We start from the raw sequence: 72,089 nt of genomic DNA, 5'->3' as shown, positions 1-72,089 counted from the left end.
AGAACTTGACTCTCTTGGTTCATTTTTCATACACCTCATTGACAATGACTATTATCAGGACGACGCTGAAGGCAGCCAAGCTGACGACATAGATGTAATTATCCTTTCCTCCGGTTCAGATCCTCTGCCAACCCAGAAAATCCGTCAAGCAAACCGGAAAATAAAATTTTCTCACCCCCTAGCTCACTTGGACCCAAACTTTCTTTTGAAGAAGCAGCAACACGAAGCCCGCCGCACAACCCGGCACAGCATCCAGGTAGTTACCTCCGCCGGTTTACCGAACACTCCGGTTCGGAAACATCAATCAGAGGTCTCTTACACTCTTGACACTTCTTGCCCCATGGCGGGTTGTTTCCGACAGCCTCTTAATCCGCCTGATTCGAATTATCAGGGAACACCTCACTCATCTTCTGGCGAGTCAACGGCCACACAACTTCCAACCCTCAAGACAGTTCCTGGGTGAGCTATGCCTTAAATTTACTTCTTAATGTTTTATGTTTCACCTGACATATTAATCTTTATGTTTGTTCTTCTCAGTGCCAAGCCTAGACCCAGCAAGAAAGCTCGGTTAAACAAACCATCTGATGATAATGTGGTTATTTAACCGGAAAAGACCCCATATCTGGAAGGGACAAATACTGATGTTATTCATGATGATCCACCGCCTCAAGATTATGACTTCATAGTTGAACAAGCAGAAGTTGACACCACCGGTCATACTGATAAACCGACTAGCCCGGCTCGCACGGATGACAAACCGGCCAGTCCAGCTAAGGCTGCTGATAAACCGTCAACTCCAGTGAAGGCTGTTGATGACAAAGAAGATGATATTATGATTACTGGCATCGGTCACACCGCTCCTGGCAATCCTGTCGCTTTATCGAAACATAGTGCCAAGGACGAGCTTTCCGCTATGGGCAAAGGCAAATGGAACACCGAGTTATCAAGCTACGCCCACCTCAGCGCTCAAGACATTCATTCTGGCTTCTTAAACCGTATGTATACAAGCCGCGACTATGAAGCCGGTTTAGTGAATCTAATGAAGGAGCGATATGAGGTAACTGCATAATTGCTTCTCTCTTGTGCCCAATTCAAATATTAACTCCAGTAGCCCCCAAGTGCCGGTTTATGATACTCATCTAAACAGGGACTTTGTAATATCTTAACTTTGCATGTGTATCCTCTAAGGGACGGGTTATCTGTTTAAGATGAACCGGTACCGTTAGAATAGCAATATGGTAACTTTCGCCGGTGTAGTCCCCAAGGGCCGGTTTATCTTATGAAGATGAACCGGGACTTTTAAAAGAATACCCATACTCTTATTTTGAGCAAACATACATTAGCCCCCAAGTGTCAAGAGTAATACTTGTATTGCGCTTGGGACTTGTAGAACTTGCTGACAACGAGCAAATATGCATTAGCCCCCAAGTATCAGGTGCATAACTCGTTATGTGCTTGATACTTCAAATATGCACTGCCAACTTATGATATGTCTGTCTCTTATAGGGTGAACTGAGCAAAAAAGAAACTCAAACCGCTGATCTGCAAGAGAACCTCAAGTCCCAGCAAGCAGAAACTTCCAAAGCCAAAGAGGAGCTGACCACTGCCTTACCTGCTATGGAAAAACTGAAGGAGAGTTTCAACAAGGAGCGAGCTGATTGGGAGACAGAAAAAACCGCATTGCAAAAAGAGCCGAGGACGCAGAAGCAGCTCTTAAACCGGTGGTAGACGAGCTGACTGGTGTAAAGCGGCAAATTCATGCCATGACTGCTGTTGTGTTTGGTAAATATCCTGACTATAAATTTTCAACATATCATCCCATACCTTGCCGGTTTACTGATGTTTATGATGATGCAGTAACTCGCATTAGCCATCTGGGCTCTGACGTACAGAAGAAGCTCCAGGCTGCCTATACTCTTATAGAGCAGTTATATACCAGCGCGCAATGGATCATCTGCACTGCTTCTCACAGCAAACCGCCCCCAACTTTAATCAAGGAGACCTTAGAAAGGCTGTCAATGCTGCCTGCCCGGATAGAGGAGCTAAAGAGATCTGCTGCAAGGGCTGGTGCTCTAACCGCACTAACCTGGGCAAAAGCATGGGTGCCTGATCTTGATCCGGTGGATGTGGCTAAAGGCTATCCAAAGCTTAAAGGAAGACGGATCAGAATTTGACAATGAGGACCTCCGTGCCATAAACTGGGAAGTACGTCCACTGGCTTGCCAATTAGCTGAAGAAGCTGATCTTTCATATTATCAGGCGAATTATGACGTCAACAACAAACGGGTTGCCGCACCAACTCCTGAGGCTCAAAATCTCATCCGCCAATTTGTAAGCACACCTATGCCCCTGACATTGAACCGTCCACCCTTATAGGCGACGAAGCTGTGTTCCAAGCCCTAACTGGGATCGACTGGGCAACTATTGACTTCCAGCCGCTGGGTAGAGACGAGGAGGATGAACAGGTGCAAGATGATCTGCAGCCGTCAAGTCAACCCGGTGACGAATCATGATCCGGAGGCCGGGTTAACCTTCTGCGAGCCGCAACACTTGCTGAAAAACAACTATTATTTTGGGCACTGAAACGCCTTGTAATAGGCTAGTTCAAACACTTGGTCTGTTATGCCTTCGTGCATATTTATTTTGCCTGATACTTGTTAATTCGCCATGCTTAAGATATATGATATTCATAAACCGTAGCTGCTCCTGCATATAAGGAGTTGAAAGTGTCCTGGCGGTTTACCGCTGGACGGGTCATGATGCCCAAATATATAGCCAGGGTTTATAACCAAGGCTATAGAAAGATGATCAAATATGAAAATAAATGATACCTGTGAGGGTAATAACCCCCATCTTGAGCAATGATAACTCCTTTCATATTGCGCCGGTTTATGATAAAACCGTACCGAGGTGTGATAAACACCGGATTGTTCATATACAACACTGGTGACTTATAGTCAAAACCAGACCGGGTTAATAAACGCCGGATTATAATTGATCACGTACTGACAACTTGTAGTTGAAAGTCAAGCCGGGTTAATGAACGCCGGTTTATCAAAACTATTATAAATGTCATCAAAAGAGAAAAAACTTGGCAAATAAAAGCATATGAAAAACATGTAGTCGAGGCTTTTCACGGGCTGCCAGGCCCCAAATTCGAGGCTTTTCATGGGCTGCCAGGCCACTGAGTTAAACCATTTCACAAAGCCTTTTAAGATGGACCTCAATCCTTAACCAATCGTCGTTTTAACTTTGACAAGTTCAGGGTCTTATGAGATTGACTTGTCGAAGTTCGGTGGGTCATACCAGGTTTACCTGGACGGAGTGTCTTACTTAAAAAAGGCAGGCTAACCCGGGGTTTTAGGTGTATAGACCAGGCTTCCAAGCCGTGGTTTGATAGCCTATTACAAGTGTAGATTCTTTGTTCATTGCGATAGCAAAAAATCCCCAAGCAATATTTTGAGCTATGCTCAGTAGGTGCCTATGTTTGAGTTGTTCTTTTGCAACACTCTCTTTGGCCTCTAAGTATTTTTATTTTGGCCTTGAGCAGATCAAGAGGTGTAGCTATGGTTCAAATACGACCAAGCCCCCAAGTGACTTTCCTTGCGGCCTTGCGCCGATCAAAAGGTGTAGCTATGGTTCGAATGCGACCAAGCCCCCAAGTGATTTTTAGATATGGCTTTATAAGATGAATCAAGGGGTAAACCGGATGCCGCCTTATGAACAAAAGCCCCCATGTAACCACACATGATATAAGAAAAAACAACAAATACCCCGCCTTAGCTGAGGCTCCGGTTTATTATATTGATCATAATATATACATTGTCATAACTATGTACATAAGCAGAGCCTATGGCTCATGTATAGTAAGGCCGAAGATGAGCGATATTCCACGGCCGGTGGGACTCCTGCTCCGATTTACGTGAGTCTTTCTGCTCTCGAACATCGATTAGGTAGTATGACCCGTTGTGCAGATTCTTGCTGACCACAAAGGGTCCTTCCCAAGGGGGGGATAACTTGTGCATATCAGTATGATCCTGGATGAGTCGGAGCACCAGATCGCCTTCTTGAAAAGTTCTGGTTCTGACCCGGCGGCTGTGATAACGACGCAGATCCTGCTGGTAAATCGCCGAACGAGCCGCCGCAATGTCCCGCTCCTCATCTAATAGGTCAAGTGCTTCCTGTCGTGCCTGCTCATTGTCAGCTTCGACATAAGCCGCCACACGAGGCGAGTCATGACGGATGTCACTAGGGAGAACCGCCTCCGCTCCATAAACCATGAAAAAAGGCGTGTAACCCGTGGATCTGTTGGGCGTGGTATTGATGCTCCATAACACAGAAGGTAACTCCTCCACCCAACAACCCGGCGTCCGTTGCAAAGGAACCATAAGCCGGGGCTTGATGCCTCTCAAGATCTCTTGATTGGCTCTCTCCGCTTGCCCATTAGACTGGGGGTGAGCCACTGATGACACGTCAAGCCGGATGTGCTCTCGTTGACAGAACTCCTTCATAGCACCTTTGGACAGATTGGTACCGTTATCAGTTATAATGTTGTGCAGAAAGCCAAACCGGAAGATCACCTTCTTGATGAATTGAACCGTCGTGGCTGCATCACACTTACTGACTGGCTCTGCCTCCACCCACTTAGTGAACTTATCAACCGCCACCAAAAGGTGGGTCTTCTTGTCCTTGGATCGCTTAAAGGGCCCAACCATATCTAGCCCCCAAATTGCAAACGGCCAAGTGATTGGAATCATCCTCAATTCCTGGGCGGGAACATGAGCTCGGCATGAAAACTTCTGACAACCGTCACACTTTTTCACCAAGTCTTATGCATCAGCATGAGCCGTCAACCAATAGAAGCCATGACGAAAAGCATTAGCCACCAGGGATTTTGAACCGGCGTGATGACCACAATCCCCTTCGTGAATCTCACGCAGAATCTCACATCCTTCTTCAGGAGACACGCAACGCTGAAATGCCCCTGTCACACTGCAATGATGTAACTCCCCATTGATAATAGTCATGGACTTGGAACGCCAGATTATCTGCCGGGCCAAGGTTTCATCCTCCGGTAACTCGCCCCAGTTCATATACGCCAGATATGGGACAGTCCAGTCTGGGATAACATGAAGTGCTGCCACCAATTGAGCCTCCGGATCAGGAACATCCAGATCCTCTTCTGTGGGGAGTTTGACCGACGGATAATGTAGCACATCCAGAAAGACGTTAGGTGGAACCAGTTTACGTTGGGAACCCAAGCGACTTAAAGCGTCCGCCGCTTCGTTCTTCTGCCGGTCCACATGATCAACCTGATAGCCCTTGAAGTGACCTGCAACAATATCCACCTCTCGACGATACACTGCCATGAGCGGATCCTTGGAATCCCAAGTACCAGATACTTGTTGAGCCACCAGGTCCGAGTCACCGAATCACTTAACCCGGCTTAAATTCATCTCTTTAGCCATTCGAAGACCATGGAATAGAGCTTCATACTCAGCTGCATTGTTAGTACAAGGGAACATTAAACGGAGCACATAAAAAAACTTATCACCTCGTGGGGAAGTTAATACGACTCCAGCCCCGAGCCCTCCAATTGCCTGGACCCATCAAAATGAATAGTCCAATAGGTATGATCCGGCTTCTCTTCTGGCACCTGTAATTCTGTCCAGTCATTGATGAAATCTACAAGTGCCTGAGATTTGATCGCTGTCCGGGGCATATACTTTAACCCGTGAGGCCCAAGCTCAATAGCCCACTTGGCAATCCGGCCAGTCGCTTCCCTGCTCTGGATTATATCCCCCAAAGGAGTAGAACTGACCACAGTGATGGGATGACCCTGAAATATTGCTTAAGCTTCCGGCTCGCCATTAAAACTCCATACACCAGCTTCTGCCAATGCGGGTACCTTTGTTTGGACTCAATAAGCACCTCACTGATGTAATAAACCGGCCGTTGAACCGGATACTCCTTTCCGGCCTCCTTGCGCTCCACCACAATAGCCACACTGACAGCCCAGGCATTAGCATCCACATATAACAGCAAAGGCTCTTTATCAACAGGAGCAGCAAGGATAGGCGGCTCGGCTAGCTGCCGCTTTAAGTCTTCAGACGCTTCATTGGCGGCGTCGCTCCAGACGAAGTTATCCGTCTTCTTCAGCATCTGATATAAGGGGATAGCCTTCTCCCCAAGGCGGCTGATAAACCGGCTCAAGGCTGCAATCCAGCCTGCCAGGCGCTGAACATCGTTGATGCACTTCGGTTTAGCCAAAGAAGTTATAGCATTGATTTTCTCTGGATTAGCTTCAATGCCCCTGTTAGACACCAGAAAACCCAAGAGCTTGCCTGCCAGTACACCAAAGACACACTTGGCCGGATTAAGCATCATTTTATAAACCCGGAGGTTATCAAAGGTCTCCTTCAAGTCATCTATCAAGGTCTCCTCCTTTCTGGATTTTACCACAATATCATCCACGTAAGCATGAACATTGCGACCGATCTGATTATGAAGACAATTCTGCACACAACGCTGATAAGTCGCCTGGGCACTTTTGAGCCCAAAGGGCATAGACACATAGCAGAAGGCTCCAAAGGGAGTTATGAAGGTTGTCTTCTCCTGGTCCTTAACTGCCATTTTGATATGATGGTAACCAGAATACGCATCCAGAAAACTCAAACGGTCGCAACCCGCCGTAGCATCAATGATTTGATCAATACGAGGGAGGGTAAAAGGATCTGCTGGACAAGCCTTGTTGAGATCTGTGTAGTCCACACACATACGCCAAGTGTCATTCTTCTTAAGTACCAGCACCGGATTAGCCAACCACTCAGGATGAAACACTTCAATGATAAACCCAGCCGCCAAGAGCCTGGCTACCTCCTCACCAATAGCCTTGCGTCTTTCTTCATTGAACCGGCGAAGAAACTGCTTGACCGGTTTAAACTTGGGATCAACATTAAGTGTGTGCTCAGCGAGTTCCCTCGGTACACCTGGCATGTCAGAAGGCTTCCACGCAAAGATGTCCCGGTTCTCAGGATGAACTCGATGAGCGCGCTTTCCTATCTCGGATCCAAGTTAGCGCTGATGCTAAACTGCTTGGATGAATCGCCAGGAACGAAATCAACAAGCTTAGTCTCATCAGCCGATTTAAACTTCAAGGCCGGTTCATGCTCTGTAGTTGGCTTTTTCAAAGAAGTCATATCCACCAGATCAACATTGTCCTTGTAGAATTTCAACTCCTCTGTTGCACAAACCGACTCAGCATATGCCGCATCACCTTCTTCACATTCTAAAGCGATCTTGCGCCTCCCATGCACCGTGATGGTCCCCTTATGGCCCGGCATCTTGAGCTGCAGATAGACATAACAGGGCCTTGCCATGAACTTAGCATAAGCCGGCCGTCCAAACAGGGCATGATACGGCTCTTGATTTTCACCTCTTCAAAAGTCAATGTCTCTGATCTCGAGTCATGCTCATCTCCAAAAGCCACCTCCAGAGCTATCTTACCAATAGGTTATGCCGATTTACCAGGCACTACACCATGGAAGACCGTGTTGGACGGTTTAAGATTTTTATCTGTTAACCCCATGCGACAGAAGGTTTCATAATAAAGGATATTGATACTACTCCCTCCATCCATGAGTACCTTGGTGAACTTATAACCTCCAACCTGTGATGCCACCACCAATGCCAGATGACCCGGATTATCAACCCGAGGTGGATGATCCTCTCGACTCCATACAATAGGCTGTTCAGACCAGCGTAAGTAACGGGGCACCGCCGGCTCAACGGAATTCACTGGCCTTTTGTGCAGCTTCTGATCGCGCTTGCACAGACTTGTGGTGAAGACATGGTACTGTCCACTATTCAACTGCTTCGGGTTGCTCTGGTAACCCGACTGCTGCTGTTGCTGCTGACTCCCCTGATGATTATAACCACCTTGGTTGCCCTGATTGCCTTGATTGCCATGTCCGCTCTGATTACCGTGAAAACTTGAACCGGAACTGCCTCCACCGTAATCCGGCCCATGAGATCCGGGGCCTGAACCGCCGCCCGGTCCATGATCATACCGAAAGTCTGAATTTTTGAACTCCTGCTTAATATAACAATCCTTCCAGAGGTGCGTGGCCGGCTTATCCCGCGACCCGTGCTTCGGGCAAGGCTGGTTTAACAGGTAAGACAGGCGCTCCGGTTTGGGACTTGGCACTCCGCCACGCGGGGGCGGTTTACCCCTACGACGCTGGCCTTTGTCCTGCGCGTTGGTATTAGCCACAAAATCTAAACTGTTATCCGCTTTACGCTTACCGCTGTTTCCATGACCTGCCGGGTTATGCTGCTGCCCCTTGGTGCTGCCGCTCTTCTTTCCCTTCCCTGTCTTGTCATCATCAGACTCGGGGTCCTTGGTACTATCAGAGTCGGCATACTTCACCAAGGCTGCCATAAGAGTCCCCATGTCATTGCAGTGACGTTTAAGTCGTCCCAACTTCAGCTTCAAAGGTGCAAACCGGCAATTGCCTTCCAACGTTAAAACCGTTGTATCAGCGTTGATGCGGTCTGATGAATGCAAAATTTTCGAAACCCGGCGCACCCAATGGGTTGTTGTCACGCCCCCGATTTGACCGTACACAGATCATGCACGCAAACGTGTACGATCAAGATCAGGGACTCACGGGAAGATATCACAACACAATTCTAAAACATAAATAAGTCATACAAGCATCATAATACAAGCCAGGGGCCTCGAGAGCTCGAATACAAGTGCTCGATCATAGACGAGTCAGCAGAAGCAACAATATCTGAGTACAGACATAAGTTAAACAAGTTGCCATAAGATGGCTGGCACAAAAGTAGCAACGATCGAAAAGGCACAGGCCTCCTGCCTGGGATCCTCCTAACTACTCCTGGTCGTCGCCAGCGGGCTGCACGTAGTAGTAGGCACCTCCGGTGTAGTAGGAGTCGTCATCGACGGTGGCGTCTGGCTCCTGGGCTCCAGCATCTGGTTGCGACAACCAGGTAGAAAGGAAAGGGGGAAAAGAGGGAGAAAAGCAACCGTGAGTACTCATCCAAAGTACTCACAAGCAAGGAGCTACACTACATATGCATGGGTATATGTGTAAAGGACCATATCGGTGGACTGAACTGCAGAATGCCAGAATGAGAGGGGGATAGCTAATCCTGTCGAAGACTACGCTTCTGGCCACCTCCATCTTGCAGCATGTAGGAGAGACTAGATGGTAAGTTCACCAAGTAGCATCGTATAGCATAATCCTACCCGGCGATCCCCTCCTCGTCGCCCTGTTAGAGAGCGATCACCGGGTTGTATCTGGCACTTGGAAGGGTGTGTTTTATTAAGTATCCGGTTCTAGTTGTCATAAGGTCAAGGTACAACTCCGGGTCATCCTTTTACCGAGGGACACGGCTATTCGAATAGATAAACTTCCCTGCAGGAGTGCACCACATAACCCAACACGCTCGATCCCATTTGGCCGGACACACTTTTCTGGGTCATGCCCGGCCTCGGAAGATCAACACGTCGCAGCCCCACCTAGGCTCAACAGAGAGGTCAGCACGCCGGTCTAAACCCTATGCGCGCAGGGGTCTGGGCCCATCACCCATTGCACACCTGCACGTTGCGTACGCGGCCGGAAGCAGACCTAGCCCCCATAATACAAGCGCGAGCTTACGGTCCAATGCGGCGCGCGCCACTCAGTCGCTGACGTCAAGAAGAGCTTCGGCTGATACCACGACGTCGAGTGCCCATAATTGTTCCCGCGTAGTTGGTTAGTGCGTATAGACCAAATGGCCAGACTCAGATCAAATACCAAGATCTCGTTAAGCGTGTTAAGTATTCGCGAACGCCGACCAGGGCCAGGCCCACCTCTCCCCTAGGTGGTCTCAACCTGCCCTGTCGCTCCACCATAAAGTACCAGTTGGGGGCCGTCAGGAACCCAGGCCCACCTCTACCGGGATGGAGCCACCTGTCCTTTCAGCCCCCTCACCAGAATCACTTGCGGGTACTCAACGAGCCGACCCGACTTTAGTCACCACATGTGTCATGTATATAAAGTATATAGTATATACCCGTGATCACCTCCCGAAGTGATCACGGCCCAGTAGTATAGCATGGCAGACGGACAAGAGTGTAGGGCCACTGATGGAACACTAGCATCCTATACTAAGCAGTAGGATAGCAGGTAAGGGTAACAACTGTAGCAACAATGACAGGCTATGCATCAGTATAGGATTAACCGAAAGCAGTAACATGCTACACTACTCTAATGCAAGCAGTATAGAGAAGGAATAGGCGATATCTGGTGATCAAGGGGGGGGCTTGCCTGATTGCTCTGGCAAGAAGGAGCGGCCGTCAACAGCGTAGCCGGTCGGGGCACCAGCAGCGGCGTCGGTCTCGTAGTCTACCGGAGAAGAGGGGGAAGAAACAATAAATATAATGCAAACATAAGCATGACAATGGAAGACATGTCAATGCGCGGTGCTAGGTGTGCCCTAACACGGTAGGCGGTGGTACTGGGAAAGGGGGGAAACATCCGGGAAAGTATTCCCGGTGTTTCGCGTTTTCGGACAGATGAACCGGAGGGGTAAAGTTGCGTGTTTGCTATGCTAGGAATGTGTGGCGGGCGTACGGGCTGCGTATCCGGATTCGTCTCATTGTTCTGAGCCACTTTCATGTACAAAGTTTTTCCATCCGAGCTACGGTTTAATTTATATTAATTTTAAAAGATTTAAATCATTTTTAGGATTTATTTAATTATTTTAAAACAACATTATCCAGAACAGTGCACGCTGACGTCAGCATGACGTCAGCAGTCAACAGAGGAGTTGACTGGTCAACTGACGTGTGGGTCCCGTTCGTCATTGACTGTTTAGTTAATTAGGATTTAGCTAACCTAATTACGGTTTAATTAAACTAACTAATTAATTAGGTTAACTAAACAGGATTAATTAAGTTAATTAACTTAGTTAATTAATTAATTAAATTTATTATTATTATTATTTATCTTTTTTTTTAGAAAAGGGGGCGTGGGGCCCCCGTGTCATAGGCCCAGGGGAGCATATCGGGGCAGGCACGGCATACGGGTGCGGGTGCCTGGGCGTGGCCGTACCCAACCGGGCGCCGGACAAGGGAGCGCGCCGGCCGCGACGAAGGTAGCAGGGCCCGCGGGTGGCTGGGCGCCGGCGGCCGGCGGGCGAGGCCAAGCGGGGAGGAGCGGCGCGGGGCAGCAGTGTCGGGGGCGGTCGGCGCGACGACGGCGGTTGGCTGCAGCGGGCGGCGCCAGCAAAGGCAGGCGCGAGAGGGGGGCGGCGCCTGCGGGCACGCGTGGGGAAGGTCGGAGCGGGGCGGGCGAGCGACAATGAGTGTGGCGGACGCGGCGGCCTGGCTGCCGGCGACAACGGGCGCGGCCACACGCGGGAGAGCACATGCGGGCGTCGCCAAGTGAGCAGGAGGTAGCGGCGAGCGCGGCTCGCGCAGTGGGACGCGGATGCGGGCAAGGACGAGGCAGGGCGCCGACAGGGACGAGTGAGGGAGGCTGGCCGAACCATGAGTGGGCGCGGTAAGCGCGCGTGCGCACGGCGGAGGAGGCTGGAGCGGGGTGAGCAGCGGCAGTGGGATGCGCGGGCGAGCGGAGGTCGCCGGGGCGATCCGTGCGCGGGCGCGCACGGGCCGCGGCGAGCGCGTGGGAGACAGGGGAGAGAGTGGAGGGGCGCGGGGCGTGCTCACGGGGCCGGTAGGGGAGTGGCAGCGGGGCGCGAGGTGGTCGACGGGGACGACGGCGCGACGGAGAGGAGGCAGACCATCGGGGAGGAGGAGGCAGTCCGGCGAGGTGCGTCGGCGACGGACGGCGTCGGGCGGCGGGGATCAAGCGGCGCGGGCGCGGCTGGTCCTTGCCCCGATCTCGATCCAGATCGGGGGGAGGAGCGGGCGACGTGGGGGAAGTGGGAGTGGTCGTGGGTTAGGGTTTGGTGGTGGGGCAGGTTAGTAGCCCAGGGGGGTTCGGCGCGGGTGGGCTGGCTCAGTGGCCTGCTGGCCGGCTGGGCCGTGGCCCAGTTGGCCGGGGGGTTCTTTCTCCTTATTTTCATATTTTTGTGTTCTTTTCTTTTCTGATTTTCTTTTAGTTACACATTAATTTTAGTTCAGGAAAATATAACAATAGCCCCTAAATTAATGTTCCAGAATAACCCACTGTCGTAAAAGGTTTTACCCCGAATTAAAATAGTTTAGCAATTTATAAAATACCAAAAGCATTTATATAATTGTTTTTGCTACGGTTTAAATCATTTTAGAGTATTTAACATTTTATAAAAAGTGTGGTTTCTCCGCCATAATTACCTATGCATTATTTGGCTCACTCCGAACATTTTAGTTTTATTATTTGAAAAAATTTATTGTTTGCCTTTAATTAAAATTTGAATTTGAATTGTTTTGAACTAATGCGAGATTATCAACAATAACCGAGGTGACGTGGCATCATTAGTAGAGGGTTACTGTAGCTTAATTATCCGGGCGTCACAATTCTCCTGCACTACAAGAAATCTCGTCCCAAGATTTAAGAGGGGAGTAAGGGGGAAGAATAGGTTACGAAATTCTAACGATTCTTCTCGATCTTGGCTGCTCTTCTTGAAGAGATCGATCAATTGCATTAATGTCTTCATTCCACTGCTTCAGGTCATCATTATGAAGTCGTCATCCTTTCTTCGGGGGTTCCATCGTACTTAGAAAAGAAATAGGGGGGTATTCCGGGAGAACGAACCTCTAGAAGGTTGACCATCGGGTCGATAACATCGGGGAAGGTGGCGGAAAGTAACTCTCGAATTGAAACTTAAGAAGATATCGAGAGTAAAGTAAGGAGGTATCATGGGATGTTTCAAGCAGGTAGGCAATCGTTCGATGCCTGAAACAAAGTGTTGAAGGGGTTTAGAGCAATGTGAATAAGCATTGCATCTGATACGAGTATAGAACAGTAGGCAGGTGGCCGTGAATTACATACAAAGTCAAGCGTGAGGAATAATCTTGGGAACAGGGGGTGTACAAGAGAGTCAGGTTTCGATCCTGTGGAACTGTGGGTTATGGGCCCACCATGTGGGGTTTTTTTATAGGAGCAGTGACATCTTGCACGGTCATGATAGCAAGGCATGTCATAGAGTACCCTGTCAGTTATGTCACCAACACGTTGGTACCAAGGGCGAGGGACGAAGAGAACCATTTTCCTGCTCGTTGAAACGAGGCGGACCAATAGGCAAAGTTCTCATCCATCGGTGGCTACCGAAATGTCATCAACAAAAGTAACATGGTCTACTGAGAGAGTGGTACAACGAGGTGCTCAACTAAGCAGGGATTTATCTCTGCTTAGCTAAGTCAGAATACAAGAAAGGTTAAACAAAACAATGGAAAGGAAAATATGATTATCAGAGTAAACAGAACAATGGAAAGGAAAATGTGTTTAAACACATATTTCAAGGGTATATCCTTCCCAAGGACAAGCAGAGCATGATATCCATGACAGGATATAATGTAGAAAACTCTTTAGGTAAGGGGAGAGAAATTTCATGACATTACCCATACAACGGTGTTTGGATAATTGAGCAGGAAACATTTAGCATTGGGCTTCAAATGTTCTTGTTGAAATTCGGAGTACCACAGACATGCTTCGAGATAGCATTGACATGGTCTTCGAACATGGTCGGACTTTGGATGCTCAAAGGATTCATCAGGAACAACTTATAGAATAAGTCTTACAATTTCTTCATGGAAGAATGGCTAACCTTGCTAAAAAGGAAACTATAACAATAGGTCCTCTGGCTAGGGGTGCTAAGCAAAGACACCACCTTACCGGGTTATGTAGAGACCAAGGTTATAACTCTTGGAAATATGTTCCAACCATCATATCTGACCGAGATTCAGATCTGATTGGTGTCAAGATAACTCAGACTCGGGATGCCTGAGAAGAAAGGTGCAACACAAATTGTCAAAACGACTTCGAAGATTCTCGGAGATGAACTATGGAAGCGAGTTCCGAACAAGGGTTCGTCATTAAATCAAGGAGAGGTGAGGAGATGACTGATTGACTCAGCGACAATCCATTGAGATTTCCAAAAGATGGATTTCCACAACTATGTGAACAAGGAGATAACATTAGCTAGATCGAATGACTTAATGATGTATGCTCGAGGAAAACATACATAGTTAAACATTGGTTGAAATGTGCACCCGAAATATAGGCTAGGTAGCACGATCAATGTTCGAATGATGATTCATTAAGCCATAGACGTAGAATGAAACTATAGACCAATAACTTCAAAGCAATAGGGTTGCTAGAAGTTTATAATTTACACATCACAGACCATTTGTCGGTATTTCGTTTAGGAACAACACGGGGACGAAGAAAGAATGGTGATGGTGAGAAGTATCACTGTACCAAGAATTCTTAAGAGGTGGAGTAATGCTCACGACATTCTTGACATCAAAGATGGTAATACTCCACGGTAGAACATACATAGGTTGGATAGCAGGGAAATCAAGATACAACACAAAATACGAACAAGTTTGTGTTGGGGGGGAGGCAAGAATGTTGTCGATGATAACACAATTCATCGAGGGGCAAGGATGGTGTTTCTCATCCTGAATTTCGACACACAACTTGGAAGAAGTCAAATTGTTGACAATGATCACGACAAATTTGTCGAGAGGTTTTCAAGAAGATGCAATTGATCGACGATGACATCAAGTCAAAGGAGTGATGAAAGCGAAAGGTTATTGGAACCACGGGTAGGACACAAACTCGGAATCAAGTATTGTTATTCAAAGCGAAATGATATGATGAGGAAGATCAACGTAAGCTTAGCTCATCGTCAAAAATTGTGCTCCGGGAAGAAGGACCAAGTAGCACAGTTAAAATTTAGCACGACAATGATATAGCCGATAAGGCTAGGAATGACTTGAAGGATTATTAAACTCATAGCAACAAGAATTACTTAGAGTTATTGAATCGGAGTGCGGAATCGATTCACTTATCGCTGTTCTCGAGTGACTAATAACTCAGAACCTGGGGGGATCTGTGATCGGTGAGAAGCAATACTAGATGAAGACTTGCAGGAAGCAACACAGTTCTCGAGATACCAGAGGTTAATACTCGATGATAGATTAAAGTAAAGGTTGGACAGGTGCAATGATCTGCAGAGGACAAGTGGTTTAACTTGTCTGAGAAATTGAATCAAGGGGAACAGTATGGTCAGAAACACATTTGTAAATGATCAAACCACGGATACAAGAACTTATAACAAGGGGGTAACTATTTTACGAGAAGCTTTCATGATAAGATTTACATCGTGTCCATGGGCATGAACACAAAGTTCAAGGTCGACTCCCACTTCTCTAATGCATAACCTTTCATTCACTTCTCGCCTTCAACGAAGTTGTGCTGAAATTTTATCTGACATATCAACAGTAGAGTATGACCCGTAGTAGTTTCCGGGTTCACACAGATTAGAAAAAAGGCATAGGTTCAACCCATCAGGGTCTCTTAGGAACATATGCCACAAACTTCAGGAGTAAATAACACAAGCTCGAAAGCAGAGCATGGTTGGTCAATCAGAGGATAGGATTTACCAATGGAGAAAGAACTTCCAAAGTGATTGGATATGAAGGACGCTATCGGATAAAATCCCACAAAGGATCCGGTGCTCCTCAAGGGATCTGATGTGAGCATTGGTACTCAATCAGAGGAAGATACAATGCAAGGAGATCAAATTATAGAAACAACCGACTAATTCAATCAAATGCAAAGGAATTATGTTTTCCAAATTAAGAGATCAGAAGCAATGTTCTGATTAGGGATGGATAAGTTGAATAGCCTTAGGGGTACAATCGACGACAATTGGATTGGTTGAGAACCAGCTCATGTTTAAAATGACGTCTGAGCCGGAAAGATAATTTAAAAGGATCAACAGATGATTGTGTGCATTCGCACTCATGTTGAATCAAAAGGATCAAAATGACGGCGCCTAAGGATACTAACGAATATTGCCAGACATATGGAAAGCCTCCATCATGCAAGCAACAAGTATTGCAGAGCAATAAGCTACTAAGGATTTTTGGAGGATCGAATAGTATTTCGAAGACCATTGTGAAACACATGAACAACTGGGGGATGAGCGGATACTCGATAAGTGCGAGAATTATCCGTAGGGGTATTCAGGTGACAAAGAACAGCAAGGCAGTAAGCTCAAAGGATTATCGAAACAACGACGAGTATTTTGGGGTATCTTGCAATAACAAGACCAACTGGGGATGAATGTAAGAACAACAACTGCAAGTAGTTATCCATAAGGGTTGACGGTGGAAGGGGAATTGCAAATGCGATGAACACAAGTTCTCGGGTTAACAGCGGAGAGTATCTTCAGGGTCTTCACGTGCAGCAGACGATCATCAGTAATAAGGGGCTCTCCGGGTGAAAGTGATAACGAGATCCTAATGTTAGATTTAGCAAATATCATTTAACCCGAATAGAAGAGATGTCAGAGTCCCAGAGTATAGGTTGAGGAATAAAAGATCCTACTACCACCCAATGGTGACGTGGGCCCGTAAGCCACACAGTCATGTTATTAAAAGTTTTTCAATGACTAGACTCGACTTCGGCCAAGGAGTTGGAAAGGGGGATTCCTACAGGCAGTTGGCTCTGATACCAACTTGTGACGCCCCCGATTTGACCGTACACTAATCATGCACGCAAACGTGCACGATCAAGATCAGGGACTCACGGGAAGATATCACAACACAACTCTAAAACATAAATAAGTCATACAAGCATCATAATACAAGCCAGGGGCCTCGAGGGCTCGAATACAAGTACTCGATCATAGACGAGTTAGCGGAAGCAACAATATCTGAGTACAGACATAAGTTAAACAAGTTGCCATAAGATGGCTAGCACAAAAGTAGCAACGATCGAAAAGGCACAGGCCTCCTGCCTGGGATCCTCCTAACTACTCCTGGTCGTCGCCAGCGGGCTGCACGTAGTAGTAGGCACCTCCGGTGTAGTAGGAGTCATCGTCGACGGTGGCGTCTGGCTCCTGGGCCCCAGCATCTGGTTGCGACAACCAGGTAGAAAGGAAAGGGGGAAAAGAGGGAGAAAAGCAACCGTGAGTACTCATCCAAAGTACTCGCAAGCAAGGAGATACACTACATATGCATGGGTATATGTGTAAAGGACCATATCGGTGGACTGAACTACAGAATGCCAGAATAAGAGGGGGATAGCTAATCCTGTCGAAGACTACGCTTCTGGCCACCTCCATCTTGCAGCATGTAGGAGAGAGTAGATGGTAAGTTCACCAAGTAGCATCGTATAGCATAATCCTACCCGGCGATCCCCTCCTCGTCGCCCTGTTAGAGAGCGATCACCGGGTTGTATCTGGCACTTGGAAGGGTGTGTTTTATTAAGTACCCGGTTCTAGTTGTCATAAGGTCAAGGTACAACTCCGGGTCGTCCTTTTACCGAGGGACACGGCTATTCGAATAGATAAACTTCCCTGCAGGGGTGCACCACATAACCCAACACGCTCGATCCCATTTGGCCGGACACACTTTTCTGGGTCATGCCCGGCCTCGGAAGATCAACACGTCGCAGCCCCACCTAGGCTCAACAGAGAGGTCCGCACGCCGGTCTAAACCCTATGCGCGCAGGGGTCTGGGACCATCGCCCATTGCACACCTGCATGTTGCGTACGCGGCCGGAAGCAGACCTAGCCCCCTTAATACAAGCGCGAGCTTACGGTCCAATGCGGCGCGCGCCACTCAGTCGCTGATGTCAAGAAGAGCTTCGGCTGATTCCACGACGTCGAGTGCCCATAACTGTTCCCGCGTAGTTGGTTAGTGCGTATAGACCAAATGGCCAGACTCAGATCAAATACCAAGATCTCGTTAAGCGTGTTAAGTATCCGCGAACGCCGACCAGGGCCAGGCCCACCTCTTCCCTAGGTGGTCTCAACCTGCCCTGTCGCTCCGCCATAAAGTAACAGTTGGGGGCCGTCAGGAACCCAGGCCCACCTCTACCGGGATGGAGCCACCTGTCCTTTCAGCCCCCTCACCAGAATCACTTGCGGGTACTCAACGAGCCGACCCGACTTTAGTCACCACATGTGTCATGTATATAAAGTATATAGTATATACCCGTGATCACCTCCCGAAGTGATCACGGCCCAGTAGTATAGCATGGCAGACGGATAAGAGTGTAGGGCCACTGATGGAACACTAGCATCCTATACTAAGCAGTAGGATAGCAGGTAAGGGTAACAACTGTAGCAACAATGACAGGCTATGCATCAGTATAGGATTAACCGAAAGCAGTAACATGCTACACTACTCTAATGCAAGCAGTATAGAGAAGGAATAGGCGATATCTGGTGATCAAGGGGGGGCTTGCCTGATTGCTCTGGCAAGAAGGAGGGGCCGTCAACAGCGTAGTCGGTCGGGGCACCAGCAGCGGCGCCGGTCTCGTAGTCTACCGGAGAAGAGGGGGAAGAAACAATAAATATAATGCAAACATAAGCATGACGATGGAAGACATGTCAATGCGCGGTGCTAGGTGTGCCCTAACACGGTAGGCGGTGGTACTGGGAAAGGGGGGAAACATCCGGGAAAGTATTCCCGGTGTTTCGCGTTTTCGGACAGATGAACCGGAGGGGTAAAGTTGCGTGTTTGCTATGCTAGGGATGTGTGGCGGGCGTACGGGCTGCGTATCCGGATTCGTCTCGTTGTTCTGAGCAACTTTCATGTACAAAGTTTTTCCATCCGAGCTACGGTTTAATTTATATTAATTTTAAAAGATTTAAATCATTTTTAGGATTTATTTAATTATTTTAAAACAACATTATCCAGAACAGTGCACGCTGATGTCAGCATGACGTCAGCAGTCAACAGAGGAGTTGACTGGTCAACTGACGTGTGGGTCCCGTTCGTCATTGACTGTTTAGTTAATTAGGATTTAGCTAACCTAATTACGGTTTAATTAAACTAACTAATTAATTAGGTTAACTAAACAGGATTAATTAAGTTAATTAACTTAGTTAATTAATTAATTAAATTTATTATTATTATTATTTATCTTTTTTTTAGAAAAGGGGGCGTGGGGCCCCCGTGTCATAGGCCCAGGGGGGCATATCGGGGCAGGCACGACATACGGGTGCGGGTGCCTGGGCTTGGCCGTACCCAACCGGGCGCCGGACAGGGGAGGGCGCCGGCCGCGGCGAAGGTAGTAGGGCCCGCGGGTGGCTGGGCGCCGGCGGCCGGCGGGCGTGGCCAAGCGGGGGAGGAGCGGCGCGGGGCAGCAATGGCGGGGGCGGTCGGCGCGACGGCGGCGGTTGGCTGCAGTGGGCGGCGCCAGCAAAGGCAGGCGCGAGATGGGGGGCAGCGCCTGCGGGCGCGCGGGGAAGGTCAGTGCGGGGCGGGCGAGCGACCATGAGTGCGGCGGACGCAGCGGCCTGGCTGCCGGCGACAACGGGTGTGGCCACACGCGGGCGTCGCCAGGCGAGCAGGAGGTAGCGGCGGGCGCGGCTCGCGCGGTGGGATGCGGATGCGGGCAAGGACGAGGCAGGGCGCCGGCAGGGACGAGCGAGGGAGGCTGGCCGAACCACGAGTGGGCGCGGTGAGCGCGCGTGCGCACGGCGGAGGAGGCTGGAGCGAGGTAAGCAGCGGCAGTGGGATGCGCGGGCGAGCGGAGGTCGCCGGGGCGATCCGTGCGCGGGCGCGCACGGGCCGCGGCGAGCGCGTGGGAGACAGGGAGAGAGTGGAGGGGCGCCGGGCGTGCTCACGGGGCCGGTAGGGGAGTGGCAGCGGGGCGCGAGGTGGTCGACGGGGACGACGGCGACGGCATGACGGAGAGGAGGCAGACCATCGGGGAGGAGGAGGCAGTCCGGCGAGGTGCGTCGGCGACGGACGGCGTCGGGCGGCGGGGATCAAGCGGCGCGGGCGCGGCTGGTCCTTGCCCCGATCTCGATCCAGATCGGGGGGAGGAGCGGGCGACGTTGGGGGGAGTGGGAGTGGTCGTGGGTTAGGGTTTGGTGGTGGGCAGGTTAGTAGCCCAGGGGGGCTCGGCGCGGGTGGGCTGGCTTAGTGGCCTGCTGGCCGGCTGGGCCGTTTGGCCCTGTTGGCCACGAGGGGTTCTTTCTTCTTATTTTCATATTTTTGTGTTCTTTTCTTTTCTGATTTTTTAGTTACACATTAATTTTAGTTCAGGAAAATATAACAATAGCCCCTAAATTAATGTTCCAGAATAACCCACTGTCGTAAAAGGTTTTACCCCGAATTAAAATAGTTTAGCAATTTATAAAATACCAAAAGCATTTATATAATTGTTTTTGCTACGGTTTAAATCATTTTAGAGTATTTAACATTTTATAAAAAGTGTGGTTTCTCTGCCATAATTACCTATGCATTATTTGGCTCACTCCGAACATTTTAGTTTTAATATTTGAAAATTTTTATTGTTTGCCTTTAATTAAAATTTGAATTTGAATCGTTTTGAACTAATGCGAGATTATCAACAATAACCGAGGTGACGTGGCATCATTAGTAGAGGGTTACTGTAGCTTAATTATCGGGCGTCACAGTTGTTGATTCTCCTTCCTCCTGGACACAGGCAGCTAAATCCACAATTGACATTCGTTGCTTGCACGTGTCTTTGAAATTCTGAATAAACCGGGCTCTTAACTCGGCCCATGATCCGATGGAGTTAGCTGGCAAGTTCTTCAGCCAAGTGCGAGATGTTCCTTCCAACATCATGGTGAAGTATTTAGCACATGCCGCATCATCTACGTCCAGCATCTCCATCGCCATCTCATAACTCTCAACCCATGCCTCGGGGGATAAATCGGCAGTGTAATTTGGCACTTTACGTGGGCCCTTGAAATCCTTGGGCATCCGCACATTGCGTAATGCTGGGATGAAACACGGTACCCCCAAAGAACTGGAGGTCACTCCTGGTTCCACCGAAGTTGTTGGACGAACCGGAGTAAGCTGACGGGCCGCGTTTTGTGCTGCTAACTCAGCCTCCCAACGTGCCCTAGCACGGTCCACCACATCCTGAGCATCAACACCGCCACCCGCCGGTTTATGGCCTCGAGGCGGATTACGGTTCCACGCACTGCTAGACACAGCCGGTTCATCAATATGCCTGCTGTAGCTCTGGCTTGGGCGGGGGGTGGAATGAATCCTCTCGCGACTGTACGAATAGGCCTGCTGCTGAGTCAAGGTTGTCTGAAGAAGCTCCCTAGCCCGTCGTGTCTCCACCGCTACAGGGGATTCACCATCGACTGGGAGGGCTGCCAATCGTGAAGCGGCCGCGACTATGTTATCCAAGGGGTTGGAGTAATGACCCAGAGGTGTGGGCACATGCTGGGATGGCATATTCTGAGGAGGCGGATCCATTGTGCGTGGCTGAACCGACGTCCCTGTTCCAGGTGCCTCGACCCGGTTTACCACTGGCTGGTTGCTGGTTCCTGCTCCTGGCGTGTTGAAGAGATTCCTGGCTTCGTAAACCGGAGGCAGGTGAGATCGGTACCTCCTCCTCATGACATCATTCGATGCGTTTTGATCCAACATAAGCCGATAGGCCTGTGCATCTAACTCGGCCTGCTTTGCCGTCATCCTGGCGTTTTCAGCGGCCAGGTCTGTTTTGGCTTGGGCTATTTGATCCTTTACCTTTGCCGCTTCTGCGTTGTGCCGCTCCTGATCCGCCGGGTTGACTTCAGCCGCTAGCAGTGCTGCCAGGGTGTCGAATAAATCGGACAAAACCTGAGCCGGCGGTGGCACAGAGCCTCTTGCCCCAGCTGTCGTCGCTGCTGCTGAACCGGAGATCATTGCCGCGGTGGTCGAAGATTGTGGCGATGACTGTGTATCGGCCATGAAGATCGCAACCCGGCTTGGTGGATCAAGGGAGTCCGGAATACTGTCGCCATCGGAACAACCACCAAACCGGCCATCCTGCAGCTGGTACTCGGTCTCTCCAGTAGATGACTCGTCACCGGAGTAAACGACGGTTTCACCATCATATTCCGATCTATCCTCAGATTCCACTCCGTGGATGACTCCCACGAAGGCACGCTTCTTGGCATGCTTAACCCGGGCAGATCTCGCACGCTGAGCCGTTTCGATGATGTCGGTGCAGATGTCCGGCTCAGGTCCCGGTTCGCCAATCTTGCCAACGAATACGTGAATGCCGCCAAAGGGGACCCGGTACCCGTACTCAATTGAGCCGGACTCGGGGCCCCAGCCTGCGTCGTCGATGTAGAGCTTGCCGCGACGACTCTTGGTCATCCGGCCCACAGCGTATCCCTTGAGTCCTTCAAAACTGCCCTCTAAGAACTTGAAACCATCGTGCGATAGCCCCACGGTGGGCGCCAACTGTCGTGGTTTTGTCACGGCAGATGTCCTAGGGAAAGGACTTAGTCGTGGAGCCATCGTGACTGGTTAACTTAAAGGGGTTAAAGCGGACGAAGGACGCAGAGAGTTTATACTGGTTCGGCCCCTTGCGGTGAAGGTAAAGGTCTAATCCAGTTGTTTGTGGAATTGTTAGGGTTTCAATGACCAGGGAGCGAATTCGCTATGCCTGGCTCTCGAGTTGTTGTTTTCTGTCCCTAAACCGCCGCCGGGTCATCCCCTTATATACATGGGTTGACGCCCGTCGGTTTGCAGGATCCCGAGGCCGGCTCATAAACGTGTCCGCCCCGGTCTCTACTCTTTCTATCTTACAACACAAGCTTACATATCAATGTCGGTTTATGTCTACAGGCCTTAATCCGCCTTTGGGCCCTGGGCCTTCATAAAGCGCCATCGTCTTTGTCTTCTTGGGCTTCAAATATAGACAACTTGTTATGGGGATAACCTGGCCTCTCCTGGACGGTTTATACCCGGTAGTAATATCCCCAACATTAGGTGTATGACCATAGAAGGTTTTATTCATGTAAATAGAACAACAATTATTCTCTGACTTAAATGAATAATCGTATTGCAATAAACATGATCCAATCATATTCATTCTCAACGCAAACACCAAATAACATTTATTTAGGTTCAACACTAATCCCGAAGGTAGAGGGAGTATGTGATGGTGATCTTATCAACCTTGGAATCACTTCCAACACACATCCTCACCTCGTCCTCAACTAGTCTCTGTTCATTTTTGTAACTCCTGTTTCGAGTTACTGATCTTAGCAACTGAACCGGTATCAAATACCCAGGGCTACTATGAACACTAGTAAAGTACACATCAATAACATGCATATCAAATATACCTTTGTTCACTTTGCCATCCTTCTTATCCGCCAAGTATTTGGGGCAGTTCCGCTTCCAGTGACCATTTCCTTTGCAGTAGAAGCACTCAGTTTCAGGCTTGGGTCTAGCTTTGGGCTTCTTCATGGGAGCGGCAACTTGTTTGCTGTTCTTCTTGAAGTTCCCTTTCTGTCCCTTGCCCTTTTCTTGAAACTAGTGGTTTTGTTAACCATCAACACTTGATGCTCTTTCTTGATTTCTACCTTCGTCAATTTCAGCATCGTGAAGAGCTTGGAAATTGTTTTTGTCATCCCTTGCATATTATAGTTCATCACGAAGTTCTAGTAGCTTGGTGTTAGTGACTAGAGAACTCTGTCAATCACTATCTTATCTGGAAGATTAACTCCCACTTGATTCAAGCGATTGTAGTACCCAGACATTCTGAGTACATGCTCACTGACTGAGCTATTATCCTCCATCTTGTAGACAAAGTACTTGTCAGAGGTCTCATACCTCTCGACATGGGCATGAGTCTGAAATACTAATTTCAACTCTTGGAACATCTCATATGCTCCATGGCGTTTAAAACGTTTTTGAAGTCCCGGTTCTAAGCCGTAAAGCATGGCGCACTAAACTATCAAGTAGTCATCATACCGATCTTGTCAAACGTTCATAACGTCTGCGTCTGCTCCTGCAATAGGTATGTCACCTAGCGGTGCATCAAGGACATAATTCTTCTGTGTAGCAATGAGGATAATCCTCAGATCATGGACCCAGTCCGCATCATTGCTACTATCATCTTTCCACTTTTCTCTAGGAACATATCAAATATATATAGAAGCTATATCGTGAGCTATTGATCTACAATATAGATATGCAAATACTATCAGGACTAAGTTCATGATAAATTAAGTTTAGTTAATCAAATTACTTAAGAACTTCCACTTAAATAGACATCCCTCAAGTCATCTAAGTGATACGTGATCCAAATCAACTAACCCATGTCCGATCATCACGTGAGATGGGGTAGTCATCAATGGTGAACATCTCTATGTTGATCATATCTACTATATGATTCACGTTCAACCTTTCGGTATCCAGTGTTTCGAGGCCATGTTTGTACATGCTAGGCTCGTCAAGTTTAACCCAAGTATTCCGCATGTGCAAAACTGTGTTGCACTCGTTGTATGTGAACGTAGAGTCTATCACACCCGATCATCACGTGGTGTCTCAACACGACGGACTGTAGCAATGGTGCATACTCAGGGAGAACACTTTTACCTTGAAATTTAGTGAAGGGATCATCTTATAATGCTACCGCTGTACTAAGCAAAATAAGATGCATAAAAGATAAACATCACATGCAATCAAAATATGTGACATGATATGGCCATCATCATCTCGTGCTTTTGATCTCCATCTCCAAAGCATCGTCATGATCTCCATCATCACCGGCTCGACACCTTGATCTCCATCGTAGCGCCGTGGTCGTCTCGCCAACTATTGCTTCTACAACTATCGCTAACGCATAGTGATAAAGTAAAGCAATTATATGGCGTTTGCATTTCATACAATAAAGAGACAATCATACGGCTCCTGCCGGTTGCCTGATATCTTACAAAACATGATCATCTCATACAATAACGTATATCACATCATGTCTTGACCATATCACATCACAACATACCCTACAAAAACAAGTTAGACGTCCTCTACTTTGTTGTTGCAAGTTTTACATTGCTGCTACGGGTTTCTAGCAAGAACCGTTCTTGCCTACGCATAAAACCACAACGGTGTTTCGTCAAGTTTGATTTTTTAACTTTCTTCAAGGACCGACCACAGTCAAATTCGATTCAACTAAAGTAGGAGAAATAGACACCCGCTAGCCACCTTTATGCAAAACTAGTTGCATGTCAGTCGGTCGAGCCGGTCTCATGTGCGTGGACATGTAAGGTTGGTCCAGGCCGCTTCATCCCACAATACCGCAGAATCAAAATAAGACGTTGGTGGTAAGCAGTATGACTAACACCGCCCACAACTCTTTGTGTTTACTCGTGCATATCATCTATGCATAGACCTGACTCGGATGCCACTGTTGGGAAACGTTGCATGGGAAACAAAAAAAAATTCTACGCACACCCAAAGATCTATCCATGGAGATGCATAGAAACGAGGGGAAGAGTGCGTCTACATACCCTCGTAGACCGTAAGCGGAAGCGTTTCACAACGCGGTTGATGTAGTCGAACTTTCTTCGCGCTCCAACTGATCTAGTACCGAACGCACAGCACCTTCGCGTTCTGCACACGTTCAGCTCGGTGACGTCCTCCGCCTTCTTGATCCAGCAAGACGGCGAGGTAGTAGATGAGTTCCGGTAGCACGACGTCATGGCGACGGTGATGGTGAAGTGATCTCCGCAGGGCTTCGCCTAAGCATTACGAAAATATGACCGAGGGAGTAAATAGTGGACGGGGGTGCCGCACACGGCTAAGACAATGTTGTATCCTTGTGTGGCGCCCCCTACCCATGTATATATAGGTGGGAGGGGAGGAGGCAGCCCCTAGGGCGCCCCAAGAGACCTGGCGGCGGCCCTAGGGCTGCTGCCTTGCCCTGCGCCCCCCCTTTCCTTGTAAGAAGAATGGGGAAGGAAAGAGGCGGGAGGGAAGGAAGGGAGATTCCTACTCCACACTTTCCTTTCCCTACCCTCTTTCCTTCTCCTCCTCATAGGGCCGGCCTGTATGGGGCGCTGGTGTGTTCCCTCTCTTGGCCCATAAGGCCCATATCTTTGCCGGGGGTGCCCGAAACTCCTTTCCGGTGACCCGATAAGTACCCGGTACCCTCCGAAACACTTCCGGTGTCCGAATACCATCGTCCTATATATCAATCTTTACCTCTCGACCATTTAGAGACTCCTCATCATGTCCGTGATCTCATCCGGGACTCCGAACAGCATTCGGTCACCAAATCACATAACTCATATAATACTATATCGTCAACGAACGTTAAGTGTGTGGACCCTACGGGTTCGAGAACTATGTAGACATGACCGAGACACCTCTCCGGTCAATAACCAATAGAGGACCTGGGTGCCCATATTGTCTCCTACATATTCTACGAAGATCTTTATCGGTCGAATCGTTATGGCAACATACGTAATTCCCTTTGTCTATCGGTATGTTACTTGCCCGAGATTCAATCGCCGGTATCTTCATACCTAGTTCAGTTTCGTTACCGGCAAGTCTCTTTACTTGTTCCGTAATACATCACCTCGTGACCAACTCCTTAGTTGTTTGCTTGCAAGCTTATGACGTGTATTACCGAGAGGGCCCAGAGATACCTCTCCGATACTCGGAGCGACAAATCCTAATCTCGATCTATGCCAACTCAACAAACACCTTCAGAGATACCTGTAGAGCATCTTTATAATCACCCAGTTACGTTGTGACGTTTGATAGCACATAAGGCATTCCTCCGGTATTCGGTAGTTGCATAATCTCATAGTCGAAGGAATATGTATTTGACATGAAGAAAGCAATAGCAATAAAACTGAACGAGCATTATGCTAAGCTAACGGATGGGTCTTGTCCATCACATCATTCTCCTAATGATGTGATCCCTTTATCAAATGACAACTCATATCAATGGTTAGGAAACCTTAACCATCTTTGATCAACGAGCTAGTCTAGTAGAGGCTCACTAGGGACACAGTGTTTGTTTATGTATTCACACATGTATTAAGGTTTCCGATCAATACAATTCTAGCATGAATAATAAACCCTTATCATGAATAAGGAAATATAAAATAACAACTTTATTATTGCCTCTAGGGGATATTTCCTTCAACGATACCATCGCTCCGGAGAGCGGTACTACCGCGGCCCTATAAGGACTACATAGAAAGATCCCAAGCAGTACTCCTGACAGTAGGCTATCAAGAAATAGATGGCATTGTCGTACTAGTGCCTCCCTAGTACCGGGGCCAAGTCAGGGGAGATTGAGCCCCCTCAGAACTTGGACCGGCACTATGTCCGATAGTTCCGCTCCAACACGGGAGCGGTACTTCCAGAGTAAACAGCGGTAGTGCGGCTCTAGCACCACATCAAAGACAGAGGGGGAAGAGGTAATAGGTTCGATACTTTGTTCGGTAGTACTGCTTCCCTGGTTACTACCGGCTTGACTTTTAGGTAGCGGTAGTACTGCTCCCTCAGTCGCTACCAACCTCGGTACTACCGGGTAGGAAAAATCTAGAAGCAACAGAAGTAGACAGAGAACTCCTCGAATGTTTGGCAGGTTAGGGCATATCCAACGCTGACCGCAAATTTGCTCCCGCAACCATCCGCTGACAGGGGGGCAGTCCACGTACATGGATGTCGGAGCCCACCATCCAACGCTGCCTGCATACATTTCAAGCCGGGCTTCAACTTAGTGGGCGAAATTCATGCAAACCAACTGATATTCATCAAAGTCCAAAAAGTATATAGAACAAATCATCCATACATAGCATGCAAATTAGTCTAATACAACAATTTCTTAAGTTAGATGTCCAACAAGTTTTTCAACGGATCATGTCATCCCATACATACTGCCCTTTTAGCTTCATCCAACAGTGTGTATATGTAAATAGCTGTCCCTCTGTCCTATGGTACATCACGACAGTGTGTACGGGATACACAATGTGTAGAGCAACATTGAGTGAATGAATAATTCAATCAACAAGTTAAGGAAGCAGAAGAAAAACTTACAATCTCCTCCTCTGTCGCGTGCAATGGCCACCTTGCATCCAGGTGATCAACTACATGACAAAACTTGGTGACGATGGTCTGGATGGCATACCATCGATACGATAACGACCTCACATTACGATCATGGATGATGTGCATATTGTAGGGCGCAATGTGGTGGCCTCCATGGAGGTCGCCGACAGGGTGGCGGGGTGTACCTGAGTACAAACAGCTCAGGGTGGACAGCACCGCGGTAAAAGGCGAGCAGGCGCGTCGGTGCTGGTTGCAAACGTCCAACAATGCCTGTGTGGCGGCCGAAGAGGTACATCGGCGATGACGGAGGTGGAGGGTGCGGATGCAAAGCAAGCAGGAGAAGTGGCAGAGTGGAAGAAAATGGGGCCGGGAGGGCTGATTTAGTGGATCTGGGGTGTCAATGTCCAACTTGTCTGCTGCCTGGACTCCTGCAAGCCCCCCCCCCCCCCCCTTTGTCTCCACTTTGCCGGAGAAAGTGCGTCCGGATCGATACAGGCCCATGTTGGATGGCTTCTGCGGTCCGGATGTATGCGGGTGGTTTGAGGGTCGGCGTTGGAGATGCCGTTATGTGGGTGCAATTTGGTTTTATGTACGTGTTCGATTTCAACCATACCTTCCAACGCAAACCCCCCTCTTAATAGTACGATTTTCTTGTAACTCAAGAGAAAATAATCGTTGGAACATTGTATTTGACCTTTTTTCTTTCAGAGAACTTAACATTGTTGTTGTTGTTGTTGTTGTTCACAAACGTATTTTAAAAGTTTATTAGTAACCCATTATTTATGAGTAAATATTTTGCACAACACACAATTAGTAAATATCTCGCTTATTGCAATGTGGATGTAGTGGTCAACTAATAATGCTCACGTGAAGTGGGCTAGCCCAACAATGTTCTTTCCTGCGATTTTGTGAACCTTCCACCAGCGGTTTAGGAAGGCCACTCATATTTGGCGTGTAGGTCGCTAAATAGCAAGCTGGGGCGTACCCCCTACAACGTCATCTCCTTTTTGGGCCGGCCCAGTTCAGGATTCCTTCCCCTCCGGTTTTGGAAAGGTTCTAGAACCTTCTCAGAACCTTTTTTTTTTGCTACTTTGTTTTTCTTCCGGTTTTTGTTTCTTTTCCTTTTCCCTTTTTTTATTTACGATTATTTCCATCTTTCTTTTTCCTTTATCTTCATTGTTCTGTTTTTTCGTTTCCTTTTCTTTATTTTCCTTTTCCCTTTTCCATTTTGTGGCCATCTCTCAAATTTTTAAACATATTTTCCCAAATTATGAACAGTTTTCGAACTCATGGACATTTTGTAAAATCGTGAACAACTACCAGATTCACGTTTACAAATTCGCGAACAATTTTTGAATTGATGAACATTTTTTTATGAATTCGAAACATATTTCAAAAAAATTGAACATCTGTCTGAAAACATGAATATTTTATTTGAATCAGTGAACATTTTTTGAATCAACGCGCATTTTTTGGAAATTGGGGGAACAATTTTTGTAATTCACGAACCTCTTTTATTTTGACAAACTTTTTTGAAATTGATGGACATTTTCCGAATGCTTGAATTTTTTAGCAGTAAACTTTTTTGAATCGATGAACTTTTTTTGTAATTCATAAACATTTTTTGAATTTTCTGATCATTTTTACAAATTCATGATTTTTTTTGAATTTGCAAACATTGTTTCAATTTCGTAACTTTTGTCAATACACGAGCATTTTTTCAAAATCATGAAAAACTTTTTATTTTCGAACTTTTTCTCAAATGCATGGTTTTTTTAAATACGCGAACATTTTTTGTGAAATCACAAACATTTTTTGAATCCGCGAACATTTTACTATTTCTTGGACTTTTTTTCTTCCCAAATGCACAATTTTTAAACTTTCAGAACAATTTCTAATCCCAAATTATTTATAATAGGAAAAACACAGAAAGAAAAAAAAAGTAAAAAAGCTCAAAATTTTGAAAATAGAGGGCCCCACTAATGGGCCGGCCGAGCTTGCTTGGGGAGAGGGGTGCGCACTGCGGCTGCTCTGAGCGCGCACCACCGCGCCTAATAGGTGCTCCCGTTTAGGAACTACCTGTCTGGTTTTTTTAGGAAGGCTATCATGGCTAGCTTTATTAAAATTAAAACACGGTTACATCGTCTACGAGCTTACCGACAACAATGTCAGGGGGCTCGTTTAACCAACTAAAAGAAGACTTATTACAATAGCTATGATTTGCTAGCACGTAAGCCACTTGATTACAAGAGCGAAGACAATGCTTGAAAGTGACCTTCCCGATCATAGTACCTATATCCACACACTCTGCAAATAAAGCTGTTGCTTCATCCCACCATCTCGTGTGACCGGTACAGAAGTTAATGACTTCGAGTGAATCTGGTTACTGGAAATGTTTGGTCTGGTTTTACTTTATTTCCTGTTTTCTGTTTTCTCTATCGATTTTATACCGTTTTCTCTATTTTACTTTTTATAAGTGCATGTTGACATTTTTTAAGTACACAGAACTGTTTCGAGCACACGTGAAACATTTTGCACATTTTTCAAATGCACTTGGAATTTTTTAAAATACAGGGTGGACATATTTTAACACACGTTGAGCGTTTTCAAATATATGTCAAAATTTTCTATAAATATACTGTGAACATTTTTTTTTACATATCAAATGCCTTTAAGATAAATGTGCACAATTTTTTCATACATGTGAACATGTCTTAAATACACAAAGACCTTTTTATGAAAAAACAAGGATGATTTTTTAAACACACGGTGAACATTTTATAAATCTATAACTACTAGTAAAGGGATTAATGCTTCTATACGTCCGCCATCAAATTACGCTTGAAGTCAGCAAGCATCAATACCACCCAGAAGTAGCAAAAAACGATTCATTTTGTTCCTTAAAGTTGTTAGCCATCGCAAGCACCCGACCGCTGAAGCCTTACTCTTCCACCTCAGAGACCCGAGTTTGATCCCACCTTCTCCTCTTTTTTCTACGTTTTCTCCCTGATTTCAGGTTAGCTCTAAGATAGAGCTGTCTTGCCAAAGTCCCATCTTAGCAGATGGGCTGCACAATGTTTCAATTTCGGCCAAGCTACTTTATTTTTAACCTTTCTCTTTTTTAGCAGATTCAAGTACTTTTCGAAATATTTATATCTTTTAAATCGTAACTCTAAATTTAGAATGTTATATATGGAAATCTCTCAAAAAATGTGTAGATTCCAAATATGATATTATCTTGCATTTAGTCATTTCTAAAATTATGTTTATGTTGCACCCTTCATTAGTACTTCTCTTTATATGAAAATGTCTATTCGTTATGCATGTGCTTACAGATTGATTGTTTTCGTGGATATATCTAATATGTTTGCAACCAAATTAAGTCTTAACTTGGATTACAGTTGCAAACATATATATCAGTAAGACAAAAATAAGCTCTAATGCACCGAATATCCAATTCTGAGCCCGGGCTCATCTGCACCCGGTTAAGAAATAATTCATAAAAAAATCAAATGGTAGATAACTTGGTGCGTGAGGTGCGCTCCAAATTTCAGAGCATTTGGACATTTGAGTAGCTCTCAGCAAAAAAGGCAAATTGGATCAAAGCAGTATACGAACAGTAGACTATTTAACAGAACCCAAATTTGTTTTTTTTTCCGAGAGCTACTCAGAAGTCCAAATGATTTGAAATTTGGACCGAACATCACTCACCAAATTATCTACCATGCCAAAAAAATTGGATTTTTTTTTGAATTTTTCTAGTATTTATTTTGATTTTTTTTATTCAGCACATGTGCAGATGCTCCTGGAAGCCAAAATGCCTCACTCCTTATGCACTTGCTATCATTGAGTACTAAAGTGTACTTTGCTATTTTCAGCCAAATCATGATTTGTTGGGTAACATAGATGGGGAACGCAACAAGGACGTGAATTGATACTGGTTATGTTTATGCACAACACCAGTTATCATGTTGTTTATCGTATGACACCATGAAAGATTTCAAGTGATTTGTTGGTGTTGTTGAGTGTGTACAAGGGAGTATAATGATATTTTTTAAGATACATAACTAAATACACGTTGAGAATTTCTATAGAATAGTAAAATAAAAAAGTATATATTTAAGGGTTTTTCAAAATATATATAAAAAGAGGGAAACAAAAAGTCAAAAAGGTAAAAATAAAGCCTATGTAAACGATTTTTTTTAAGAAAACAGAACCGGGACGCGGTTTTTTGGCTCCGGGCAGCATACGCTCTAATGAACAGTAAAATAAAAAAATAGTAAATACAATTTAAAATTTTGGATTTTTTTTAGATGTTCGTATTAGTGTAGCAAGTGTGCTTGACAATTTTCATGCCATATGGGTTAGCAGGGCTTCAACGGTGAGAAAAACAAAATTAAATGTAACATTTCACATTCGACTTGTTTTTGTGCACAGGTCAAATTCTTAAGTTTTTCTCTGGAAATTTGCATGTACCATTTGGGTGTGACAATAAAAATATCTATTTTTTTAAAAAAATGTGACATTTTGTATAATCCAATTTCGGCACGCAAGAGCATGTGTTCCCTAGAGCCCAAATGGATTTCCAAACAAAAGCACACATATGTGACTTAGTAGCGGCATGACCCAAAAACTGACACTAACTATGGGACATAAAAAAAGGATAGTGAGGCAGCTAAGCACTTGTGGTAAGCAATCCAAACAATTAAAAAAAACGACAGTGAGGCAGCTAAGCACTTCATCATAATGGAAGGCATGAGCACCTAGAAAGGCCTCGACTCAAGATGTGGGCCACGGAATGCAACCTTTTTTTAGGATTTTCTAACTAAGAATAAGAAAATACGACAAAAGAAATTAGCACAAAACAACTTGAAACCCTAACAACAAGGAAAATAATGCATAAGGTGGAAAAAAGGCATACATCAAGAACTTCACCAAAACCTTCTCCGTCTATGCCAATTTCAGTTAGGCGATAAACGAAAAATGGGGACCAAAATAGACAGACAGCCATGCATACGGCGTAACTGATTCACGGACGAAACTACAACATGAGTGTAAAACAACTAATACTACAGCCTCCTCGAGTGTATCAACATCTGCCAGCACCAATAATAAAAGAAATGCGCACTACAGAATATAAACACAAAGTTACATCATGCACTGTTTGAAAAAAATTAAAAGTTCTCCCAAGAAGAGCAAGGATGCAGGCCTTTTTGCTGTCTACTGAGTGAGCGAAGGATGCACGACCTTGACATGATTAAACTAAGTGAAACTGGCCAATGAACTGAATAAAATGAGCAAGATGTAGAAATAAGGGGCACTAATTTAACCGAGATACTGAGGACCATAGAATTGCACAAAAGACTGTCTTTTTAAATAAATCAGAACTAAGGAATTATAACTTACAAAAGAAGAAATGACGGAATTACACTGAAAAATGAAGCAAAAATGACTGAGACAAAGGACTGAAAGATTTATTACAAAAATGACAGACCAAACATGAAAGAAAAATAATGGACTTGACAATACTTGCAGTTTAGGTAGGTCATAGACAATGATAGGTGAAGGTTTGAAAACTGCAACAGAGGTAAACTATCCAGAATGATACACTGAAAAGTGATGCATACACAAGTACTGAAGAACAAAAGACTAAATAACTGATCTCAAAATTGAAAGTGAAGACTGCGGAATGAATACATAAGATACTTAAATTGCTGAACAAAATGATAATATTCACGACAATTTAACTATGTCATAACACAACGCACAAAAGTACTCTATTATAGCTAAACTGCTGCCTCAACGGTATTCCATTTTTCATGACTCATGATTGCAATCAGCAATTCAGGCGTTTAGTTTGATCACCAACGGCGAGGGAAGTCCCAAAATAGGTGAGTTTCACCTGAACTTTGGTCATTCCTCGTACAGAAGAACCGGTGCTGGAGCATGGAACTGGCCAGCTGATTTTCGAAGTTGTAGCTCCCCCATCTATCAACAGGCAATCCTGATGCAAGTGATTCGACAATGTCAATGAGCATCCGTACAACCAGATAAGAAAACAGGAAAAAATATTACTCCCTCCGATCCGGATAAGTTGTACTAGAGCTGCGACAATTTATTTGGATCGGAGGGAGTATTAAACTCGATTAGAATGTTAAATACTAGTGAGATTCTGCTGACATGCTAAAAATCTGCACTGGTAACTTCAAATGCAAACAAGCTTATAATAGCTTATAGACATTTTGGCTCTCGCTATACAATCTTAGAGTAGGCTGAGACAAAATATCACGGAAATCACTAATCAGTATACACACATGTTCAGCGATTGAGCCTAACAAAACCTACCAAAATTCACTATCCCCCATGCTAGCAGAACGACACGTACACTGAAAATTGACAATGAACAACCAAATTTGCAGACAAACACCATCGCTTCTGACAAAAGAACACATGCCGCCACGGCGCCTTTCGACTGAATCGTTGAGCAATAACTCGTTTTCCATCACTGATAAAGGCTCTCTCATGTAAAAACAAAGACAAATCATACGCAGGACACATGAACTGGACCAAAATTGCATAAAATGAAGTCTCTAGAATCCTTGCACAGGGAGGCGAGGGCGTCAACCATCTAGGGCAAGGAGTAGATCGAATGGATGGAATCGAGGGGACGCCTCCTTGCAAGTCAAGGGGGAAGTGCAAGGGTGGTGGTGGATGCAATTGCCGCTCCGGCATGATGACCCCACCGGCAGCGCCGTAGACAATGAAAACACATACAGGGAAAGGGGGGCGTGGAGGGATAAAAGGACCGACGGCGACTGCTGCTTCCGCTAACTCTCTCAGGGCGCACACGACGGGGTATCCCATACTGGCTTCTCCGCCATGCCCCTTGCCTCCATCCTCTGCCCCCCCCCCCCTCCCTCTCTCTCTCACTCTCCTGATGACTATGACAGACAACAATGGCTCACAGCAGACAACCCCCAAAAAAGGGTCGTAACCCGCAAGACCATGTTCCAGAAACCCACAACGAAACCCGGTAACCTGACAAACACAGCCACAACGTGCTGGGATTCACGCTCCAAATCCAAAAGCCACAAAATTTGTCTGAACGCGAAATAAAAAACAATTGACTGAAAATTAGCAAAAATGTAATACTAGAATACAACAACATAAGCAACTATCACAGATTTAGAACTGACCAAAAAAAAGAAAGAAGGAAATGGTATCATAAGGCAACAGCTGTAAACAAATTGAAGGCCAATCTGCTGCACTAATTCATTCTGGAAGACTAAAACAATGGCACCACATGTAACAATACCAACATGCTTTACCTGACACCATTATGATTGCTAAAAACTATGTCTTCAATCCTCATACACAAAAACTACAACAGAATCTAAAGATGCAGAATGAAACGTGTCAGTTGTAGTCTCTGCATAAAGCAATAGATGGTAGAAAACCACTAATATGCAGTGAGAAGAAGACAAAAATAAGTTTGAGTACCTCAACAAAGTTCTGTGAGAAGATTAATCTGAGCTTAATTCTGGGCTTCAAACTCCTGCTTGCTCATGAATATTGCAACTGGCTCACCAGGGGAAGGCGGATTCTTGTCCAGCACAGAAGCATGCTTTCCAGCTTTGGCATGAGCAGCTCCATCAAATACCGGCAGGACCTCAACATGTTCAAGACCCAACTGCCTTCTGATCAGCTCCAGGTTCTCTTCGAGCACATTTATTTCACCAAAAGGAAGCTTCAAATTTAGAGCCTGGGGACCAACGTTCCTTGCTTCATCTTTCTTGAACCTGATGAAAGGCATGCAGAGCTTCTGGACTTGTTTGAAGTTTGTTTCGCGATCGATGAAGCAGTTCCTCAATGCTTCATTAATCTCCTCGTCGGGGGCAAAGGAGCGTGCTTGGCTATCAAAATTTGACTGAAGCACCCTTAAACATTGCTCTTTCCATCCATCATAGTGCTCGTTGACGTATATCAGACCAACAGTGAGCTTGTTTTCTGCTGAGGGAGGAGGTGCAGCTCCCTTCTTGGGTTTCTTGGAACCAGACTCTTGCTTCTGAAGCAACTTCCTCATTAAAACAATGGAGTCCTGTAAATATTTGTTCGCACTTCTTAGTGTAGGATCCGGGGTGCCTGCAACTGGCCAGCCAGCTTTTATTGCAAAACCTTCCTTCTTCAGGATCTTTTGCCACACATGCTCAGCATAGTGGGGACAGATCGGGGTGATAAGCCTGGTCTGGACTTCCATAAACCGCCCCAACAACTCACGGTTCATGCCCGCCGCTCCACAAGAGAGTCTATACTCATCTCTAGCCAATTGCAGGTCATAGAAACCAGACTTGAGGGCATCTCTGAACATGAAGGCGTTGTAGCTCTTCTCAGTTTCTTTTACAGCAATGTTGATCTCATTAGCAAACACATGGTCAGCATACGTAGAAGGAGGACCGCCTCTCAGAGAAGATTCAGCGGCTATAACTTCTTCCATCCAAGCGATTTCCTTTGTAAGCCTCAAAATAGCAGCATTTGCAGTTTCAAAAACAAAGTTTGCATCGTCCATACCATCGCCAGCATCAGCAAGGGCAAACCTAGTGGCATCCGAAGAGAAATCTTCAATAGCCTCCCGAAGAGTTCGGAAGTTCCCTGTGGACTTGGACATCTTCTCAGAGTTAAGCATAAGATGCCCGTTGCAACGAAAACCACGAGGCCAATGATGCTCTGGAAGAAGTGCTGTATGATTGTAGATGCTGAATGTCAGATGGTTCTGGATAAGGTCCTTGCCAGATACCCGAATATCAAAGGGGTACCAATACTTGAACTCTTGCTTCATTTTGCTCAAGAGGGCAGGAGAGATGTTGCTATTGGGTGCCGGACCGTCACAGAACACATATTCCCATACTTCATCTGTCATTTCTTCAGGCTTGATAGAAGATATTTCTTGTCCATACATGTTACCATTTTGTAGATGATGAGCAATGGTGTAATAAGCCATGTACAGGGTTGAATCTGAGAGAGATTCTACCAGGAACTGCTCATCCCATGGAATGAGCGTACCTAGGCCAAAAGAGCGTGAACATGCCCACTGGTTCAGCCAGCCCAACGTGTGTTCGAATCCGTTACGGGTTTCAGCTGAGAATGTATTCATATTTTCCAAACATTTGACTGCCTTCTGCTTCCATTCAGCTTCTCCATAAGTTATGTACCACTGATCTGTAAGAGCAACGACGCACTCATCGCCGGACCTTGACATAACTTTCTTCTCAGGCTCACTATACAACACAGCAGAGCCTTCTCCAAGAAGCTTGTTCTTTATCAGTGGCTTCGCTTCTTGAACTTTTCTACCATTAAACTCCCCTGCAATCATCACTCCATCTGTAAATCCTTTAAGGTATGTCATCCTTTTTGCTTCAGCAAGCTTCTCCTTGTCATTCTGGCTCTTAATCTTAAGATCAAGGCACACCTTCTCAGCTGACTTATCCCCAAACTCAGGTATGTTGATTATTGGTATGACATTAAATGGAAGAACCCACTCATCTTGGACCCCATACTTCTGTCTCAAAGCAGGCTTTGTGATTAAATCTTGCAGTGCCATGTAATCATCTGGCGAATCACTTGGCACACTAGTCACAATGCCAGTACCTTTATCTGTCAAGATAGTGAGCATGGGAAGTGCATATATGATATCATTGAATGAAAGAGGAGACTTCAATGGCAACCCAATCAAATCATTGCCAGTAAGCTCAGCTAAGCAGGTAGGCTTTTCCGGGACCCTGGATAGATGCTGATACGCAAGATTAAGTGCTGACCTTGCTGTCACAATGAAGACATCAGTTTCATTGATCTCAAAAGCCCCATAATTCCCATCAGGCAATACCCAACAGTTTGTTTGCCCATACATTGTCTCAGGTCTTAATGTAGCAGCTGCCAGATAAACATTCTTTCCTTCCAAGGCCTTCAACTTGGGAGGAAAAGGTGGGATCACCATCATTTTAATCAACACATATTCTTGTGGCTGCACACCTTCACCTGATGCCCTATCATGATCAGCACAAGGTTGGCCATCCAATGGAGAGTAGATCGTGTACCTCATATCCTTAACAACTTTGCCCATTTTCTTCAGCTTTCTCATCTGCCAGCGAACAAAAGCATCATAGAAAGGATTCATATCAGTGGTTATGAATGAGCGCCTCCAATCACAACCCAGACCAAAAGCCTTAAGATCTTCCTTTGCCAGCGGAGGGAAGTAGGTTAACCAGTGAGACGGATCCTGAAATTTGGCGATTTCTTCATTCGACAGACCAAAGCCCCTCATGATCTCCCACTGGAACTTCTGCATACCAGTCTTTGCAGCAGCCTTAGATTTCTTACTCTTAAATTTATCTGGGGCAACAGCAGCAGCCTGGTCAGCCTGGCTATCATCTGCCACTTCAGCACTTGAATCATCCTCTGCAGCAGGAAACACTGGAGGGTTTCCATACTGTTGAATCTCCCTAGCAAGCTTATCAGCTGAGGCCTTGATGGGCATCCCAGTACAATGAAAACCAAACGGCAAAAGGACATTTGAGCCGCGGAGTCTGTGGTATGCAGCACCGAACTCAAGCTTGGACAATGAGAAGGCGTGACCCAAATGTAGCAATCCATTCATGTAAGGGTATGGAAAATTGCCAAAGAATTTTTCACCAGGGCCAGGAAGTCCATTGCCAGGTTCAGCCTCAAAAACCTTGCTCTCCTCCCAGCATGTTTGAGCTTCTGATTGGATCTTGAGCAGAAGGTCTCTACGTGCATGACTCTTGGCTCCATCAGTATTTGATGACATTTTCCTGCGATCAACAAAAAAACAATGTGTCAAAAGGGCAAGCATATGGATGTAATCTAACTCAATTCAGGAATATATGCATATATCTTAGATACATTGATGAGGCATTTTTTAAAACGAATTGTAGTGCAATCTCCTTGAATATCTCGTTTCAAACATTCCTGACAAACTCATGGATATGAAAGCCATGTGATGAAGCTAATTATGTAACAGAATCATAATAAACCATAAGCAAACGTCATCAAGACATCAAACAAAATTAGCCTTCTACTACAAGCTAATTATGGAGGTCATGTAAGCTGGTGTTATGTTGCATAGTTGTCTAACAATGTAATGTTTCTTCTGACACTGATGCTTGTGTAGGTTGGTATATTTGATGCAATAAACAGCACAAGAAAAAGAAGATACTCCCTCCGCCCAACAATATAAGATGTTTTTGCAAGCTAAAACAGCTTGCAAAAACATCTTATATTATGGGACAGAGGGAGTACACGCTAATGGAGATGGCTGGAGGGAACTGCAAGGCAATTAACATTGGATTCCGAGTGGAATTGGTTCTTTGACCTTTCTATTAAGTATCTTGAGCTCAAATTGATTCACGTGGATGAAAGTTAGCATATGATACCGTCACAGTACTGACAGTTTGTGGGTTAGTTTAATTAACTTGCTTTTGTGCGTTTGGTACAGTCCTCTGTCATCTTGGACAATGCTTGCTAACTGAATTCACTTTCTGCAGATAACATTTCTGGAGACAATATGTAAAGATCGAAGCATGATCGAAGGAATGTAAGCCTACAAGTTGAGCAAAGTCCTGACCAGCTAGAAACCGAAAGTCCCTCAAAATTTCCCCTGTGGTACTAGAAAGATAGCATTCATGACCTTGTTTCTGTGTAAGAAATTTGCAGGCCGGATTATGAAGCTGGATTGCAGGAGTTGCAGGCCCGGGAACAGAAGCTACGCATCACTTGGGCCAATTACGACCCCACGAACTACTAGAAGAAAGCCGCCAGATTACAAAGCATAAGAATCAGCATCGATCTGCCTGCTCCAGAGCTACGAATCTGTAGCCGCGGCGGCGCCGTTCTACTGTCGTAGTGGCAATCAATCGCGCGGGTGGACGGGGAACGCGATGGGATGAGTACCTGACGGCGGCGCGCGAGGCAGTGAGCCGCAGCAGCCTCAGGGCGGGGAGCGAACCGGGAGCCAGCAGAAAGCGACGGCGACGGCGATGGAGGCGGCTGCGGATGGAGGGGGCTAGGGTTTATCCTGGCACACGGTCACGTGGGCCTTGATTGGCGACTTGGCGTGCACGAACCAGGACCATCAGCCTGGAACGGGCCGCCCAAGGAACTTGATTCTTTTTTCCTTTTATTTTTGCATCGACGAACTTCTGGAACTTGGGGTTTATTGCATTTTCATCAGCGTGATTTGTCAAAAAGTTTATTACTCTTTTCTGCCGATCATCCTCAACCTCAAGCACAAAACCATCTGTCGGAAAAAAAGAATTACGATCTCTCCCTTTTTTACCCTTAAAATAAAAAAAATCTTTTTTTTGCGGGGCCCTAAGAAATATCTTGAGATAAATTCATCCATTTCACGTCATCTAACCAATTTTATGCCCTTTTTAGATCATCTTCGACGGCAGCCTCAAATTTGAGGGCAGCAAAAGTGAGTTTTAGGTCATCATTTTTTTTCTTCTCCAACGGCGGCCCTAAAATAGGGTATCACTACTCCAACAGATGTCGTAATTCGTAAAATAAAAGAGATAGCTGCCTTAAAATAATGCACCCAACCACATCTTTCTTCTCGAGAGTTGCATATGTATTGAAAAATGAACTATGAATAGATTTTAAACTTTACAAAATCACCACATATCAAATTGAAATTCAAATCCATGTATTAAATTTAACTTCAAAACCCCATTGCTTATCATAAGGTCTTCTTCATTGCCTAGTGGTCAGCTGCATTGATGCAAGACTTTCTTTATTTTTGACTTCTCAAACCCCAATCATTGTTCTTATTCGTTTTTTTCTTAAGTGTGAGGCACACGCTTGCGCTCAACTCTACATAGGTAGTTGAGTGATTGATTAACGAAGTCATGCGGTCTTACTATTGTACCCGGTATGTCTTGGGATTGGTGTTTTTGAAGCAATCACTAATCCATGATTTTCTTTTGTCCATGACAGATATTGTTTTGTTCCCAATATAATATTGGCATTCCCACTAAACTTTTGGGAATTGATTTAGGCTTCATAAAAATAATTTTCTCTTTCTTGACCTCCATAGCAATGGAACTATGTATCCATGCTAGCTAAGTTTTGCAAGTTTGCACGAATGAGCAAGGTTTTGGACTTTGATTTTCAATGTTTGTTTTAGTTAGCACCAATGAGCTTAGGTAGTCAACCTTCTTACTCAAGAGCGAGCAAGGTTTAATACTCAGTGGGACCGCTAACGGTGTCCTGTTCGCTCACTCAAGGGGGGGGGGGGCGTCTTGGTGCATATCGGGGGCCCCGCATGGTCAGGACAAGGGAGAAGCCCTAAGGAAGCGCCGGAGACCTTCTTGCCCTCCAAGACAAGGGCGGCGGCGCCCCATATCACATCTGTCAGCGTGTAAATCCTATACCTCCATGCTTATATAGAGGGAGGTTGGGAAACCCTCTAGGGCATCGCATCTCAGATAACAACTTTCGGTAGCAATCTCATACGCCATTGTAACCCCTCGCACGAGGTATCCCTCTATCATGAATAACAAAAGCAAGCAGGATGTAGGGGATTACCCTACGGAGGCCTGAACCTGGATAAAACCCCTGTGCGACCTTCGATTTGAGACTTCCAGCTGCGCTTGGACCCCTACCGAGGGATCTGATGGTTTTTTGCTCCGTCCGTTGGCTCGAGGCACGGGCGGCGCTGGCTGGAGATCAATCTCAGATCGGATCTGTTTAATCCTTCGACGACCTCTCGCCGAGAAAGAGCCTAGTCTTCGCCTCCCTCACCTTCGTGATCGACGACATGGGCCGGGTCAACGTCAACCCACCGGCACACCCTTACACTTAAGCATATTCAGCAACACCTCGCGACGGCTGCCACCGATCAGGACGGCCTATGCCACTGCCATGGTCAATGGGATCTGCGGGCCACCTCTGCCATGCATACCGAAAGGAGCCCGCACCAACCACTCAACTCGTCACGATGGTCCGCGGCAATGGTCGCCCCACCCGCACACCAGAAGACTATTTATAAATACAATACACGGTGACCACTTCTTTGCAGTCCTTCTGACGCCACATATGCATTGATATTTGTGTCCACCTTGTGAGAACACTATTTGTTTTCTTATAAAAAGTAGCAAATAACTAGTTTTTTTAGGGGAAATAACTAGTTAGGTGGAGTAAAATGAATCCCTTAAATGGAGTCAATTTCTTCAAAAACCAGGAATGATAGCTCTAACAACCAAGCAATTCTCATTAATTGAAATCATCGTGTTCAGTGCTTCATTGGGTGTGTCCTAGGAATTTGATTTGGTATTTTTGATCGACCTCGAGTTGGATGACTTATAAAGGGATAGCTAAATGGATTACGTGGTATCCAATTCCCAAGAAATATTAGAATTTAAAAAGAGGGAATGTATTTCAGAAGTAACAAGATGTTTGAAAACATGCATATGACCTCTTAGGTTTGAGAAATTCTGAAGATACACAAATAGAGCAAACTTGGTACTGCAAAATCGGGCCATCTTGAATAATATGGTATACTATTGAATACCGCATGAACTTGTGTGGAAGATTGTCTAATTATGCCAAAGAAAAACGTAGATTTTTTTTCAAGATATTTGAGTCAACAAAAGTATTTATAGGAATTGCAGTATATTTAAAGTGCTATGAATATTTGCAAAAGACAGCGTTCTGAAGCGATCCTATAGATTGCAACCATACGAATGAAACAAATCACATAAAATGATTTACCAAGATCGTGAACCTGGAAAAGTGCAGACAATATATTAACGTGCGAGCTAGTCATAAGTGGTAATGAATAAATTCAGCGCAATAGCCCCCGTAGCTCAGTTGGTTAGAGCGTTGGTCTTATGAGCCGAAGGTCGCGGGTTCGAGCCCCGCCGGGAGCACCTTTTTGTTATTATTTCATTATGTAAACGTTGATAAATACTCCCTTTGTCTAAAACGTGTATAAGTATTTCTTTCTCCATTGGAGCCGCACCGGGAGTATCTTTGTTTCGTTTTATCATGTTTTTTAAATCGTTGATTGATATAGTAGTACGTCCGTTTTTTTCCCAGGATAACTCGAGTGAATTACTGCGAGTTATGAGTACATTCAGCGAGCTAGAGGTCACGAACTCCGTCAGGGGCATCCCCATAGACTCCTGGTCTCCATTAGTCCGTGGGCAAGGCCATTGCACTTCCGGCTCAGAGCCACCACACGGGATGAACTGAATCTTTGCATAATCTCATTAGGAATCATGAATCAGCGGGAACTATAGCGACGCAACTGGGTGCTCAGCTTGGAGGTCCCTGATCACTGTCACGCAGCACATCCCCTCTGGATAGTGGATACAGCCGCTACTGCCGATAGGCCGGCAAGTGCTGATAGCTTCGGTTTCCTGGCGTTGATTTGCCGGTTGACGGAGACAAACGCTCTGCCCAGCCAATCCCTTGCCATGGCTCCAACCGTCCTTGCCCAGCCTGTTCGGGGAAATGCGACACTAGTGCTTTGCCTGAATCATTGCCAGTGCGTATGCATTTCAGTTTCTCGTCGTACCTGAGTAAAAAATTAGCTGATCCCGCAACAGATTCTCTACCATTCCCATGGACTTCTTCCAGCGTGTCCACTATAAGCGATGGTCATCAAGGATATTCTGACGGATTATGCCACCTTCATTGGACTTAAAATCAATTTCCACAAATCAGACTCTCATTCATTTCAGCTGTGATGAAGACAGGTGTGGTCAATTGGCCAACATCTTTGGTTGTGTGACGAAAAAATGCCTTTTACCTGCCTTGGATTACCTCTGGGTACTACATGACCCAGTCCTAGAACTCGTGCCTCTAGTTTGCATGGTGGATCGAAGACTCTTGGCCACGCTCAATATGATCTCATATGGCGGCAAATTATGTCTACCTAATTCAGTGATTACCTCTCTGGTCATCTTTGTCCTTTGCTCTCTGCGACTGCCGACCAAAATCATTGAACTGTTGGACAAGATACGGAGGAGATGTCTATGGACCAGGAAAACTAAGCAGGGTGATAAAAGTAACTCTCTAGATGACTCCTTGCTGCTCTGCCGGTGGGTTAGGGAGCGGGGCTGCTGAGCAGGAGGCTCTGCAGCTTCCCTCACCCACAGTACCTCACTACCGCAGGCTGCTGCTAACGCGACACTACGATCAGAGACCCTTCGAGGAAACTGTGTGCGATGCAATAATCGCAAACGGTGATGTAAAAAACGTCAAAAAGGGTGCAACACGTTTGCGATGACGGATGCATCAAACATGGTTCAGATTTTAGTTGCGTGTGCGATGAAGGACATACGGTTAAGTTTAATGAACTGTTTGCGATGAGGAAGAAGAATAGAAACGGGCAGCCAAATGAATGCGTGTGTGCGATATACAACATACGGTTCACTCGGATGAACTGTTCGTGATTAGGCAACACACAAAAAAAACGGTCATCCAGATCAAGGTGAGTGCGATATACGGCATACGGTTCACTTGGATAAATTGTTTGCTTTGAGCCAAGAGAACAGAAATGGTTCAATTTAACAGGATGTGTGCGATACGCGGCAAACAGGTCTGTAAACAGAAATGTGTGCGAAGACCGATAATAACACAGACGATTGCTTCTAATAAGACGTATGTGGTATGCTCTGTCTACACAACATCTATTGGCCTGGGCAACCGGCGGTCATCCGGGTACGCCATAAGGATGTGAAGAGACATCCTATATCAGCACGGACTAGTTGCTCCACCAATAGCTCATCTAGGAGAACTCTCAAGTTAACTGTGCTCAGGCTGGAGCAGCCATGAGATGGGTGACCGGATGGGAAGTTGTCAAAATTTCAAAACCCACTGATGGATGGATCATAAATGTCTTTAATGGACCTTTAAGATACATCCCATCAGTGGATTTTGAAATTTTATCACGTTCTGATGATTTTTAATAATTATTTTCGTGAACAGAAAGTTTCTGCAATTTACAGCAAGATCAAATAACTATCATCCAAGAAGATCCTATAGGTTCAACTTGGCACAAACACTAATTAAAATATAAAAACACATCTAACCAGAGGCTAGATCAAATATTTATTCCTAAACAGAAGCAAAAAGCAAAAAAAATAAAAAAATAAACTGGGTTGCCTCCCAACAAGCGCTATCGTTTAACGCCCCTAGCTAGGCATTGATAATTTTAATGATGCTCACATGAAAGACAAAAATTGAAGCACAAAGAGAGCATCATAAAACACGTGACAAACACTAAGTCTAACATACTTCCTATGCATAGGCATCTTATAGGAAAACAAATTATCAAGCCAAGAAAAAACTAGCATATGCAAGGGAGCGGAAAGAAACAATAGCAATCTTAACATAACGAGAGGTAATTTAGTAATATGAAAATTTCTACAACCATATTTTCCTCTCTCATAATAATTACATGTAGGATCATAAGAAAATTCAATAATATAGCTATCACAAAACATATTCTTAACACGATCCACATGTATGCAAAGTTGACACTCTTTCAAAATAGTGGGATTATCATTAACTAAAGTCATGACCTTTCCAAACCCACTTTTATCAAAAATTTCATAAGATTGAATATTCTCCAAATATGTGGGATCTAAAGTTGACACTCTTCCAAACCCACTTTCAATATTATTGCAAACACTATTATCAATCTCGTATTCATCATGGGGCTTAAATAAATTTTCAAGATCATAAGAAGAATCACCCCAATCATGATCATTGCAACAAGTAGTAGACATAGCAAAACTAGCATCCCCAAGCTTAGGGTTTTGCATATTATTAGCACAATTGACATCAAGAGAATTTATAGTAAAATCATTGCAATCATGCTTTTTATTCAAGTAGCTATCAAGTATGGGTGCAATAGCAATGATCTCATGTTTAACATAAGGAACTATAGAAAATTCATCTTCATAAATATTGGCATCATGGCCACAAGAAGCATCATGTTCATCAAGGGATATTTCAACCAAATCATCGGAATCATCATTATCTATAGATTCATGCATATCATTATTTTCTTTCAAAGCAACGGTCATTCTTTCAATAAATTCTTGGACATAGACATTATGAGCAAGGTTTTCATTGCAATATTTAAGTATGATGGAATTTTCAGATTTGTTGAGAGTAAAATCATACTTTTCAATCAAAGAAGCAACTTCATGAGCACCCTTAAAAAGACAAATTCTTCAATTTGTTCGATATCATAGTAACTATAAACACCCTTTGCATAAGAAGATAAGATTTCATTATCATTGAACTCACATAGGTAGGGAAGGTGTTTTTAGGGTTCTTAGAGCAACAAGTAAAACCACAAATTTCACAAAGATTCCAAGCATAGCATAGCAAACTATTTATATGATACCATAAGAGCTTCCCCTTTTTAGACAAACGATGACGCACAAAATGAGCATGCTCATCTAAAGATTTCCCATCAACTAGGCTAGTTGGGGTTTCAGCACGAGCGCATAAGGATCGAAGATGATCCAAGTAGAACACTTTAAGTGGATCCATATCAATAGATTTTTAGCAAGCAAAGATGCAAGCAAATAGAAGGCACATGGTAACACGAGCAAACAGAAGGACGAACGGAAGAAGGGCAAATAAAATGGCAAAGGTGAAGTGGGGGAGAGGAAAACGAGAGGCAAATGGCAAATAATGTAATGCGGGAGATAAGGGTTTGTGATGGGTACTTGGTATGTTGACTTTTGCGTAGACTCCCCGGCAACGGCGCCAGAAATCCTTCTTGCTACCTCTTGAGCACTGCGTTGGTTTTCCCTTGAAGAGGAAAGGGTGATGCAGTAAAGTAGCATAAGTATTTCCCTCAGTTTTTGAGAACCAAGGTATCAATCCAGTAGGAGGACACGCACGAGTCCCTCGCACCTACACAAACAAATAAATCCTCGCAACCAACGCAATAAAGGGGTTGTCAATCCCTTCACAGTCACTTATGAGAGTGAGATCTGATAGGATAATATTTTTGGTATTTTTATGATAAAGATGCAAAGTAAAGAAAGTAAAATAAAAAAGGCGCCAAAAATAGCTTGTTGTCGGGAGATTAATATGATGGAAAATAGACCCGGGGACCATAGGTTTCACTAGTGGCTTCTCTCGAGAGCATAAGTATTACGGTGGGTGAACAAATTACTGTTGAGCAATTGACATAATTTAGCATAGTTATGAGAATATCTAGGTATGATCATGTATATAGGCATCACGTCCGAGACAAGTAGACCGACTCCTGCCTGCATCTACTACTATTACTCCACACATCGACCGCTATCCAGCATGCATCTAGAGTATTAAGTTCATAAGAACAGAGTAACGCTTTAAGCAAGATGACATGATGTAGAGGGATAAACTCATGCAATATGATATAAACCCCATCTTGTTATCCTCGATGGCAACAATAGAATACGTGCCTTGCTGCCCCTACTGTCACTGGGAAAGGACACCGCAAGATTGAACCCAAAGCTAAGCACTTCTCCCATTGCAAAAAAGATCAATCTAGTAGGCCAAAATAAACTGATAATTCGAAGAGACTTGCAAAGATAACCAATCATACATAAAATAATTCAGAGAAGATTCAAATATTGTTCATAGATAAACTTGATCATAAACCCACAATTCATCAGTCTCAACAAACACACCGCAAAAGAAGATTACATCGAATAGATCTCGACAAGAGAGGGGGAGAACATTGTATTGAGATCCAAAAAGAGAGAAGAAGCCATCTAGCTAATAACTATGGACCCGAAGGTCTGAGGTAAACTACTCACACATCATCGGAGAGGCTATGGTGTTGATGTAGAAACTCTCCGTGATCGATGCCCCCTCCGGCGGAGCTCCGGAACAGGCCCCAAGATGGGATCTCACGGGTACAGAAGGTTGCGGCGGTGGAATTAGGTTTTTGGCTCCGTATCTGGTAGTTTGGGGGTACGTAGGTATATATAGGAGGAAGGAGTACATCGGTGGAGCAACATGGGGCCCACGAGGGTGGAGGGCGCGCCTGGCGGGGGGGGGGGGTAGGCGCGCCCCTACCTCGTGCCCTCCTGGTTGATGTCTTGACGTAGGGTCCAAGTCCTCTGGATCACGTTCGTTCCGAAAATCACGTTCCCGAAGGTTTCATTCCGTTTGGACTCCGTTTGATATTCTTTTTCTGCGAAACTCTGAAACAGGCAAAAAACAGCAATTCTGGGCCGGGCCTCCGGTTAATAGGTTAGTCCCAAAAATAATATAAAAGTGTATAATAAAGCCCAATAATGTCCAAAATAGAATATAATATAGCATGGAACAATAAAAAATTATAGATACGTTGGAGACGTATCAGCGGGTTACATGTAGAGTCCAACTCGGATTAAGACTTAAACTATTCTGACTTCTCTTCATGGGCTTCTTAACGTCTTGGGCTTCATAACGTCTCGGGCTTCATAACCCCAGGCGACTCTATCTGTCGGGTTATGATTGTCAACCGAGTTATCATCTGTTTGCCGGGTTATGACTGTCTACCGGTTTATGATGGTCTGCTGGTTTATGATGGTCTGCCGGGTTATGACTGTCTGCCGGTTTATGATGGTCTGCCGGTTTATGATCTGGCTTAACCCCTACCGGGTTATCATCTGACTTAACTCCTACCGGGTTATCATCTGACTTAACTCCTGCCGGTTTACCAAGTACCAGCCAGGTTATAACTCCGGCCGGGTCATACCGCGGGGTATATCCCCGACATTAGCCCCCAGTTTAATTTGGATTTATCCATGTTAAACTGATCCTGATAATCCTTAAGTCCTTGTCATTTCCTTCTTCTAGAAAATCTGGGTTAATAAGCCAACTTCATAATCAATTTGCTGACATTGGTTTGTCGCGGAGAAATATTGTGAAGAATAATTCATTTGACTCAGCTCCCAATGCTCTGACTTGACAAAAATACTGGCCTTTGAAATATTCAACTGATCTTCAGCCGGTTTAAGGATGTAGAACTTGCCGGTTTATAAATATTGATGGCACCGGGTCATAATTGTAGTTAACATCAAACTTGAAAATATACCTCTTATATGCCTATCACTTGTAGCCCCCAAGTCTTAAGAAGGTAGCGTAGCAACAACTTAAGACTTGCTTCAATATAAATGTCACAACCTTGAAGAAATCTGATTTGTTCATCTCCGTCATTAGTCATAAACTGAGTATTCCACATATGTCGCCCCAAGTGTCGGATTGTCATGCTTGTAGCAACCTGGGACTTGAAATTGCCTTATGCTCATAAAAACTTCAACCAGTGTAGCCCCCAAGGGTCGGGTCATTATGCAATAATGAGCAGGGACTTTGTAAATATAATCATGTAGATTTGAGCAGTGATGTGTAGCCCCCATTGTAGGGGTTGAACCCACGTCCACAAGGTTAAGAGCTTTGTGCTTTATCAACTGAGCAATGGACCCTTCAATATAATGGATTTAACTTGTGTACCTTGAATTGTTGACAGGAGCAATTGGTAGCCCCCAAGGGCCGGCTCATTATGATGTGATGAGTCGGGTCTTCAATAAGGCTAGTAAAAATGACTTTGCATTAGCTGCCAAGTGTCATGGTGCATGCTTGCAGCGACATGAGACTTGCATTTTTGATGTAATCTCAACTTGAATAATGTAGCCCCCAAGTGTCGGGTCGTAAGCCTGCACCGACTCGGGACTATTCCTTCCATTGTAGAATAAATCATATCCATCGATAAAATAATATCTATTGCGCTAAAGCGACTTTGAAAACCTCAGTCATAATACTGGTTATTGATAACCATAATAAAAAATCCAGCCATGTTGGCTATTAAACATTTGAATAATATACCCAATGATTTATAAGCGCATGATTCCAATGGCGCAATCCAAATATATAATGGCGACTTATAGTCGAAAGCCAGGCCGGGTTAATAAACACCGGATGTTATCTTATCTCATACTAGCGACTTATAGTCAACAACGAGGCCGGGTCAATAAACACCGGATTATAACTGATCATGTACTGACAACTTGTAGTTGAAAGCCAAGTCGGGTCAATAAACGCCAGTTTATCATAAGATATTATAAACCTCATCAAAGGAGAAAAAACTTGGCAAATAAAAGCATAAAAAGAACATGCGAGGCTTTTCATGGGCTGCCAGGCCCAAAATCGAGGCTTTTCATGGGCTGCCAGGCCACTGAGTTAAACCATTTTACAAAGCCTTTTAAGATGAACCTCACATTAACCAATCATCGTTTTAACTTTAACAAGTTCAGGGTCTATGAGATTGACTTGTCAAACGTTCAGCGGGTCATACCAGGATTACCTGGACGGAGTGGCTTACTTAAAAAGGCAGGATAACCCGGGGTTTTAGGTGAATACACCTGGCTTCCAAGCCTGGCTTGATAGCCTATTGCAAGGGTGTAGACTCTTTGTTCTTTGAGAAGCAAAGAGCCCCCGAGCAATATTTTGAGCTGTGCTCAGTGGGTGCCTATGTTTGAGTTGTGCTTTTGCAACACTCTCTTTGGCCCCCAAGTGATTGCCCTGGTGGCCTTACGCCGATCAAGAGGTGTAGCTATGGTTCAAATACGACCCAGCCCCCAAGTGATTTCCCTGGTGGCCCTACGCCGATCAAGAGGTGTAGCTATGGTTCGAATACGACCAAGCCCCCAAGTGATTATTGTGAGCTGTGCTCAAGGGGCACCTATGTTTGAGCTGTGCTTTTGCAACAGACTCTCTTTGGTCCCTTTAATTTTTCCTGAGAACTCGAACTTGCGAGAGATTAATTCTTTTTGAACCGGAAATTCTTAAACCGGATACTGAGAGCTTCAAAGCTTTGTGGGAGATAGCTTTCCCTTGAACCGTATTTTAAATCGAAATCCTTCTTTTTATGCCGGAAATTTTCTGACGGCCTTTAAATTTTCACCAATATGGCGGTTTAGGGTCCTGCATTAGATAACTTTGCAAGCCGGAGTAATTGCTCATTTAAAGAAAGCAATATATAATAAAAATATACTGGATGGATTTCACCTGATATGTTAGGCCGAAAATTATCCACCGCGGAGTTGATGATCACCACGGTGAAGCTTGAATTCAATCACGACCGAGTCGGCCGCGGGAGCAGACAGATGAGCCGGCCGCGGTGTTGTAAGCCAGCACGGACGGGCAAGTTGTCCTCCGCGTTCTAAGCCGGCGCAGACGCGTGAACTAGCCGACACGTTGATGAAAACTGGACCGCGACACACATGTCTGTGAAATCGCACAGCACAACCGAACGTGCATCCGCGGTATAACACCACCCCTTTTCCTTTTAATAGTCGCCCTGCATAAAAAATATTACATGCCGGAGTAGCTGTTGTCGGATGAATTAATATGTACTGATAAAATACATAGGAAAAATAACACCTGGTATTTTTTTGTCAGATGAACGTGAATGCTGATTCTGAATAATACCAAACGCAACTCCACATGACCTCCTCCTCCTTTGTCCCTTTCTTTTTCTTTGTCTTCATGTGATGAAGAAAACAACAGTAGCTTTTAATCTCCTCGTATAAGTAATACATGTTGCTCACGTCCTCCACACCACATGGATGCAGACCAAAATACGAGGCAGCCGTTGTCCCTCACCACATCGCAGGAGCCTTTTGGATTTTTGTTTTTAAAAACTAAACTGGGGTATGTGAACACATGGGAAGCAGTAGCAGCGTGTCCTCATAACGGCTGTACGTAGACTGGGGGAGAGCACTTTCAGGCAAACCGCATTAGAGAAGCGGAGGCGCGACAGACCACACACGGACGGTTCAAAGCGGGCGCCTCAGTAGGAGAGGAGGCCACCGGCGGTTCAGCAGTTAGAAGCGGTGGGCGGCTCAAGACAGCAACCGCAATAGCAGCGAGTTGGCTCAGCGTGGCAGCGGCTAAAAACGGGACCGCAACGGAGCAACGGAGGCGAGGCGACTCGGGGCCGCGGCGGTGACTCACAGGTTGAGGTTGGCCTGGTGCGGGCGACGGCGGCTCAAGTTCAGAGGCAGCGGCAGCGGCTCACCGCAGTAGGTTATAATCATGGTGGCGGCGACTCGACGCATGGCGGTTCAAGCAGAGGTGCCCGGTGGAGGCCGGGCGGTTTAGAGGCGAGTCACGGCGGTTCAGCATCGCAGGCTGGCGATGCAGTGAGTCATAACAGCGGTGGAGGTGACCCGGCCGGGGCGATTCGTAAACCGGCCGCGGGCAGCGTGAGTCGGCCGGAGGCAAGGGCCGCAGCAGTAAAGGCGTCTGGCGGCTCAAGGCATGGGTAACGAGTAAGGGCGCGGCAGTGGCAGCGGGTCGACACAGCGGCCCAAGGCGGCCACTTTGAAACAGAGGTAAGGCCAAACCGGGGTTAGCAGCTTCTGCACTCAATCTTTGCATGATGACAGTTGTAGTTTCCATCTCCAGTAGATTTGACTGATTCTCTGAGCTCGAACCTGAAGCATGGCCGCAATCTGCACTTGTCTTTTGTCTGATCTCAGAGAGCCATATCAATTTAACTCCTGCAGGATTTGTACAGTACAAAGAGCAGGAGCCCCAACGTATTTAATCCTCTGTATTATACAAAGAGCAGGCAGCCATGAGCGACTTGCTGTAGATACAAGCAGCGTGGTAAAAGTGGAGAGCAGCAGCGCCGACTCGGCCACGGTGGCTTATGGCAGTAGAGGACGGTAGAGATGAACCGGTGTTGGAGTATAGTAGCCAGGGCGCTCCGGCGGGTCAACGGCGCAGGCGAACCGGGTGGGTCCACGGCAAAGGAGAACTGCTGGCTTGGAGGTGGCAGCTCGGGGGCGCCGGTTTAAAGCAACGAGGCCGGTTTGTGGAGACGATGGCAGTTTAAGGCGGCGGCAGGCCGAGGTCACGGCGGGGTGCGATACGTGGCATACAGTTGATCCATCCGATCTGTTTGTGATGGAATAAGCCGTGTGTGTTATGGGGTGGAATTAATCTCAATGTCCTTGTTTTGAATTTTTTTTGTTTTTCTTAACACATGTTAAAGAAGGTCTACCGCATTACTTTTTGACTATGTGCGATACGTGGCATACAGTTGATCTATCCGACCTGTTTGTGATGGAATACGCCGTGTGTGTTGTGGGCAAACGCTTGCTAGTATACAACTGTTTGCGATTGATGAATTCATCACCGACGGGTTCCGTAGTGTGGTCCATGTTCATCTGATCATCATCTACTTCTTGTGCTAGCCCAATGTTCCTTATATGCTAAGTTTCCATTAATTGATGGCATTTTATGAACACACCACCGTTTCCCGCCATTTCCTCACCTGTTTCCCGCCACCCAGCGATATTGCGCATAAACCTAGGCGGTGCACGATGCACGGAGGCAACAAGCGCAACCTGTAGCACATCCACCTTTCCCCAAGCATGCCAACTCACCAAAGCGCCGCCTCTGCCATCAACCTCGTCGACGAGGAAAACGAGAAGGCTCCACGGCCCGTGGAGGCCGAGGCGCTCCCCGGCAACGCGATGGACGATGCCGTGATGCGCGTCATCGCCAGGGTTGAGCAGACCCTTGGCGCATGATGCTTGAGCGCCGCGGATCAAGATAGGCATGTCAGCGCTGAGAGGCTGAAGCTCGCCGCACAACATGATCGATGGCGCGCCGCAGAGCAAGCAAGGCGCGTCCGCACCGATAGGGTGCGGCTCGCGGCACAGCGAGACTGTTGGAGCGCCGTAGAGCGAGAGGCGCGGTGCGCTGCACAGCAAGAGCGGATCCATCGGCGCTTGCCTGCTGTCGACACGGCGTCGCAGCTGGGCACACATCCTGTCAGTACCCCCATTCCTCGCCAGGAGTGGGCAGAGGCCCTCTGCGCCGTACTTGCACCAGAGGCCTGCCGCGCCGTACTTGCGCTGGACGCCCGCCGCGCCATTCGCATGGGTCGCGTCGTTCGCCTTGTCCGCGGCCCGCTTGATGCCAATGCGCTGGTCGGTAGGATCGACCGCCTCCTTGGCCCAGGTGTCCACCTGGGTGCAGTAGAGGAACATCGCCGTCGCATCCTCGAGCTGGTGATCTTCAATGAAATAGCCAACTTGGAGCTCGAGATCGCGCTCCAGATGTACCGCGAGCGTGTCGACCGCTTGGACGAACGCCTGCACGAGTTCAGGCAGAGACAAGAGCTACCGTAGGCAAGGGCTGCTGGTCATGGTCTCATGGATGCGTTTTATTTTGTTTAGTCGTTTCGACGTGGATAGCTATGTATTAACAACAATCATAATATTGCTCTATTAATTGCTCTGTTTCAATGTGTGAACTCTGTTTTCCATCCTTATATGTTCTGTTTCAATGTGTGTATATACGCTTTTCATTCTGTATATGTGGATGATAACAGCTAGATTCAAATTAGTATACAAAAACAGATAGAAAATGGAATTCATAATATATATATATATATATATATATATATATTAATTGTTCATTAGTTCATCACATAATATATATAATATCATCACTATACGTGATGATACTTAACTACTAGGTATAATGCATAAAATTGAAAACGAACAATACTAAAACTAATAATCCCTCCTGATGCACGGCATCTTCCCAGCGCGGAGGCAGTACTCCGCGTCCTCCGCCTTGCAGCGGTTGACGTACCGATCTGCCTCTTGCTGGCTGACGAGCGCGGATGATCTTGCCATTTCGTTGGGCGCCCACCGGAGCTCCTCGTCGGTGGCACGCTGGAGCTTATCGGCCCACCTCCACGCAGCGGTGATGCGCCTAGCGCCTTTGACCTTCCTCACGAAGTACCCGTCTTCATACACCTCCTCCGCATGACGACGCGCCCGCCCCCAAAGCTCCACCTTCTCCTTTTCCCAGGCGGCATCACGGGCTTCACAGGCCGCCTGGTACCTGGCTTCCTCCTTCGCCATCTCCTTCTTGAACGCCACTTGCCTGGCTTTCTCAGCCGGCGGCAGTGACTTTTTCCACAGACAAAGATTGTACTGGCTCCAAAACCAATCCAAAGTTGGGGGGTGCTACCTCTTGAGCATGCGTTGGTTTTCCCTTGAAGAGGAAAGGGTGATGCAGCAAAGTAGCGTAAGTATTTCCCTCAGTTTTTGAGAACCAAGGTATCAATCCAGTAGGAGGCCACACGCAAGTCCCTCATACCTACACAAACAAATAAGAACCTTGCAACGAACGCGATAAAGGGGTTGTCAATCCCTTCACGGCCACTTGCAAAAGTGAGATCTGATAGAGATGATACGATAATATTATTGGTATTTTTATGATAAAGATTGAAAGTAAAGATTGCAAAATAAACAGCGAAAGAAATAGCTAGTTGACAGGAGATTAATATGATGGAAAATAGACCCGGGGCCATAGGTTTCACTAGTGGCTTTTCTCAAGATAGCATAAGTATTACGGTGGGTGAACAAATTACTGTCGAGCAATTGATAGAAAAGTGCATAGTTATGAGAATATCTAGGCATGATCATGTATATAGGCATCATGTCCGTGACAAGTAGACCGGCTCCTGCCTGCATCTACTACTATTACTCCACACATCGACCGCTATCCAGCATGCATCTAGAGTATTAAGTTCATAAGAACAGAGTAACGCATTAGGTAAGATGACATGATGTAGAGGGATAAACTCAAGCAATATGATATAAACTCCATCTTTTTTATCCTCGATGGCAACAATACAACACGTGTCGTTTCCCCTACTATCACTGGGATCGAGCAACGCAAGATTGAACCCAAAGCTAAGCACTTCTCCCATTGCAAGAAAGATCAATCTAGTAGGCCAAACCAAACTAATAATTTGAAGAGACTTGCAAAGATAACCAATCATACATAAAAGAATTCAAAGAAGATTCAAATATTGTTCATAGATAATCTTGATCATAAAACCACAATTCATCGGATCTCGACAAACACACCACAAAAAAGAGTTACATCGAATAGATCTCCAAGAAGATCGAGGAGAACTTTGTATTGAGATCCAAAGAGAGAGAAGAAGCCATCTAGCTAATAACTATGGACCCGAAGGTCTGTGGTAAACTACTCACACATCATCGGAGAGGCTATGGTGTTGATGTAGAAGCCCTCCGTGATCGACTCCCCCTCTGGCGGAGCGCCAGAAAAGGCCCCAAGATGGGATCTCACGGGTACAGAAGGTTGCGGCGGTGGAAATGGAGTTTCGCGGTGCTCCACGATGGTTTCGGGGTACGTAGGTATATATAGGATGAAGAAGTAGGTCGGTGGAGCCACGAGGGGCCCACGAGGGTGGAGGGCGCGCCCCCCTGCCTCGTGGCCTCCTCGGTTGTTTCTTGACGTCCACTCCAAGTCCTCTGGATCACGTTTGTTCCAAAAATCACGCTCCCAAAGGTTTCATTCCATTTGGACTCCGTTTGATATTCCTTTTCTGCGAAACACTGAAATAGGTAAAAAACAGCAATTTGCACTGGGCGTTGGGTTAATAGGTTAGTCCCAAAAATAATATAAAGTGTATAATAAATCCCATTAAACATCCAAAACAGAATATATAATAGCATGGAGCAATCAAAAATTATAGATACATTGGAGACGTATCAAGCATCCCCAAGCTTAATTCCTGCTCGTCCTCGAGTAGGTAAATGATAAAAACAAAATTTTTGATGTGGAATGGTACTTAGCATATTATTCAATGTAATTTTCTTTATTGTGGCATGAATGTTCATATCCGAAAGATTCAAGATAAAAGTTTAATATTGACATAAAAATAATAATACTTCAAGCATACTAACTAAGCAATTATGTTTTCTCAAAATAACATGGCCAAAGAAAGTTCATCCCTACAAAATCATATAGTTTGGTCATGCTCCATTTTTGTCACACAAGAATGCTCTCATCTTGCACAACCCCGATGACAAGCCAAGCAATTGTTTCATACTTTAGTAATCTCAAACTTTTTTCAACTTTCACACAATACATGAGCGTGAGCCATGGATATAGCACTATGGGTGGAATAGAATATAATGATGGGGGTTGTGTGGAGAAGACAAAAAAAGAGAAAGTCTCACATTGACGCGGCTAATCAACGGGCTAGGGAGATGCCCATCAATTGATGTCAATGCAAGGAGTAGGGATTGCCATGCAACGGATGCACTAGAGCTATAAATGTATGAAAGCTCAACAAAAGAAACTAAGTGGGTGTGCATCCAACTTGCTTGCTCATGAAGACCTAGGGCAATTGAGGAAGCCCATTGTTGGAATATACAAGCCAAGTCTATAATGAAAAATTCCCACTAGTATATGAAAGTGACAAAACAAGAGACTCTCTACCATAAAGATCATGGTGCTACTTTGAAGCACAAATCTGGAAAAAGGATAGTAGCATTGCCCCTTTTTATTTCTCTTTCCCCCTTTTTGGGCTTTTTTATTTGGGCTTTCTTTCTTTCTTTTTTTGGGACAATGCTCTATTAATGATGATCATCACACTTCTATTCATTTACAACTCAATGATTACAACTCGATACTTAGAACAAAATATGACTCTATATGAATACCTCCGGCGGTGTACCGGGATGAGCAACGAATCAAGAGTGACATGTATGAAATAATATGCATGGTGGCTTTGCCACAAATACGATGTCAACTACATGATTATGCAAGGCAATATGACAATGATGAAGCGTGTCATAATAAACGGAACGGTGGAAAGTTGCATGGCAATATATCTCGGAATGGCCATGGAAATGCCATAATAGGTAGGTATGGTGGCTGTTTTGAGGAAGATATAAGGAGGTTTATGTGTGATAGAGCATATCTTATCACGGGGTTTGGATGCACCGGCGAAGTTTGCACCAACTCTCAAGGTGAGAAAGGGCAATGCACGGTACCGAAGATGCTAGCAATGATGGAAGGTTGAGAGTGCGTATAATCCATGGACTCAACATTAGTCATAAAGAACTCACATACTTATTGCAAAAATCTACAAGTCATCAAAAACCAAGCACTACGCGCATGCTCCTAGGGGGATAGATTGGTAGGAAAATACCATCGCTCGTCCCCGACCGCCACTCATAAGGATGACAATCAAAGAACACCTCATGTTTCAAATTTGTCACACAACGTTTACCATACGTGCATGCTACGGGACTTGTAAACTTCAACACAAGTATTTCTCAAATTCACAACTACTCAACTAGCACAACTTTAATATCACTATCTCCATATCTCAAAACAATCATCAAGTATCAAATTTCTCCTAGTATTCAATGCACTTATATGAAAGTTTTTATTATATCCATCTTGGATGCCTATCATATTAGGACTAATTTTATAAACAAAGCAAATTACCATGCTGTTCTAAAGGACTCTCAAAATAATATAAGTGAAGCATGAGAGATCAATAATTTCTATAAAATAAAACCACCACCGTGCTCTAAAAGATATAAGTGAAGCACTAGAGCAAAATTGTGTAGCTCAAAAGATATAAGTGAAGCATATAAGTATTCTAATAAATTCCGATTAATGTGTGTCTCTCTCAAAAGGTGTGTACAGCAAGGATGATTGCGGTGGACTAAAAATCAAAGACTCAAATCATACAAGACGCTCCAAGCAAAACACATATCATGTGGTGAATAAAAATATAGCTCCAAGTAAAGTTACCGACGGACGAAGACAAAAGAGGGGATGCCTTCCGGGGCATCCCCAAGCTTAGGCTTTTTGGTTGTCCTTAGATTTTACCTTGGGGTGCCTTGGGCATCCCCAAGCTTAGGCTCTTGCCACTGCTTGTTCCATAATCCATCAAATCTTTACCCAAAACTTGAAAACTTCACAACACAAAACTTAACAGAAAATCTCGTGAGCTCCGTTAGCGAAAGAAAATGAAACACCACTTCAAGGTACTGCAATGAACTCATTCTTTATTTATATTGGTGTTAAACCTACTGTATTCCAACTTCTCTATGGTTCATAAACTCCATTACTATCCATAGATTCATCAAAATAAGCAAACAACACACGAAAAACAGAATCTGTCAAAAACAGAACAGTCTGTAGTAATATGTATCAAACGAATACTTCTGGAACTCCAAAAATTCTAAAATAAATTTCTGGACGCGAGGAATTTATCTATTAATAATCTGCAAAAAGAATCAACTAAATAGCACTCTCCAGTAAAAAGTTGTAGCTAATCTCGTGAGCGCTAAAGTTTCTGTTTTTTACAGCAAGATTAAAAAGACTTCACCCAAGTCTTCCCAAAGGTTCTGCTTGGCACGAACACTAATTAAAACATAAAAACACATCTAAACAGAAGCTAGATGGATTATTTATTACTAACAGAAAGGAAAAATATTGGGTTGTCTCCCAACAAGCGCTTTTCTTTAAAGCCTTTTAGCTAGGCATTGATAATTTTAATGATGCTCACATGAAAGACAAGAATTGAAGCGCAAAGAGAGCATCATAAAACACATGACAAACACATCTAAGTCTAACATACTTCCTATGCATAGGCATATTATAAGCAAACAAATTATCAAGGCAAGCAAAAACTAGCATATGCAAGGAAGCGGAAAGAAACAATAGCAATCTCAACATAACGAGAGGTAATTTAGTAACATGAAAATTTCTACAACCATATTTTCCTCTCTCATAATAATTACATGTAGGATCATAAGCAAATTCAACAATATAGCTATCACAAAACATATTCTTAACACGATCCACATGTATGCAAAGTTGACACTCTTCCAAAACAGTGGGATTAACATTAACTAAAGTCATGACCTCTCCAGACCCACTTTTATAAAAAACTTCATAAGATTGAACATTCTCCAAATATGTGGGATCTAAAGCTGACACTCTTCCAAACCGACTTTCAATATTATTGCAAACACTATTATCAATCTCATATTCATCATGGGGCTTAAATAAATTTTCAAGATCATAAGAAGAATCACCCCAATCATGATCATTGCAACAAGTAGTAGACATAGCAAAACTAGCATCCCCAAGCTTAGGGTTTTGCATATTATTAGCACAATTGACATTAATAGAATTTATAGTATCATCATTGCAATCATGCTTTTTATTCAAAGATCTATTGTGAATCACTTCATAAAGTACTTCATCACAATTTTCGGATTCACGAATTTCAAGCAAAACTTCATAAAGATAATCTAGTGCACAAATCTCACTAGCAATTGATTCATCATAATTGGATCTCTTAAAAAGATTAGCAAGCGGATGAGGATCCATAGATCTTAGGTTCTCTGTTTAGCAATAAATACACAATTATTCCAACCAAACAAGCAAACGAGCCAAGTAAGACATTAAGGCAAACGAAAATACAAACAGAAGAAGGGCGAACGGAAAAAGAGGGCGAATAAAACGGCAAAGGTGAAGTGGGGGAGAGGAAAACGAGAGGAAAATGGCAAATAATGTAATGCGAGGGATAAGAGTTTGTGATGGGTACTTGGTATGTCTTGACTTGTGTGTAGACTCCCCGGCAACGGCGCCAGAAATGGCTCATTGTCGGGAGATCAAATCTTGACTTGACTTGGTGCACACCTCCCCGGCAACGGCGCCAAAAATCCTTCTTGCTACCTCTTGAGCATGCGTTGGTTTTCCCTTGAAGAGGAAAGGGTGATGCAACAAAGTAGCATAAGTATTTCCCTCAGTTTTTGAGAACCAAGGTATCAATCCAGTAGGAGGCCACACACAAGTCCCTCGTACCTACACAAACAAATAAGAACCTTGCAACCAATGCGATAAAGGGGTTGTCAATCCCTTCATGGCCACTTGCAAAAGTGAGATCTGATAGAGATGATAAGATAATATTTTTGGTATTTTTATGATAAAGATTGAAAGTAAAGATTGCAAAATAAACAACGAAAGAAATAGCTAGTTGACGGGAGATTAATATGATGGAAAATAGACCCGGGGGCCATAGGTTTCACTAGTGGCTTCTCTCAAGGTAGCATAAGTATTACGGTGGGTGAACAAATTACTGTCGAGCAATTGATAGAAAAGTGCATAGTTATGAGAATATCTAGGCATGATCATGTATATAGGCATCACGTCCGTGACAAGTAGACTGACTCCTGCCTGCATCTACTACTATTACTCCACACATCAACCGCTATCCAGCATGCATCTAGAGTATTAAGTTCATAAGAACAGAGTAACGCATTAGGTAAGATGACATGATGTAGAGGGATAAACTCAAGCAATATGATATAAACCCCATCTTTTTATCCTCGATGGCAACAATACAATACGTGTCGTTTCCCCTACTGTCACTGGGATCGAGCAACGCAAGATTGAACCCAAAGCTAAGCACTTCTCCCATTGCAAGAAAGGTCAATCTAGTAGGCCAAACCAAGCTGATAATTCGAAGAGACTTGCAAAGATAACCAATCATACATAAAAGAATTCAGAGAAGATTCAAATATTGTTCATAGATAATCTTGATCATAAACCCACAATTCATCGGATCTCGGCAAACACACCGCAAAACAGAGTTACATCGAATAGATCTCCAAGAAGATCAAGGAGAACTTTGTATTGAGATCCAAAGAGAGAGAAGAAGCCATCTAGCTAATAACTATGGACCCGAAGGTCTGTGGTAAACTACTCACACATCATCGGAGAGGCTATGGTGTTGATGTAGAAGCCCTCCGTGATCGATTCCCCCTCCGGCGGAGCGCCAGAAAAGGCCCCAAGATGGGATCTCATGGGTACAGAAGGTTGCGGCGGTGGAAATAGGGTTTCGTGGTGCTCCACGATGGTTTCGAGGTACGTAGGTATATATAGGAGGAAGAAGTAGGTCGGTGGAGCCACGAGGGGCCCACGAGGGTGGAGGGCGCGCCCAGGGGGGTAGGCGCCCCCTGCCTCGTGGCCTCCTCGGTTGTTTCTTGACGTACAGTCCAAGTCCTCCGGATCACGTTTGTTCCAAAAATCACGCTCCCGAAGGTTTCATTCTGTTTGGACTCCGTTTGATATTCCTTTTCTGCGGAACACTGGAATAGGCAAAAAAAGCATTTTGCACTGGGCCTTGGGTTAATAGGTTAGTCCCCAAAATAATATAAAAGTGTATAATAAAGCCCATTAAACATCCAAAACAGAATATATAATAGCATGGAGCAATAAAAAATTATAGATACGTTGGAGACATATCAGGGGGTCCGACGCAACTTCGTCCGTCGGCGCGTAGGGGTCCTCCTCGTCGCTGCTCTTCGACTGAGCGTCCTCGGGGGGCGGCGACTCCTCGTCGGCGCGTGGGCAGATCGGCGGCGCCATGGCAGAGCTTTGAGAGAGAGAGGGGGGGGGGCGAGCGAGGGGAGGATGTACATGAGAATGCAGGCGGGACGACGTGAGCAAGGTAGTATTTATTGGCAACCCGAATCTAGATCGACGGGAACACTACACACGCCGGTCGCCCGAATTTACGAGTACTGTAGTTTGAGTTACACAGGATTTCCCGCATTAGAATCCGTGTGTGAACATAATAGCGGACAGTTTCCAATACAGAACCGTGTCTGAATAATAACCCCCGCCATTCACCTTCCAAACCTCGAGGCTCAAAATAGAGTGCCAATCATGTGGGGTCCTGTTGTCTTGCTAGATCTTTACATTTTCTTTTTGAACACGAGATATTTACATCATCTGAAGATTTTTTTCACTCGCACACAAGTACACAAAAATACGATTTTTCAAACCGTTATGGTTGGCCATTGCATGTAGATGTAGTTCAAATTTGAATTACGGTCATTAAATGGCTAGAAAATCACTTAAATGTCTTTAAAAGGTCAAATGACCCCTGAAATTTTCCAAATTTTCACATGACAATTGTATTAGTGCATGTTAAACGTAGAAACTTTTTTAAAGGCCGTAAGGGGAAGCTATCTCGCGTTCGTCATCAAACATGCATTGTTCCCTCTCAGAATCACTAACCTTCTAGTGAGTTGCTCCGGTTTGTGAGGGGTGTGTGTCCAAACTTTCGTCAAACAGGCCAATTTTGTTTACCACATCATCTTGGTGGCATGACATTACATCAAGCAAGGTTTCATGTTTTTCTGATCATTTTTTATTTTTTTGGAATTTAAATGCCATGGCACTCCATGCATGTACATGTGTCTATGCCGTGAGACCAATATGTTTGAAAATTCCTTCTAATTTACTGCACATGGAATTAACTCGCACACAAGTACGCAAATATGATTTTTCAAACCGTTATGGTTAGCCGTTGCATGTACATGCAGTTCAAATTTGAATTACAGTCAATAAATGGCTAGAAAATCACTTAAATGTCTTTAAATGGTCAAATGACCCCTGAAATTTTTCCAAATTTTCACATGACAGTTGTATTAGTGCACGTTAAACGTACAAAAATTTAAAGGCCGTAAGGGGAAGCTATCTCCCAGTCGTTATCAAACATGCATTGTTCCCTCTCGGAACCACTAGCCTTCTAGTGAGTTGCTCCGGTTTGTGACGGGTGTGTGTCCAAACTTTCGTCAAACATGCCAATTTTTTTACCACATCATCTTGGTGGCATGACATTACATCAAGCAAGGTTTCGTGTTTTTCTGATCATTTTTTAATTGTTTGGAATTAAAATGCCATGGCACTCCATGCATACGTATGCATGTGTCCATGTCGTGAGACCAATATGTTTGAAAATTCCTTCTAATTTACTGCACATGGAATTAACTCGCACACAAGTACCCAAATATGATTTTTTAAACCGTTATGGTTAGCCGTTGCATGTAGATGTAGTTCAAATTTGAATTGCGGTCATTAAATGGCTAGAAAATCATTTAAATGTCTTCAAAAGGTCAAATGACCCTTGAAATTTTCCAAATTTTCACATGACAGTTGTATTAGTGCACGTTATACATAGAAAAAATTTGAAGGCCGTAAGAGGAAGCTATCTCCTGTTCCTCATCAAACATGCATGGTTCCCTCTTGGAACCACGAGCCTTCTAGTGAGTTGCTCCGGTTTGTGAGGGGTGTGTGTCGGTGTCAAAACCGGCCGATCTCGGGTAGGAGGTCCCGAAGTGTGCGTCTGAGGATTGAAGGTAACAGGAGGCGGGGGACACGATGTTTACCCAAGTTCGGGCCCTCTTAATGGAGGTAATACCCTACTTCCTGCTTGACTGACTTTGATGAGTATAGGGGTTACAAGAGTTGATCTATCTCGAGATCGTAATGGCTAAACCCTAGATGTCTAGCTTGTATGAATTCTGATGATCTCTACAGACTAAACCCTCCGGTTTATATAGACACCAGAGGGGGCTAGGGTTGTACAGAGTCGGTTTACAGAAAAAGGAAGTTTCTTATCCGAACGTCAGGCTTGCCATCCACGCAAAGGAGAGTCCCATCCGGACACGGGGGAAGGCCTTCAATCTCGTATCTTCACAACCCATTAGTCTGGCCCATGTCACATAGCCCGGATGCCCGGGGACCCCCTAATCCAGGACTCCCTCAGTATCCCGAAGCAAGCTTCAATGACGACGTGTCCGGCGCGCAGATTGTCTTCGGCATTGCAAGGCGGGTTCCTCCTCCGAATACTCCAAAGCAATTGAACAAAAGAACTGTATTCGGCTTTTCAATGACGACGCAGTATCCGACTTTATACCTTCGGCTTTGTAAGGTGGGCCCTCCATGGTACTTCGGACAACTTCAGCTTTATATTAAATATCATACCCTTCGGCTTCTGCGCCACCGTCGCCTCAGCTTCCACGTGTCAGATGAATACGAAGGGTCCAAGTGTTTTTACAGATAACACCCTGACTTTGTAGGGAAGGCGTCTATTTAAGGAGATTGGATCTCAGATGCCATTCCACACTAGGCGGAAATCCTTAGAGCTTGCCATAGGAAACCGTGCAAACATGGCTGGTGCTCCCAATTCTTCCTCACGCCCCCACGGCCCTCAAAAAGGTGATTGGGAGAGCTGCTCGGTATCCCACGCCCAGCTGGCCAAGCTTCAGATGCAGGGATATCTCACTCCCGCGGATCTAGTCCCCGTTCAGGCGGGATTAACTTCCATCAATGGCGAAGCCCTGGTGGAAAATTTCCCCAATCCTACTGAAGGGGAGCGAGTGTGCTTCGTTTCCTTCCTGTTAAGAGGCGTTGGATTTCCAATCCTCCCTTTCCTCCGAGGTCTCCTGGAGTATTATGGCCTCCAACTGCACAATCTCACGCCGGGCTCCATTCTGCACATCGCGGGTTTCGTCGCTCTTTGCGAGCTGTTCCTAGGCTGCGAGGCCCATTTTGAGTTATGGAGGAAACTTTTCTGCCTCGTCCCCCGCTCCCAAAAGGGATCCATATTCGAGGTGGGTGGTGCCGAAGTATGGCGCTTAGCCGGGACAGGATACCTGTCCGGCACTCCGAAGAAGGCATCCGAAGAGTGTCACTCAGAATGGTTTTATATTGAAGACGTTGTTCTCCCAGACCCAATCCGACGAGGCCTTCCTGAATTTTCCAATGCTCCGTTAAAGAAGCGCACCAGCTGGCATCCCCGAAGCCTCGAGGAGGAAGACAGTGTGGAGATTAAGAAGTTAATGAGCAAGATAAAAATACTCGCCACTCCGGACTATCTATAATTGAGGTAATGGCAATTTCAATAACGCGAGGCGTTCATCCACTCCAATCCAGAGGACTCCCCATGTGGCATTACAACGGGGAAGATGACGCATCACGCTGCGGGCGCAAGGGTCCGGATAACTTTGCCGCCTTGGCTGCCATGTTGGCTGATCTTTATAAAGGGGAGAAAGAAGATTTTACTCGCCTTAAATGCCGAGAAGGTCTTTCCATGTACAACCCTGCTGACTGGGTGAGCTTTCGGTCATTAGCCTTACTCAATCCTCTTCCCGAGTCGTGCTTAGTTGAACTTAATCCTACTATTTTTAATAGGAATGGAGAAAGGTCGTTGCGGGGATCTATAGCCCCGCTCCGCAGCCGGAGGACCATATTCGAGACTTGGATCCTGGATTTGAAGAAGATTCAGATATATTTATAGAGCTCAAGGAGGGGGTCTTTTATCAGGCGAGCTACGATGACATAGAAGTAGCCATCACAGCCGATTATCCCGGCCTTCTTCCCTCCTCCCACGTAAGTGCCCAGGAGACATGTCTTCAACAAGAGTTTTCCCGTTGCGCCTCACCCACCGCACTATCTCATGCTCCGAAGGGGCGGCGCTTGTCCTGCCAAACTGTATCGAAGGTGTCCTCCAAGAAGGTGACACTCGCGCAGGGCGAGTCTTTGAAAAGAAAGGCGGGCGGTGATACTACCGAGCCTCCTCATTCACCGAAGAGGTATAATTTTCAACCTGCACTCGGCGAATAGGCTGGATTGTGACGTGCTTCGTTGTGCTATATTTCAGGAAGAGTGTACATCGGATAGTATCTGGAGGTCTCATCGGTCATGCATCGGCCAATCCGGCCCCGGACCCTGCCACAAGGACTAGGGTTGGTACGGGCGCCACGCCGGATTGTCACCTCCACGAGGATTCGGATAATGTATCCGTCACCAATTCCGAAGTGGAGAGCGCGATGGTCCATCGACGACGGAAAGAGGCCATGCGCGATCCAAGTTTTACCGAAGAGGCGTTCAACGCCCTCAGCTCTGCGGATGCATATATCCGGGCTGCTCGGGATGGACTTGCCGGAGCTACACACCAGCTTTCAAAGGATATGCGGGTAAAGGCTTTGTGTAGATTCAATAATCATGTGCCAGTAGCCCCCGAGACTTGAAGCAGTTGGCGCAACTGATTTAAGGATCGTTGTATAATCAGGTACTCACGGAGAAGAACAACGTGTTGTTTCAGGAGCTTGAAGAATGTCAGACAAAGCTAGCTGTTGCCACCGTCGAACTGGAAGAATTGAAGAAATCCCAGAAGGCATCGAATGGCAAGTACAACCGTTGCCGGAAAGTATGATTCTGCGGCAACCATGATTTTAAATATGCATTGTTTAACAGCGGCAAGGTTGCTAAATCAGTTGGAGGAGAGGCTAAAGGCTGCTGAGACGGCCAAAGAACATGCCGAAGGGCAAGAAGCCACTGGTCAACGTACGTGTGTTGACACGGACCATTAATGAGAAAAACAAACTACAGGATACTAACATCTAGCAAGCCGAAGAACTGAAGGACGTAAGAGCCCAACTGTTGGATGCCTTGAAGGAAAACAGAAAGCTGAAAGGCGGCATATTTAGTATGTCCTTTAACTTGTCTTTCATATGGTCCCTTGACGGAAATTTTTGTTTTACGAGATTGTTCCTGTAGGCTTATTGACTGGGCGGCCTGAAGGAGAAGTGTCCGGATTTCAAGGCGACTTGCTACAAGAGTTATCCAAGGTGCACGAGTGAGCTCGGAAGGCGATGAGGAGTATGGCTAAGGCGTTATGGCCATCCGATTCTCCTCCAGGACTAATGGGGGAGCTCGCGGAGCTATTCAAAGGAGCTCGTCTTCGCTTTGAGCTGTGGAAGGCATCAGCATGTCGAGAGGGTGCACGAGAGGCCTGGGCCATGGTGAAAACGCGGTATACCTGACTTGATCCGAATCATTTGGCCCGGGTCAGACCTCGGGGACCAGACGGACAAGAAATTCCGATTAGCTTGGTGTATGATCAAGTAAAGATAGCCGCCAAATTTTCACAGCAGGATTGTAAACTAGATAGCCTGATAGATGGCATAGATAAGGAGTAGGCGTGCGAGTTTATGTGACAATACACTTTATCAGCAAACTCATCTCCGACCGAGTTGTAAAAGATTGTTGATGTCTACTACACAACCTTCTTCTTGTAGATGTTGTTGGGCCTACAAGTGCAGAGGTTTGTAGGACAGTAGCAAATTTCCCTCAAGTGGATGACCTAAGGTTTATCAATCCGTGGGAGGCGTAGGATGAAGATGGTCTCTCTCAAACAACCCTGCAACCAAATAACAAAGAGTCTCTTGTGTCCCCAACACACCCAATACAATGGTAAATTGTATAGGTGCACTAGTTCGGCGAAGAGATGGTGATACAAGTGCAATATGGATGATAGATATGAGTATTTGTAATCTGAAAATATAAAAACAGCAAGGTAACTAATGATAAAAGTGAGCGTAAACGGTATTGAATACTAGGAAACAAGGCCTAAGGTTCATACTTTCACTAGTGCAAGTTCTCTCAACAATAATAACATAATTGGATCATATAACTATCCCTCAACATGCAACAAAGAGTCACTCCATAGTCACTAATAGCGGAGAACAAACGAAGAGATTATGGTAGGGTACGAAACCACCTCAAAGTTATTCTTTCTGATCAATCTATTCAAGAGTCCGTAGTAAAATAACATGAAGCTATTCTTTTCGTTCGATATATCTTAGAGTTCGTACTAGAGTAACACCTTAAGACACAAATCAACCAAAACCCTAATGTCACCTAGATACTCCAATGTCACCTCAAGTATCCATGGGTATGATTATACGATATGCATCACACAATCTCAGATTCATCTATTCAACCAACACAAAGAACTTCAAAGAGTGCCCCAAAGTTTCTACCGGAGAGTCAAGACGAAAATGTGTACCAACCCCTATGCATAGGTTCATGGGTGGAACCCGCAAGTTGATCACCAAAACATACATCAAGTGGATCACGTGATATCCCATTGTCACCACAGATAAGCACGGCAAGACATACATCAAGTGTTCTCAAATCCTTAAAGACTCAATCCGATAAGATAACTTCAAAGGGAAAACTCAATCCATTACAAGAGAGTAGAGGGGGAGAAACATCATAAGATCCAACTATAATAGCAAAGCTCGCGATACATCAAGATCGTATCACCTCAAGAACACGAGAGAGAGAGAGAGATCAAACACATAGCTACTGGTACATACCCTCAGCCCCGAGGGTGAACTACTCCCTCCTCGTCATGGAGAGCGCCGGGATGATGAAGATGGCCACCGGTGAGGGTTCCCCCCTCCGGCAGGGTGCCGGAACAGGGTTCCGATTGGTTTTTGGTGGCTACAGATGCTTGCGGCGGCGGAACTCCCGATCTATTCTGTTCCCCGATGGTTTTAGGGTATATGGGTATATATAGGCGAAAGAAGTCGGTTAGGGGAGCCACGAGGGGCCCACGAGGGTGGAGGGCGCGCCCCTTACCTCCTGCCTTCCTTGTTGCTTCCCTTACATACACTCCAAGTCTTCTGGATTGCTTCCGTTCCAAAAATAACTCTCCCGAAGGTTTCATTCCGTTTGGACTCCGTTTGATATTCCTTTTCTGCGAAACACTGAAACAAGGGAAAAAACAGAAACTGGCACTGGGCTCTGGGTTAATAGGTTAGTCCCAAAAATAATATAAAAGTGTTTAATAAAGCCCATAAACATCCAAAACAGAATATATAGTAGCATGGAACAATAAAAAATTATAGATACGTTGGAGACGTATCAAGCATCTCCAAGCTTAATTCCTGCTCGTCCTCGAGTAGGTAAATGATAAAAACAAATTTTTTGATGTGGAATGCTAGCAGGTGCACAAGTTTGATCAATGATAATTTCAATCACCTTTTCTAGCATCATTATATGTTATAACAGTAGCTCATATCATAAAACTTTGCATGATCAAGTAACAATCTATTCACATGTTAAAGTATAGATCATAAACTTTCTTGAAAACTAACAAACCGTGTTATTAGTCATCAAACAATTACAATTCATCTTATTTTCAGGAAGAGTCTATGTCAGAGCTTTGATTCCGCAAACTTCACATACTCAACTATCATTTAGTCTTCCATGATTGCTACCACTCAAAGCATATTTTTAGAACAAATAGTATTCATTGAACACAGAGAAAGATAGGGGCTTAATGTTTCGCCTCCCAATATTTTACCTCAAGGGTAATATCAACAATAATAATTCATGCTCAAATATATTTGAATGGCCATATACGCTTAGATCTTTCCATCACATGATGCTTGCCAACTAAAGAGTAGGTTGGAATGAGAAGTAATACTATTGACTCTTGCATAAAAGTAAAATATAGGCCCTTCGCAGAGGGAAGCAGGGATTTGCAGAGGTGCCAGAGCTCGAAGCTAAAACAGAGATGAAAATAATTTTGAGAGGTATGCTTTCATTGTCAACATAACGACCAAGAGTTCCCAATATCTTCCATACTAGATACATTATAGGCAGTTCCCAAACAGAAAGGTAAAGATTTTACTCCCCCTCCACCAACAATCACACTCCACGGCTTGTCCGAAACAACGGGTGCCGTCCAACTATCAACAATCCCGGGGGAGTTTGTTTAAATTATTTGCGAATTTGTTTTTGATCTTTTGATCATAGGACTGGGCATCCCAGTTACCAACCATTTTCTTGTGAATGATGAGCGGAGTCCACTCATTGTGAGAATAACCCACCTAGCATGGAAGATACTGACAGCCCCTAGTCGCTACATGAGCGATTCGGGCATACAAAACAGATTATTATTTGAAGGTTTAGAGTTTGGCACATGCAAATTTACTTGGAACGGCAGGTAAATACCGCATATAGGTAGATATGGTGGACACTCATGGAAACTTGGTTCAAGGAATTTGGATGCACAAGCAGTATTACCGCTTAGTACAGATATTTTGGCTAGCAAAGGATTCTAAATAGCAAGCACCACATGTTAGAGGATCCATAACAATATAACTTCTATACAAATATACCCAAGCATAACTCATTATGTTGTCTTCCTTGTCCAACTTCAACTAATTTGCTCAGGTTTGAAAATAATTAATGGGGCTCACAATCATAGAAGATGTCCAAGATAGTATATTTATATGTGAAATCTCTCTTCCTTCAATATTCTTTCATGAATTGTTCAAGTGACCAATACAATGTTTGCTAACCTTCAAAAATTTACCACCTCTACTTCTTATATGTGAAGGCATTACTCCCCATGGGAAAGGCATATGAAACATATATAATTTCAGATTTATGACATTCAAATCATTCAACCATTTACTCATAGGATATAAGTGAAGCACACGAGTAAATGACAAACTACTCCAAAAAGATATAAGTGAAGATCAATGAGTAGTTAAATAATTATGTAGCTATGTGAAGACTCTCTCTCATTTAAGAATTTCAGATCTTGGTATTTATTCAAACAGCAAGCAAGGCTAAAGAAAATAAAATGACGCTCCAAGCAAAACACATATCATGTGGTGAATAAAAATATAGCTCCAAGTAAAGTTACCGATGAACGAAGACGAAAGAGGGGATGCCATCCGGGGCATCCCCAAGCTTAGGCTCTTGGTTGTCCTTGAATATTACCTTGGGGTGCCTTGGGCATCCCCAAGCTTAGGCTCTTGCCACTCCTTATTCCATAGTCCATCGACTCTTTACCCAAAACTTGAAAACTTCACAACACAAAACTTAACAGAAAACTCGTGAGCTCCGTTAGCGAAAGAAAACAAAACACCACTTCAAGCTACTGTAATGAACTCATTCTAAATTCCTATTGATGTAATATCTACTGTATTCCAACTTATCTATGGTTCATACCCTCCGATACTACTCATAGATTCATCAAAATAAGCAAACAACACATAGAAAACAGAATCTGTCAAAAACAGAACAGTCTGTAGTAATCTGTATCAAACGCAAACTTCTGGAACTCAAAAAGTTCTACCAAAATAGGAAGACCTAGATAATTTGATTATTGATCTGCTGCAATTGGTATCAGTATTTTATCACTTTCTGGTGATTTTAAACAATTGTTTTCGTGAACAGAAAGTTTCTGGAATTTTCAGCAAGATCAAATAACTATCATCCTAGAAGATCCTATAGGTCTTACTTGGCACAAACACTAATTAAAACATAAAACCACATCTAACCAGAGGCTAGATGATTTATTTATTACTAAACAGGAACAAAAAGCAAGGAACAAAAATAAAAATTGGGTTGCCTCCCAACAAGCGCTAACGTTTAACGCCCCTAGCTAGGCATGATGATTTCAATGATGCTCACACAAAAGATAAGAGTTGAAACA

General features: G+C 45.0%; 1 protein-coding gene and 1 non-coding gene across 2 annotated transcripts; one reads left to right on the top strand and one right to left on the bottom strand.

The window, feature by feature from the left end:
- Positions 1 to 33,734: 33,734 nt before the first annotated feature.
- Positions 33,735 to 40,214, bottom strand: LOC123051921 (leucine--tRNA ligase, cytoplasmic). The gene is made up of 3 exons (XM_044474921.1): positions 39,998 to 40,214; positions 35,534 to 38,859; positions 33,735 to 34,037 (listed from the first exon to the last, which is right to left on the bottom strand). Exon 2 carries the CDS (start codon positions 38,853 to 38,855, stop codon positions 35,568 to 35,570), a length of 3,288 nt encoding a protein of 1,095 aa, XP_044330856.1. The 5' UTR covers positions 38,856 to 38,859; positions 39,998 to 40,214; the 3' UTR covers positions 33,735 to 34,037; positions 35,534 to 35,567.
- Positions 40,215 to 42,901: 2,687 nt separating this feature from the next.
- Positions 42,902 to 42,975, top strand: TRNAI-UAU (transfer RNA isoleucine (anticodon UAU)). Its single transcript has one exon. It is a non-coding gene; the product is annotated as a tRNA-Ile (tRNA).
- Positions 42,976 to 72,089: the final 29,114 nt, after the last annotated feature.

This window comes from Triticum aestivum, chromosome 2D (assembly GCF_018294505.1).
Source record: "Triticum aestivum cultivar Chinese Spring chromosome 2D, IWGSC CS RefSeq v2.1, whole genome shotgun sequence".
Taxonomy (NCBI): Eukaryota; Viridiplantae; Streptophyta; class Magnoliopsida; order Poales; family Poaceae; genus Triticum; species Triticum aestivum.
This window is presented reverse-complemented; position numbering and strand designations above follow the sequence as displayed.

What these genes read in the sequence shown, in the direction of transcription:
- LOC123051921 (XM_044474921.1), bottom strand. Translation starts at nt 38,855, where the DNA reads ATGTCATCAAATACTGATGGAGCCAAGAGTCATGCACGTAGAGACCTT.